Below are 72089 nucleotides of genomic sequence, written 5' to 3'. Positions count from 1 at the left end.
GTTTTGTCAACTATAAAGTGTGGCACAAATGAATTGCTGATAGCATCATTAACAGACATTGTTGGACTTAGGAAATCAGGTGTGGTCTTCTTCATGGTGAAAGTTATGTACATTTTAGAATCAGTTGGCAGAATAACACCTGTGTGCTAATGCCCTTAAGGCAGATGAAAATGGGGTACAGGTCCAGGGCTCCAGGGAATACCTAGGACTAAAGGGAGATTTAAATACTGACTGCAGGGAAGTGGAAGGAAGAACTAAGAAAATGGAAAAAGTCTCTATGGGACACGGTGAAGAAAAAAGATCCAGAAATGGTCCTTTGTGGTCTATATACATTTAGGGAATATGAGTGTAGAGAAACCTAAAATGTGCCTTACTGCAACTACTGTCTGCCATTATAGTGTGAAATCAGCCATAGAAACTACATAAGCATGGCTATGTCACAATAAAGGTTTACCTAAAAAATAAAGTAGGTCAAATTTGGCTTCTGGGTCACAGTTTGCCAATCCTTGATTTACACAGGAGAACCATGATAATACAGCATATATCAAAAGAGATTTTCAAAACGAATGAGAAATTTCAGTTATGCTGTATAAAAGATCAGGAAGACTGACAAAAGCTATTAAATTTGAAGATCAGTTATGCTCTGCAAAGCACTTCCTATAAAGGGAAAGAAACAAAGGCCTGGCTGCCAAGGAGCATGAAACAAATGGATGGTGCAAAATGGGTTGCAGAGCACTGAGACTTGTCTCATGAAAACCACAGTGGGAAAGAAAAGGTCAAAGAGCCATGGAGCTAGCATTTGGGGAAAAGAAGATGGCTGGATGACATCTTTTAGGACTAGAGGGATTTAAGCTTGTTTGCAGGTTTGAGGGACAGAATGGAGAAGAGAAGAGAAAAGATACAGGTAAAAATCACTCCAAATATTTGTCAAAATGGAAGTCGTTCATTTGGATAGAAGAACAGTGGAGAATGTCACTTTTTGGAAAGGCTCATAAAAGGCCCTAAATGCTTTAGTCCCATGGCAGTCCTATGACATGCAGAAAGGAGTTATGCTCAGCTAACCCAATAAAACAGAAAGCTAAAAAGCAAGCACTGGGGTTTTGTTCTAATTCCAGGTCTTTGCCTTACAACAGAGTGACCTTGGACAAGTCACTTCACTTCTCTGAAGCAAAATGGGGTGGTACTAATCATACTCCTAAAGTTATTGTAAAGGTTAAGTGACATTTAGCATAGTGCATGAAAAAGAACTTAATACATATAAACAGTGTTGCTCTTCGTAACACTCAGAGTCTTTATGGGGGAAAAAACTGGCCTGAGTTGTCTTGCCCAGAATAGGATCATGTGAACTGAAGGAATACTGTGAGCTTACTTCTGAATCTAAGACACTGGATCCTGCAGAGACCACAAATAAAAGTAACCCTCACTGGATATAGTATAGTTAGATTTTGAATAGGCATTTTACAAGAGAAACACTTGGGAAAATTCCACATTTCAATATGGAGATCTTAGGCTGATGAGGAACAAATGCTAAGAGAGAAATCACTCAGCAATAATTCACCAACAGGTGAATTCCAGAGCAATAGGAGAACTTGGGTCTCCACTGTTATCTCTAACTTGTCTGCATTTGTGGGATGTTGTCTTCTTTCTACTGTACTGGTAGGGAAATGGGTGAGAGAAGAATATTGATTAGACCATTTAGCAAACTCTGAGTCATACTTCTCCTGCAATAATTTTTCTGTCCTTAGTAAGAATGAAAAACAGCCTACGAAATTCATCATTTTGGGTGATGCTGTCTTTCCAGCTGGATCCCGAACCTAAACATAGATCTATTCCACCCAGACATTAAATTTAAAATCACCTTTTGATGTAAATGATAAAAATTAATCCCATGATCATCACACTGACCATTCATATGGCTAGAGGAACTGTAAGTGTATGTGTGGAGGCAAGCATGTGCACACATGAGGTCATGGCACTCCTGGGTACAGTTAAGGAGTTACGCAGCTAACTAGAATTTCATTTATATCCTCTCAATTTAAATTCTATGCAAGTGTAGAAACTGTAATTTGCCATCTTGTTAATCTCTCCAGTAGATTCCAACAACAGACCTATATTTACCTTACCCAGTTTGCATTAGATATGAAATATAATCATTTTTCTATACTCCACAGTCAAGTAAGTACTTAACATATGTTTCTGTTGAAGAAATTATGATGCTCATTTCATTCCTATCACAGACTGGTAGTTTGGGGAGAAATTTTTATTTTAAATGTACTGCAGTGATTTTCTTGCTCTGTTATTTTTCTGTTGCAATTTATCTCTCAGAAAAAAAAATAACAAAAATAATTAAAGCTGTGGCTTTCTCAATAATTTGTATTCCTCTCCTCCTGGCTGCCTTCTGTAATCTCTTAGACAAGGAAGCAACTTCATTGCAATGTTCTTTGAAAATTTTTCTGACAGAAGTTAGTATTTATGACTTTGGAAACTTCACCTTTAATGAACTTTGTGTATAGGCACTCACTAGGGAGAAGTAACATATACCATCTAAATATAAAAGATGTTGGGAGAAAAAATAAATCATCAGCTATTCCTCTAACCATGTGTGACAAGCTCCTGCTGATCTGTCCTACTGGGAAAGAAAATAAATCATCTTTGTTGATTCCCACTTCACTTATTCTATTCCTTTTAAGTGAGCTCAGCTATCTTTGCTAACAACAAGTAACAGGCAGTGATCTGGGTCTCTGCCTCAATACCTACTAACCCAACCCAATTTACAAAAGCCATCCAAACCTGGGAAATGAGCTCTATAATTTTCTACTGCTTGGACTTCATCCTTTGTATGGTACATGCTGGATAGCTACTTTATACAAGCATGCTTGGATGTCAATGTTAATCACTATCTTGAAAATATACAGAATCCTGTTCTCCTCCTAGATTCCTATCAAGCAGTATATGCAGAACAACATGTAGCAGTATATTCGAGGCCAGAGGCTTGACCCAGAGTGTCTCCCCTGTTAATGAAGAAAGTAGATTGCAGACCCTGATCTCTTTGGAATGTTGGCCATGCAAGGAGGGAAAAAGCTGCAGATACTTGCTATAAAAGTTTGCTTCATGTAGATTCCAGTAATGGATTCTTTGTCCAGTCTGTTGCTCCCTATGCATAATTTCCCCTAAGAAACCTATGTCTTGATTGATGTCTCCAGGTCATTTCTTTGGTCTCACCAGGCATCATCCACCCTTGGCTTGGAGTCTGGCTGTGATATGGCTTGATACTCTTAAAGCCAGACCTACCAGGTAGGAGAGAAAAAGTAAATGTACTAGTGCCTAATTTATTGATAAACTATGATCACGTCATTTGGAGATAAAGCAACACAAGCCTATAGCCCTTTGTGCAGGACTCGTAGTCAAATATTTAAGGATAATTTTGGACAAAGATACTGGTATCAATCAAATGGCTGCAGGCTCTGATGGTGAAGCAGAGAACTAGAAGGCTACTATGTCAAACTTTCGCTCTTCTATTACTGGATCACAGGTAAGTCAAGGATGCCCTCTAAAACAGTAGCTCCAGGCAGAAGCTTTGTTCTACGAGTACAGAAGCATTTTAGCAATTCATAAACTATAGTAATGGAATACCAGAATTCCTTGTGCTCTCATCCTTCCTCCATTACACAGAATTCTCCCAAATACTTTATGAGATCATCCCCTATTTCCTAAGAGGGAATTATTTATAATACATATTAACTCATATCTAATTACTATCTGTTTTGTATGTTGATTTTCTCATTAAATCACTGACCTCAGAAGAAAAGCTCATTAACTTCAGCATCCAACAGATCCATATGAATGAATTGGTCCCACTGCATCACTGACTCTTTTCTACCTTATAGCTTCATAAATGTAAACACTCTGGAGTTATGCAATTATCACATTTATGTCACTCTTGAAATTAAAAAGTTAAGCCATACTTTTTCGTCTAATTTTAAAAACAGCCTTTATTTCACTATAGATTTTTCTTCTGATCAATATCGGACAATTTTTCTCCTCTGGATTTCCTGGTAGGTGTGTAGATCAGTAAAACTCCCTTGATATCTGTCAGCATCAGTACTTCAAGGAGACTCCATTATAATTATGCCATAAAAATCATAAGCCTCAACCAAACAACAAAAACAACTTGCAATAATATATGCAACCCATCCTGTACTGGTTGCCTTCAAGGTTTGTATATCCAATTAAATGCCTTTATACCTTTATTGAGATGTAATGGGCACATAACATTTTATAAGTTTAAGTTATACAATGTGATAATTGGATACATGGAAACATTACAAAATGATTACCACAACAGGGTTAGTTAGCACCTCCACCACCTCACATATTTATCTTTGTGTATGTGTGTGTGGTGAGAGCATTTAAGACATATCTTCTTAGAAACCTGAAAATATATGATACAGTATCATTAACCATAGTCACCATGCTATAAATTAAATCCCCAGAACTTATTCCTTTGTACTCTTTCACCAATATCCCCTTGTTTCCCCTCCCCGCCCCCAGTCCCTTGCAACCCTCATTCTATTCTGTTTCTGTGAGGTGGTTTTTTTTTTATGTTTTTTTTTTTCACATATAAGCGAGATCACCCAGTGTTGGTCTTTCTCTGACTTCTTTCACTTAACATAATGTCAACTATTTTTCTGTGTTGAAACAAAAAGATATTCTTAGGAAATATTTCACATACTTTTTAAAAATACAGCCCAGCCAACTGAGAGAAAAATGAAAAGAACTTAAAGACCAGGCCATATTATGAAATACAGAAGTGAAAAGTGAAATCCATGAAAGATAAAATTAAGTCCAACTATTTCATACAAAGTTAATTACAAAAGTAAATATAGATTTCTACTATAGACCATAATATATACCGGACTATCCTTCTTTCCATAAGCAACCAAAATACCGGACCAAACTTATGAAAGAACAATAGTACAGAACTAAAAGAAGGAAAGTAATAATGTGAGCTACATAATCAACCTTGGTTTCTGCCCAAAGGTATTTGATACCCACCAGGAGTTAAAAAGCAGACATGTAACAAGGTAATATTTACTCTGTCAAGTACCTAACAAACAGACAGATATGCAAAGAAGCAGAAAAATATATCCCATAACCAGGGGAAAAATTAATCAATTAAAACAAAATGAAAATAAGATAAAATTAGCAGCCAAAGACTTAGAGTATTATAAATATGTTCAATAATATAAAGAAAAAACCATGAACATGAGGAAGAAAGCAAAACTATAAAAATGGAAATATAGAGCTAAAAGTAATTCTAATATCTGAAATAAAATTTTCAATGGTAGATTTGACAGCAAATTCACATCACAGAAGTAAAGATAACTTGAAAACACGGCAAAAGGATCTATGATTACTGAAGTATACAGATGAAGAAAAAAATGCCATTGTCTCAGTGATATGTGAGACAATATCCATAGGTCTAACATATGAATAATTGGAGTCCCAGAAAAAAAAAATGAGAGGCAGAAAGAAAAGAAAGAGGAAAATTTGTAATTTTAAATGCATACCATGAGAAAAGTAAACAACAACAACTAAAAACTTTCAAGTCAGTCACTGAAGCTTCCACTGTAAGAATCTAGAAAAAGACAAAATCAATACCAAGTAAACAGAAGGGAATTACTAGTAAGAACATAAATCAGTGAAAAAACAGAAAGGAGAAAATCAATAACAGCAAATGTAGCTTCTTTGAAAAGAAATAAAAACTGTAAGTTATTAGTTTGACTTACCAAAAAACAAAAGCCAGACGAAGATGATAGCAATTTCCAAAATCACCAATGGAGTAGGGGGAGAAAACCAACATGACCCTACAGACTTCTATCATCTTAATTATAAATATGATTATTGTCATACTGTCAAATATATTATCAAAAAATTCAACAACTTGGATGAAATGGACAAATTCTATAACAACATTACTAAACAAAAAAATTACTGAAACAGTTAAGAAGAGACAGAAGTTTGAATAGCACCATAACTATCAGAAAAATTGAATTTATGGGGCACCTGGGTGGCTCAGTTGGTTAAGCATCCAGCTCCTGATTTCAGCTCATGTCATGATCTCACAGTTCATGAGTTCATGAGTTTGAGCTCGATGTTGGGTTCTGCACTCAGGGTTGTGCAGAACCTGCTTGAGATTCTCTCTTTCCTTCTCTCTCTGCCCTTGCTCCTGCAGGTGTACACTCTTTTTTTCAAGATAAATTTTTAAAAAGAAAAGAATCCATGGAGAATTCTATTAAATATTTATGGAATAAATAAAGCCAATGTTACACAAAATGTTTTAGCAAATAGAGGAGGAGGAATAATATTCCAAAACTTTATCCTGACACCAAAACCAGACAATGACAAGGAAATAAAATTGCAAACCAATATTCCTTAGGAACATAAATACAACATTCTAATTATCAGAAAATTAAATGTAAAAATATACAAAAAGGATATGATTAATAAGTAATACTTATCCCATAAACATAAGATTACTTTAATATTTGAAAAAGAAACCAATGTAATTCATGAAAAAGAAGAAAATAAAATTTTCTCTGATACAAAGCATTTGACATAGTTCAACATCCATAATAAAAAGCCACAAAAAATAATAATAAAAAAAAAACTTTTCTCAACTTGATCAAAGGCAACTACAGGGAAATACATGAATCTACAGTTAATACAAAACTAAATGATTAGGAATAAACACCATCCTGCCAAAATCAAAACAAGGAAAGAATATAAGCTCTCATCCTTCCCAATTAATATTCTACTTGAGGTTGTACCCAGTGCAATTAAGCAAGAAAAAGAAATAAAAGACCTACCTCTTGGCAAGGGAATAACTAAAACTATTTTCATTTTCAGTTAACATGATTGTATACATAAAAAAATCCTAAAGAACCTATAAAAGAATAGAACAAAACAAAAACTCACTAGAACTACCAACTTTACAAGATACAAAGTCACTACATAAAAATTATTTTCTATATACTAGAAATAAACAATTGGAGAATAAAATATAAAATAAAGCAATACAACTTATATTAGTATAACAATATGAAATATTGAGAAATAAATTTACCAAGTGATACAAAAGGCCCCTATATCAAAATTAAAACACATTGCCACAATTTCAAAAAACCTATATAAATGATATTGTTTATCAGAATCCATATTATAAAAATGACAGTTCTGGGGCGCCTGGGTGGCTCAGTCGCTTAAGCTTCCAACTTCAGTTCAGGTCACGATCTCGCAGCTTGTGAGTTTGAGCCCTGCATTGGGCTCTGTGCTTATGGCTCAGAGTCTGGAGCCTGCTCAGATTCTGCGTCTCCCTTTCTTTCTCCCCCTCTCCTACTTGAACTCTTTCTCTCTTTCAAAAGTAAATAATTTTTTTTAAATGACCATTATTCAAAAATTGATGAGGGGCACCTGGGTGGCTCAGTCGGTTGAGCATCCAACTTTGGCTCAGGTCATGATCTCGCAGTCTGTGAGTTCAAGCCCCATGTTGGGCTCTGTGCTGACAGCTCAGAGCCTGGAGCCTACTTCGGATTCTGTGTCTCTCTCTCTGCATCCCCCCCCCCCCCCCCCGCTCATGCTCTGTCTCTATCTCTGTCAAAAATAAATAAAACATTTAAAAAAATTGATGAATAAACTCTATGTCAATACCAATCAAAATCCCAGTAGGTTTTTTTTTCCTGTAGAAGTTGATAACCTGAACCTGTATTTTTGTATAGAAATACCAACAACTGAGAATAGCCAAAATAATTTTTAAAAAATAACAAAATTAAAGGACCTATACTATGTGATTTCAAGACTTATACTGTGCTACATAATCAAGAGAGTATAGAAAATTTGTCAAAATTCTTCAAAACTTATTTTTTAAATTGGTAAATGATTCTGTATGTATATTATAGAACCCAGAATTTCATTTGAAAAGACCAAAGACTGAGCTGGGTGGCTCGGTAGGTTAAGCGTCGGACTCTTGGTTTCAGCTCAGGTCATGATCTCGTGGCTTTGTGGGTTTGAGCCCTGCATTGGGCTCTGCGCTGGCAGTGTGGAGCCTGCCTGGGATTCTCTCTCTCCCTTTCTCTCTCTGCCCCTCTCCACTTGTGCTGTCTGGCTCTCTCAAAATAAATGAACTTAAAAAAAAGCCAAAGTAAATATAGATTTCAAAAATTAAGATTTACATACATGTTGAAAATAACCTTTCAAGAACATATATCATATAAAAATAACAACCCAAATTTAAGTTCCAAGATTACATAAAGAAGGGCAAGTAACTTAGTCAAGCTCCTGTATATGAAAACATTGTACAAAGGGTGCATTATTTTTTACTTTGTTAATTTCAAGCCTTGAGATTTAAAAGATTCCTACAGGTAAAAACTAGAACTTAGTACTGTCTACCTACCTTATCCCTGAAGATAAGAGCAAATAAATCATAATCCACATAGCAGAAGTAGAAAACAAAATGAACATCAAGATTTCAAGAGAGAGAGAGAGAACATGATTATAGACATATAGGAATAAAACAATCAGCTATATCAACTATCACTTATATATGATTGAAAATGGTTTTGGTTTTGACTTAGAAATTTAAAATGAATTATTTCAAAGAATATTTGAAACACATATTATAAAAGCAGGATAAAAACTGTGTGTGTGTGTGTGTGTGTGTGTGTGTGTGTGTGTGTATGCAGTAGGTCCACATTTTATTGTAGTTCTCCCTATCTTTTATTTAATTAATTTATTTAATATAATTTATTGTCAAATTGGCTAACATACAGTGTGTAAAGTGTGCTCTTGGTTTTGGAGGTAGATTCCCATGGTTCATCGCTTACATACGACACCCAGTGCTCATCCCAACAAGTGCCCTATCTTTTAAAAGATCTCTCATGAAATATAACCTGGCTAACTGGAGAACAGAATTCTAAGTGACTATATTCTTTATACATTTCTAATTATTTGTATAAATAAGAAAGACAAGAATTGTGATGGCATTAAATGCCCCACTTTTGCATTAAGCAATACTGTAACAAATACATTAAATGTACTTTCATACTTGAGATATAAACAATTCTACAAGGTGGAAACTGAATTTTCCTTTAGCATACAAATAAGAAAAACTTTTTGTAATTTGAAAGTTAAAACATTATCATTTTTTCTAGTGTTAAACATCAGAGGGAGCAATTTGGAAAACCCTGTCTCTATTGTTCTGAAGGAGTCCTGGAACCTAGCTTTGTCAAACAACTTGCCCTGTGCTTACTGTATGTACTTCTAATTCTCCTACCTCCCTCATATCCTCTTCCCTGTTGGAAGTCAAATACTTTTCTCTAAAAGTACTTTGCCTCCACAGTTTCTTGTCACAGGGAGAGGTCTGTTTAAAAATGCAGAGCAGCTTCATAGCAGCAAAGAAAAGTGGTAGAAGTCTTCCTGAAATTAAGTGGTAACTCTATTTCATTTAAAAAAAAACAGCATAGGCAGTTAGTTTCTGTTTTGTATTGCACTAAGTCCATTAATAGAGTTTCTCTCATTGCAGGAATTGATTAGAATGTTTTTGAGCCTTCTGGTTACCTTGATAGTCAGAAGGCAGCAGGGTAAATGTTAAAGGTGAAGGAGATATGCATTTATCCCTACAGTTAAAGGAATGGCATTTCACAGTCAGATTTAAACATTACCATTTTACAGTCATATTAATATTTAAAAGGTATGCTCCCACATCAACATAGTAAGTGCTATATGCATTTTCCTATCTGAAAGGCAGAAAATTAAACCCACTTTCCTTCTCTCAGTGTTCAAAATTATTTGATAATATTTCTTCTGTTGATGTTTTAGTTTTTTAAATGTGGTAATGGAAAGACAATAAAGATAGAACAGAAATGGTAGAAAGATCACCAGAGGGGCACCTGAGTGGCTCAGCTGGTTAAGCATCTGACTCTTGGACTTGGCCCAGGTCATGATCTCATGGTTCGTGAGTTCGAGCCCCACTTCTGATTCTGTGCTGACAGCGCAGAGCCTGCTTGCAACTCTCTCTCACTCTGTGCCCCTTCCCAGCTCTCTAAAATAAAATAAACATTAAAAACAAATGCATTCTCTAAAAGATCACCAGAGACTTGAAGTTCAAGATGGCTTGCTCAGCACAGTCTCCTTCCCAAAGAACCACTAAAATGACAAAAGTAATATCAAAAAATAAAAACAGGTATGCCTGGGTGGCTCAATCAGTTAAGTGTCTGACTTTGGCTCAGGTCATGATCTCAAGGTTCCTGAGTTTGAACCCTGCATCTGGCTCTGCATTGACAGTGCAAAGCCTGCCTGGGATTCTCTCTCTTTCTCTCTCTCTCTCTCTGTTGCTCCCCACTCATGCTTTCCCTCTTACAAAATAAACAAAGAAACTTTAAAAATAACACCAAAATCTTATAGTTCAGAAAAGTTAATACAGAGGTACCACTACCAGACAGACCATAATGTTATGAGTTATAGGAAGGGTATAAAAAGATGTAGAAAAATTGAAAATACAACTGCACAGGGCTAGGGGAGGACCCATAGTCCCTACATGTCCAAAAAGAACCTTAAAAAAAATGAAACTTTCAGGCATACTTTTAGACTAACTACAACATCAGAAATCCAGCTACTGTTGACCTACATCTACATTACCACAAGCCACAGAAAGAAGTCTTAACTACCCACTTTTCTCTAGCAAACCACCAGGCTAATCTCCTATCATGCCTCACATTTCTACTTGCTTCATCATTTCCAAAAGCCTAATTTAACCAGATCATCCACTAACTCACATCTCCAAACTGCAGTGCCAGTGTACATGCCCTAATGGGCTGACATCGTATCAATCTCTAGCTCCTCTCCCTCCAAAATACTTCACTGTGCCCTTTGCTGCTCCTGATCTAAAATAAGCAGACTCTCCTACAACTTCAAGCTCCTCTCTGAATACACCCTTCACCTCCTGGCCTTAAAGGAAACCTAGAAGTCTTCTAAGCACTTGGGGTCTGATGACACACTCTCAAGAGAGGCTTCAAGAATAGGATGCCAGTAGGTGTCCTCCTTGTCACTTTAAAAGCACATTTCTCCTTCCACCTTTTCAAAGCCAAGTTCCTTTGAAGTACAGTCAATTGTTGTTCTTGGTGATTAGTTATGTTCTATAAAGTTATAGCAAATACTGATTTAGCAATTACCAAACCATTGTTTCCAGGGGAAATTTGGTGTTAGGTTCCTGCAAGCCCCTGGTCACATTTTCATTGCAAACATTTTCAAATTAGGAAAATGAAATAGATGTACAAAACAGAATGGATAAAACTGAGAAACAAATTAATGAACTAGAAAACTGAGTTGAAATATTTACCCAAAATATGACCCCATGGAAGCAAAAATGAAAAATATGAAACACATAAAAGATAAATACAGAAGTTCCAATATCCATATTATGTTTTCCACAAGTCAACCACAGAGAAAACAGGGGAAAGAAATAGATAACAAAATATCTCTAAGCTAAAAATAAACATGCATCTTCAGATTTAAAGAGAATGTTAACAGATGATCATGAATAATGATAAAATACGGAAGTTAGAAAAAACCCAGTGAAATTTCAGAGTTCTAGATACAAAAAGACACTAAATTCATCTGGAGAACAAGTGGTTACCTTTTCTGAAAAATCTGAAAAATCAGATTGACTGCAGTCATCTTATTTGCAAAATAAAATACAAAAGAGGGGGATGCTAGAAGACACTGAGTCAATGTCTTCAAAATAATAAGAAAAAAAAGAAGAAACAATGGGGAACCTCATAGCAAGAGCCTCCCCGACACCACAGTGATCCGTGCCTTCTGGTATCCAAGTCCTTCTGTAATTCTCCTCTCCTTAACAGCTGGACTTAGTGAATCATTTCAGATAAATACACTACAGAAGTGATGGGATGTCAGTTCTGAGATTAGGTTAAAAACTTTGTTTTCTATCCTGGGGACACTCTCTTTCTCTCTCACGCTCCCTAGCTCTGAGGGAAGCACCTGGATAGCTCAGTTGGTTAAGCATCTAACTTCAGCTCAGGCCATAATCTCAAGGTTCATTGAGTTTGAGCCCAGCATTGGGCTCTGTGCTGACAACTCAAAGCCTGGAACCTGCTTCAGATTCTGTGTGTGTGTGTGTGTGTTTCTCTCTCTCTGACCCTCCTCTGCTCACACTTTCTCTCTCTCTCTCTCTCTCTCTCTCTCTCTCTCTCTCTCTCTCAAAAATAAACATTAGGGAAAAAAAATTTTTTTAAATGGGGGAGGACATCAGAAAAAGAAAATATTAAAAAAGATAAGATCAAGAATAATTATATCAATTCCTATAAGCAAGGACTACATGTTAAATGACTATAATATTCAAAGACAATGATTCTTAGATTGAGTTTTTAAAATTAGCTATATGCTATTTATAAAAAGTACACCAAAATAACATGAAACAAAACCCCTTTTGTGGGTGAGAAAAGGTGATGGGCAAAGATAGACCTGGAAAAGGGTAACAAAAAACACTTGAATGGCAATATCAAAAACATAGTCTTTTTAAGGTGGAAAAAAAATTTAAACGAAGAGATTATTTAACACTGATAAAGAAGATATATCATAAAAAAGATACATCATTAAATTTTATGCATCTAACACTGGCATATATGCAAAACAAAATCTGTTAGTAACAAATAAATGACAAATCCACCAGCATAGTACAAGACTTAAATGAACCTTAATACCACTATAAATTTTGATTTTTCTTGTCCAAAAAATACAGATTACACATTATTTTCTAAAAAGCTTTTAACATTTACTGAAAATGAACATGCATTTGTCAAGAATAAATTCCAAAAACAAGAAACCATATTTTCTCACTGCAAAGCAAGAATATTTTAAATAAACAAATTGAACAAAAAAATCTATCAATTAGAGGGGCGCCTGGGTGGCTCAGTCGGTTGAACATCCAACTCTCTATCTCAGCTTGGCTCAGATATGACCTTGCAGTTTGTGGCTTCAAGCCCCACACTAGGCTCTGTGCTGATGGCACAGAGCCTTCTTGGGGTTCTGTCTCTCCTCTTTGCCCCTCACCCACTTGTGCTCTATCTCAAAATAAATAAACTTAAAAAATAATCTATCCAGTTAGAAACTAAAACTTATCTAAGGTATTTTAAAGGTAAAATCTATGCAGAAATTAGAAACTATGGAAAAATGCATGATAATATGTTATCTTATAGGCTAAAATATAGGGTAGACCTTAATTGATATTCAGTGGAGATTATATACACCTAACTGTACTTATTAGAAGATTAAAAGTATTCATCTTAAGAACCTGTAATATGAACAATTAAATAACCTCTAAGTAGAAAGAAATAGCAAAGATAAAAGCAAAAACTGATTATAGCTTGTGTTGATCAGGGTGTAAGTTAAGACTGTACTTTCAGGTGTCAGATTATTGAAGCCTTTTGAGAGGCCAATGGAGAAAAATCTATTAAAATTTCTAATATGTATATACTTGTGCTTTTTGGAAACCATCCAATAGTCACCCCCTGTCCCCACACATATAATGAAAGGCTGCTCATTCCAGCATTGTTTTTAATAACAACATTTGGGAAAGGTATTTAATGCCCATTAATAGGAGTCTGATTAAAGAAATTATGATATATTCATGTACAAAATATTCCAAGTGGTCGAAATAATGACTGCTCTCTGATCTGATAGAAAATTATCAGGAATTTATTATTAAAAAGGTAAAAAACATGCAACAAAGCGGTATATTTAATATGGTACCATTCAAAATGTTTTAAGTTAAATGTTTGTGTTATTTAAAAGTATCTTTATATAAAAATCTACAAGACTATATACCAAAGCGTAAGTAGTTTTTCCCTGTGAAGTACAGGATTAGGGAATGTACTTTTAGGGAAGTACATGAATCTTTTTTTTTTTTTTAAGTCAGAAACCATGCTTAATTTTTGTAATAAAAAAAAAAAAGAATCAGGAGTATCATTAGTATTTCCTTGACATGACACAAGGCCTAGGCTTCTGTTCCAGCTCTATTTTTTTTTAATTTTTTTTTTTAACGTTTATTTATTTTTGAGACAGAGAGAGACAGAGCATGAGCAGGGGAAGGTCAGAGAGGGAGACACAGAATCTGAAACGGGCTCCAGGGCTCTGAGCTGTCAGCACAGAGCCCGACGCGGGGCTCGAACTCACGGACGGTGAGATCATGACCTGAGCTGAAGTCGGCCGCTTAACCGACTGAGCCACCCAGGCGCCCCCCAGCTCTATTTTTTAATATGTAACTTTTAGCAAGTCATAAACTGTGTCAGGTTTCTCATTTTTTGAATGGGGATAATATAAGCTGTCCTATCTACCCAGCGGGATCATCAGGAAGGATAAATGGAATAATGAATGTTAACATGCTTTCAAAATCTACAAAACACTGTACAAATGCTAGAGACACAGGGAACTGAAGTAAAAGAGTCATGAAATGTCACCCAAAGAAATGGAAAGTAATATCACATGACTTCTTCCAACCCATTACTTGTAGATGGAGACATGGATTCTTCCGACAGCTAAATGTGTCAAAAAGAAAATGCCCCCAAAGAGGCTAAAGAAGCTGCCAATCCCTACAAGCAGGTTGATGATGTATAGGAGAGGGTCAAGATGCCATCTTAGGAAGGAAATAAATAGATAGCATGATTTAACTCTTGCAGAAATCAACCAACCTTTTGTTCCCCCTCTCACTCTTGAGTAAGAGTATTTTTTTAATGTTTATTTATTTTGAGAGAGAGAGAGCGAGTGTGCACACATGTGCGTGGCAGAGGGTGGTGGTGGGCAGAGAGTGAGGGCAAGAGAATCCCAAGCAGGCTCCACCCTGTCAGCACAGTGCAAAGCCCTAGGCAGGGGCTCAGTCTCATTGTTCATGAGATCATGACCTGAGCCAAAATCAAGAGTTGGATGCCACATAGGCACCCCTATTGAGTAAGAGTATTGTTTTTGCAAGCTCTCACAGAAAGTACCTTTGCAAAAGTTTGTCCTCACTCTTTGAAAAGTTTTGGCCTTAAAAGATTAAAGGAAGACCCCAAATACCACCCATTAGCCTACCTGATTTTGCTGGTAAGGAGAATTTCACTTTTGTAGAGTAATCAGATTCCAGAAAACAATGGAGAAATGACTTGTGTGGAGATTACTCAATTTGTGTGCAAATTTTCTCTGAAATTTATACCTTAGAGAAACCCTCCACAAGTGTTTTGCTAGCCCACAGCAGTAAATACATATAAAAGATTAATGTCCTGAGACAGAGTAAGTAATTTTAAAACTACATATCTTGATTAATACTTTTATTTTAAAATTACCTTGTTATACTTGGCCTCAGGACATTAAACTTTCAGGTAGAAACAAAGACAGTAATAGCTAATAAATACATGGCAGCCCACTAGACAAAAAAACTGTATTGTTTGCCATTTTCTGCACCACCTTCAGGCCAGTAGTGCTAATTATTATAAAACTTGACCTTAAAGGAAAGGCCTATGAAAGGGAGAATAGACCATCTCAAAACCTTACCAGAAGCATTTACAAGACTTCTGGTGGTCAGTGCAAGTAACTAAATAAAATAAAAACATAAAAGCTTCCTTGGTGGTCAGATTTACCCCAGTTCTTGAACTGAGCTTTCAGTTCAGTGGATGTCTTTCTGTGCCCTGTTGGATCTCTGTCATAAGCACACTCTGAAGGCACACACAGGGGTTGTGTCTTTCTACAATGTCAGCTTTATTCAGTAAACAAAGCAAGGTTAACTATTATAAAGCAGGTTCAGGATTCCAAACTCAATGACACTCTACTACGTGTTTAACTCGCCTTCTTACACATCACACAAAACAAAGTACAAGACAAGTCATACAATAAACAAGATAGAACGGAGGGTAGGAAGTTAATGAACCAAACACTAAGTCAGTCTGTGAGTGCAGTTGAGATAAGGCCTCAGTCTGGTCCAGGTCAGCTCTCAGCACTTATTACTTATGGTGTTCTAGCAGTCAAGGATCTCTGTTCTTTTTGGAGATCAATCTGGTAGAACCCTTGGCACCAGCTGCCTTTTTGAAGTGGTCAAACATAGAGGGTTCAGTGTCTGAGGAGTCTGACAGTTTGCTGCAAAAATTCTCTCTTTTTTAAAGGTATTTAATCAGTCTTGGGTCTTTGCAGACCTCCTCTGTTTCTACTGGTTATCCATTCTGAATGCATCACCAGCTGATGCTGGTCTCAGCAAAATCTGGTCTTAGCTGCAATGCCCTTAGCTGCTTGTATCATTGCTTCCCATAGGCCCCTGTTTGATACAAGTGACTCCTACATTGCTCTTTACAATCTCGCATGTCTAGCACAGTATCTGGCATACAACAGGCTCTCTAAACATTTGTTAAACGTATAAAGAATTCTAAAGGTTATGGATATTTTTCTTCTTCTTGTGAATCATCTTTATAGAAACTAAAAGCTTCCTGAAGCTCTGACCTTTCTTTACTGATTACTTATTGAAAATTTGGAGAAGACAGTGAGGGAATGGATTAAGTGAGGAAGGAGATATGTGGAAATTGGTAAGTGGTTCTTTTTATCTCTGATAATGTCCGGGGTGTGAACACGGAGCCATCACTACCTAATATCTTATTTAGGGGATAACTTCTACAAGCAAAGGGTTTCAGGGATTCAATACTGGCCAAGCAAGTCAAAGGAGAATGAGGCATCCAAAAAAAGGAGAGTGGAAGTTACACGAGAGAAAACAACAAACACAGGCTCCACACAATTCAACATGTCTAAAATGAATTTATCAGGATTATCTTTAAACAGCTGCAACTTCATACTTTCCCTTTTTGCCTTCATGATGTTCCTATTCATCCTCTGAGACATCTATTGAGACACCAGCATCTGATTTTCCCTTTCCTTGTACTTCTTCATTTATTCATCTTGGGAGCATCTGCTATCATTTGGGCTTCATGTTATGTTCTAGATAAGGTGCAGACATGGCCTCTACTCTCAAAAAAAGTCATGCTCTAGCCCCCAAGGTAACACCTACCTTAACTGCTTAATAACTGTAATAGTCTCATACCTGTATTTTCTCATGTGGTGTATCTTCACGTAACCCATCTATTCACTCAACAGATTTATCTTTCTCTTCAGTATTGTGTGTGCATGTGTGTGTGCACATATATATAAAATACTTCATGGCCCAGATATTTATACTGTGACAGGCACTGTTAGTAATGCATAATGAATAAGTATCTAAAAGCATCTTGATTATTTTAAGCAGCTAGCCTCACACAATTCCTAGCTTTCCCTGAAGCCTTGCATGTGACTCCTCTGAACCACACCTTCCGTTTCCCCCCTTCTACTGTCAAGCTCATCTACTTACTGTCACTAAAATGGACCATAAGCTCCATGCCTTTCTTTTTTCCCCTCATAGTGAATATAAGCCCTCTTCCCTTTTTTTCCCCCTAGATATCTAACTCCTACCCTCTGGTATAAGGGCAAGCTTACAGGGTAGAAAAAGCATGAACTTTTCTATCAGGCTGACCTAGGTTTTAATCCTAGCTCCTCTGCTAACCAACATAGCAATCTTGGACCTTAATTTCCACACCCCTCAGTTTCCTCATTAGTAGGACAAAGATGAGAATATTTATCTGGTAGAGTGCTTTTGAGCAATGGTCAGAAAACTATAGCCTGTATGCCAAATCTGGTCCATGGCCTACTTTTATAAGTAAAGTTTTATTAGAGCACAACCATACGTGTGTATTGTCTATGACTGCCTTCATGCTACAACAGCAGAGATGAATAGTTGTGGCAGAGACCCTGCGGCCTGCACAGCCAAAACTTACACTCTGGCCTTGAGGGTTGAGTATCAAAGGAGGAAATGATGTTAAAAGCTTAGAATAGCATCCACAGGGAGTAGAATGCTCAGTAAATGGAAATGGTGAGTAATGGATGGAAGGGGCATGTGTCAGAGGGAATTGCTAAGCGAAAGATCAATGGACCAGTTGTTGGTAGGTCTTCCAGGAAGTCACTACAGATTATCGAGTCAGGTTTTGAGCTTTTCAGGTCGAGAAACAATTTGGTCCATGCTCTGGGAATAGGATCCTGTCCCGGGGCAAATAAAAAATAAAAATAAAAATAAATAAAAAATAAAAAAATAAAAACTAAGCTCACAAGAGACAAATGGATAATACAACATAAACTTGCTACAGGAAACCTTTGGCATTCTTGGAAAGAAAAGTCCTTTCGACGAATGGGAAGTAAATGTAATTGTAAGTAACTGTTACTCAAGAGACAGTAACATGAGATAGTAACAGATCATTGTTTTTGTTAAGGAGTGAATTTGCATTGAGTGAACAGAAACAAGAGACTTAGCTAGTGAGCCAACCTGTTAAGCACCTATGCACATCTCAAGGAGATTTTTATTCATCTTACCACCACTTAGTTGTTAAATCCTGTGGTAGAATGTGATAGAGACTTTATTTCTAAGTGAAAACATGTCCCCAGCTCCCCCAAAATAAACATAAAAATGAACAAAACACCAACTGATCATGCTGAGACAGAAGTAAAATTACAGGAAAATCAAGTAAGGTGATATTTCCAGCCAAAATAAAAAGTTTTGTTACCTGAAAAGTGGAACTTCCTAATATATAGACTCGTTATACGTTTCCTAGTGGGGAAAATTATATACTACATATGGGGGAAATTACTCTATTTTACAAGAAAAAACATATGCTATAAGGGTGCTTGCAAATTTGAAAGGAAGGAAAGAAGAAGTTCCCAAGAAACACCTGGAGAATATGTTCTGGTGAAATATTTCCCAAAATTGTTTAAGTTGTAATATTAACATATTCTCCACCAAAAAAGGATCTTATGTCAAATATATTTAGGAAATGCTTAATAGCCGTCCTCTCTTGGGGAATCACCATGAATATCAGCATATCCAATGAATGCAAAAGCCTATAAGAAAAAAACAAACTTACATACTCGATTTGACGTAGCATTTTTTTCAAACCTGTTTCACCACTGTGACCTTTTAACTAAAAGGTCTATGTACTAAACACAATAAATGTCAACTTGGTCTCAACTAAATAAAGTTTATAAAAACTATGCTTATCTTTTTTATCTTCCGTTTTCCTTTCATTTCTCATAAGGTTATAAGAGCAAAATGAAACACAATAGTCAAACCTTGGCTCAAACATCTCTGTCCAGGCTAAAATAGCACCATTTCAGAAACCGAACTACTGGCAGTACACATTGCCATGTTTATTTGTAACTAATGTGTGAAAGTGTGAATTTCTCAAAAGTTAAACATGAAAACATTAAGAACCTCTATATGAGGTAAAGGACTTCAAAGGTGTGGTCAATGCTTCTGAAATACCAGGAAAAGTCTCCAGTAAAAAGGTGTATCTTGGGCCAGTATTCAAAGATAAACCACCAACCCAGAGAGGAACAAGTAAATGGACAGGAAGGCCTTGAGGCAATATTAATAAAAGTACATAAGGGTCACCCACTGATTCAGGTATATAGCTTATATCAACTGTTCCAGATTATTACATTAACATTTGATATTGAAAAGTTTGATGGCCCTTATGCACAATTAAAATCTAGCTTCCGTTTTTATGGGATGAATAAATCATAGGAATAAAGAGCGCAGAGTAAGGAATATAATCAATGATATTGCGACAGACGGTAGCTATACTTGTGATGAACACAGCACAACGCATAAACTTGTCGAATCACTGTTGTATACCTGAAACTAATGTAACTTGGTGTCAATTATACTCAAAAAAAATAAATTTTTAAAAAACTAGCTTAAGCAGTGTGATGATCATAAAAAATACATGTTTGGTCTAGGTCCCTTTTATGTCACAGAGCTCTTAAAACCCTTGGAATTTCCTAAGTGAAGAGAACCACGGAAGTATCTTCTGTTACGTTAATAAGATGACTTTTGGAAAGCACCTAAGGTAATGGAAGCTGGTTGCCAGGGGAACCAACCTTGTGAAAGGAGGACTGCAAGCTTCAGCCCCACACCTGACCTCTGGGCCCCCATTGGCCAATGATTTAATCAAGCATGCCTATGTAATGAAGCCTCCATAAAAACCCAAAAGGATAGAGTTCATAGAGCTGCTGGGAGACTGGTGTGCTCTAGGAGTACATGGAAGCTCTGCACCCTTTTCCCATGACCTTGCCCAGGCATCTCTAACATCTGCGTATTCCTGAGTTACCTCCTTCTATAATACACTGAGTGATTTAGTAAGTACAGTGTTCTCTGAGTTCTGTGAGCTCCACTCTAGCAAACTAATAAAGCCCAAGTAGGAGTCTTGGGAACAACTGGTTTATAGCCAATTACTTGGAAATATAGGTAACAACCTGGACTTGAAATTGGTATCCTGAGTTGGAGGGGGTCACTGGAAACTCCAATCTATAGTAGCTTGGTCAGAAGCACAGATAACAATGTAGTGTGCAACTACAATCTGAAGTAGGTGGAAGGGAGTCAGGCGGGTAGTGGTAGGCAGTATTGTAGCACTGAGTCCTGCACCTATGGAATCTGATGCTACCTCCAGGTAGATAGTGTCAGAATTGAACTGGATCATGGGACGCCCAGCTGGCGCCTGATTATCGCTTGTTTTATGTGTGGGGATTTGCGTGCACACATACAGACATGCACGCACACACACGGAAATTGGGTTTAGGAACCCAGCTTACAGGCATGCATTCTTCATTTCAGGTGACTTCACAAGTTCATGTTTCATGCTCAAACTGCCCCTCTCCCAGCATCTAAACCCTAAGTAGCTACTTCTTTAGATTTATTCATAATTCTGAATTGGCCTCCATCTCTTCTGGGTACAGAGCCTTGAGGCCACCTGCATTAGACCACTCCTGTCCTAAAATGTCCTCTAGCTATCTGCAGAGATTTTCCAAAAGCCCCAAGTTGATCATCTCATCTGGGGGACACAGAATTCACATTTTCTAGGTCTTATCTGTCTAAGATAACTAGGATTCCCCCACAAGTCCTCAAGCAGGATAAAAATTAAAGGGTAGCTACACTTGCGGTGAGCATAATGTATAGAGAAGTTAATCACTATGCTGTACACCTGAAACTAATGTAACGTTGTGTCAACTACACTCAAATAAAAAAAATAGTATTTGTAATGAATAAAAGAACAAAACAGACCAAAGAATTGTGAGTATTTGTAGTAAACACATTTATTTGCTCTAGTTCTGCTCATAGAACTGTAATTGTACTTTGTCCCCCATTCCTTACCTCCATTCACCTTTCCTTATTCCTCACCCAATGGCTTCCCAGCTCTCCGGGGAGCACCTCACATTATTCTGAAGTGGTCCCCTCAAATAGTATAGGGTACATGCTGTTTCCCTTCTCTTGCTCCATCTCCCTATGGCAAACTCTATTGCTCAAAAACCACTATTCATATCAAGGTACTGATAAGGACACTTCAAAGCTACTTCCTATTGCAGATAAAGCACTTTTGTCAATGCCAAAGGTTCTAGTTCCAAAGCTGTGGCATCTTCTCATGTCGAAAGAGTCTTTCCATGTCCCAGAATTAAAAAATATATATATTTTTCTATGTATTATAGCCCTGAAGGTACTATATTAAATTCAGTATCATCCCTTTTTAGTTTTTCCAAATCCGAGGCATTGGTCATGGGTAGGATGATGATATATACTGGTTTGCTCCCAAACAGTCCTTGTCTTGGGTTTAAATATTAAAAGTGTCTCATTCTCACAGGTGCCCTGGTTTGACTAATTATATAGTCATCCTACCCACTCAATGCTGTATACTCCATTCTCTTATCCTCTTAACTCTTCAAATAGGCTCATGCTAATGTATTTCTGTATTGTATCTTCAACTTCTGTAAACATACTTTGGGATACAAAACTGGATACCAGTTACATTAGTATTACATAAACATTATAATCTATTTAAATTTCAATGTTAGTTCTTTCCATTTATTCAGGTTTATATATGTTCAATCCAAATAATTCGCATTATCTAAAAATAGCAATATGAATACTCAACTACCCAGTATAATTGACCTGTCTCATTCAAGTTTTCATAGTATGATCATGTAAGTAAACAAGACATATTCTAACAGTGATACTTAAACGATTGGTGTTCCCATGGGGTTTTCTCATAGGTACACTTCACCATTTCATATATTATAGTAACAGTCATGAAATCATAATTAAAGGGTAGTAATAATCCAAGACTATATATATATATATATATATATATATATATATATACACACACACACACACACACACACACACACACACACACACACACACACACATATGGCTTTGGTGATGGGGTTGACTTCAGGATTTCCCATGAAATAAACCAACAATGCAAAACAAACATTGAAAATGCCCTTGAAATATCACATTAGGTTAACTAAGAGCCTGTAAGAGTTATAGTGAGGGATTCACCTAAGTCATGGTTTCTCGATCTGGGCACTACTGACATTTGGGGTCAGATAATTATACTGCTTCGTAATTACCAGATTACACTGTTGTTGGGGACTGTCCTATGCATTGCAGGATATTTTCAATATCTCTGCCCTCTAACCACTAGATGCCAGCAGCAACCCTGTCCTTTCCACCACGCCTCTGCATTGTGGAAACCCCCACATGTATCTCCAGCTGTTGCCAAATATCCTCTGGGAGGCACAATTGTTTCTGGCTGAGAACCACTGGAATAAGTAGTTGCAGTGATAGCTCATTCAAATAGCTGCAGAATTATGTCAAATCCATATTATCTTCTTAGGTGACAGTTAATGTATTTCATATCAACAGAGGTCTGTTGAGCATCTACTATGTTTAAGACACTTTTCTAATACTTCAAGGGATTTAAAAAACAAACCTGAAATATGGCTCCTTCCATCAAAAACTTCAATAGATAAAAAACCTCTGAAGTAACTGACTTTTATTTCAATTCTAAATGTTTTTATTTAATACCCGTTGGGAAGTTGAATGATGTATTTACTGAACATCTAAGGGAATATCTATTACAATATTTTGTTAGGGAGTCTTCTAAATACAATGGTCTGAAATAAATCAAAAGCACAAAATTGACACATATTATTCCATTAACAAATATTTCATGAATGAATAAAGAAATCCATACAAACTGCTACAAGGAAGGTTTCAGAGGAGATAGATTTTCTTCTAGTCTAAAATACATGACAGAGAAATGCTGGTCCTTTTCCAGGGATCAAGAAAGGGCTTATAGAAAAGCCCATACTTTAGCTTGGAATTTATGATACTTTTCTTTGGAGCTTCAGATATTAAACTCTCACAAGTTAAGTTGGAGAGTTCTGACACAAAGACCAAAGATAACCATGCGGATTGGTTGAAATCTGGTCTTTGAGTGGAAGGCCAGAGATGCACTCTTCTAGGCCTAGTATGGATAACACAGTTATAGGAAGAGAACTAGCCTGGAAGGCAGGACACCTTGGTTGATTCTGATATTACTCTGCTGTCTCTTGGTCATTTAAAACCTAAATATGCTTTCCTATATAAAATAAGAATTATCTCTTCTCAGCCTACCTTAAATTCAGTTCTGTACATGAAAACGTGAACTGAAATTGGCTGTGTAAATATAAGCTGTTAATGTTCTATAAAACTGAATAACTGTACTGAATGTCCTTCCAGGTTGTTTTCAGCTCTGAAAAATCCATGATTTTACCATAAATCTTGCTCATGTCTCCAAGATAGCATGTATATTTGGAAAAAACAACATATATGTATCAGCCTCCCAAGATTCACCGGTTGACTTCCCTGAGTAGGCTAGCCTGAGATCTAGATAGAAATGGTCAAGTGATCGGTATTTTTTGTAAGGGACAAAACTGCAAATGAATGTCAGATTCCTCACGGGACCTGGGGAAAACCCCACTTGAGTTTTGACATTTAGGAGGAAAATGTGTCCATAAAAATTTTTTTGTTCTGATTTGTCAATGTAAATGGATAATAGAGAGTCATAACCCAGGCCTTGGTACCCTGCATGTGGTAAGGGCCACAAAGTGCATCTCGTCTATTCCAACCAAGGTGTGCTTGAATGCAATGGAGAAACCCTGTTGGACTTGACTTCTGGGATCTGACTAACCCAAACATTCCCGGGTCTGACTTCCACAGTATCATCTGTGCCCAGCCGATAGCTGAGTGCCTCTTCTTTGGTTAGTACAAAGATTTCTTCATCAGGAAAGAGGAAGCCACTGGGCCTGGGCTTGAACACAGAGCAAATGGCAGCATGTTTATAGACTGAGATGATGAACATGCATTTGAATTCTCAAGAAACGTACTAATGGTAGCAATATTACTATCTTCTGTGTAGAATTTTACAGTATCCTAACATACTCTTATTTTCATTTTTAATGAGATGAAACTCACTTGGTCAAATGGATTTGTTTACTTAATATGTATTGGTATACATTAAAAGCAGACTCTCACCTTTGTGATCGCTCTTTCAATTTTTCCTGAGAGAAACCAGTCCACTAAAAAACACCAGAAGCTAGTGAAATATTGATAGATTTTAAAAATTATTCCTAAGGCTGAGTTAAATCTCAGTCAAAATCAGATTCCCACTTCCATCTGTTCTTCAGGATTCATGGAAAGCTGGGGTACCAGTTGGACTGGAAAGTTCTAGTGTAAAATGAAATTTTCTTACTAAAAACCTAGACTTCATAGGCTGTCAGCAAACATAAGGTTCAGATATTTTGTGAAAATATTTCCCCAAAATAGCCACAGTATGCTGCTTCGGAAATGTTTGAGAAAGACGAAAGAAATCAGTCAGGGAAGTTTGTGACCATGAAGAACAAGATGTTCTCTAGAAGTTCCTTGATTTGTCTAATCTTGCACCCATCCCTTTCCTTCTCTCTCATGCATTTTCTTTATTCTTTCTGATGCATCACCTCAATAGGGGTACATCTATATTTAGTATTTACCTTGTATAAATGGGAATCTGTAACTTCCTCATACTTGGCAAGGATGATTCACTTTCTTGTTTTCTTACTGTTGTTGCTAATGGGAGATGTACCTCACTGCAGCCTTGTGCACAAACTATAGTTCCTCTCCAGGCTGAATCTACATTAGGTAAGAGAGATGCTAGTAAAGGCAATTCTGAAACTACAATATTTTAACTCAAATGTTTAACTTAAATACTTAATGAACCATCACCATTTGGTGATTTTCATGGAAGGTTTTCAAAACACAAAACTTAAAAAAAAAAAACTAAAAAAATATAAAAACTAATCCCATGCTCATTTTAAATACAGTGGAAAACATTACTACCAAATAGTTATCGAGTTTCCATTTGCCAAGAAATTATGTCTTGGGGGATAAAATAGCATCTATCCACAAAGAAAGTGTGATCTGGTGGTGAGAGAAGTCATATAGCCCAAAAAGTTTAATGTAAATACAAATTGAGTGGTAAATTAACCAACATTATAAGAGCTACCTAAAATATTACTTGAGGAATTACCACAAATGAGTTCAGAAAATGATGAATTTATTGGGGCAAACATCTACATAGAGTATGGAAAACTTCATAGAAGGAAAATTAAAGGCTGGATCTGAACGGTGACTAAACTTTGTCCAGGTAGAGAAGAAAGAAATTCCTTTCCATATGAAGAGGCTTATATTCTAATTCCAATTAAGTGTATACTATGCACTGCGCCACACCCTTTCCTAGGTCATAGGCCGCAAGGGTACCTAGAACAGGTATAATCCCTGCCCTGGTAAAATTAGCCGTCTGGTCCCCTAAAACATGGCTAAGGCAAGCAATGGAGAGAGTAACCAGATAAGCAAGCAGAAATAGAAAGGTCCTGTAGGGACAGAATAGGGAACAAAAATAAATGGGTGTGTTGGGTTGAGATGGTAGAAGGTCTGGAACAAGTCTGTTCCCAAGGGTCCTAGGATCAGGCAAGTCTCAGTATCTGACAATCCTGCTAGCATCCTGATCCCCCAAACATGTCACACAGATGAAGCCAAATGAAAATGAACAAGAACAGTAAGAAATTAGAAAGAAATTATAAAAGAGCACTGGAATTTGGGGCAGGGAGGGACAGAGTTTGTGCTCATTTCCCAAATCTGGTCTAATTATCTTTTAACCTCCACCAACAGTACTTTTCTTCCCTCCCCATCTGTCCTTCTGCTTCATCCACATTTGAATTCCTGTTCTCACTAGCTGTGTTAACACACTGTGATCACTAAGTCTCAGTCCCTCTACTGTAAACTGACATAAAGATACAGTTGTTATGAGCATTAAGTAAGACAATGGATGTAATGAGCACCCAGCAGAGGAAGGGGGACAGTGTGCATGTTTGCCCCTCACCATCCCCTCCCTCCACCTTTAATCACTATCCAGCCTTGAGAAGTACACCCACACCCACCCTACTGATGCCTCGAATGACTGTCCAGGTTCACTTAAACCCTAGGGAATATTCCAGCTTTGACAACCAAACTGCTACATTTGAACCCTATCCTATATGGACAATAAAGAGCAATCACAGATTTGTGAGCACAGGACTGGTTTGTTTTCTCTCATCTCAATTTGGGCATTTCATACTCTCATATAGCAGCTCCATGGAAGAGTGGAAAACATAAGGGAGAGATGGTGAAGACAGTTCTGAACCTCCTGAGGCCATCTGTTTAATTGTGGGTTTGTGGAGTAGATAGTGAAATAACATACTGAAATAACATTCAGTGTCATACTCTAAGGAATGGAGTCAGAACTCAGAACCACAGTCAGCTGGTTCTGTGCTTTGCCCCCTATGCCATACTGCTTGTTTGGAAATGGACCTCTATGTATGCCTTAACTTTGCCTTAGCACTCCCAGAATATCTGCATTTAGAATCCCATCTTTAATTATAAAATAAAACAAGTTTATGTTTAAGGATTTCATGGGTTACAAGAGATAAGGAGGTTTATTAAAAAAAAATGAGGGGCGCCTGGGTGGCGCGGTCGGTTAAGCGTCCGACTTCAGCCAGGTCACGATCTCGCGGTCCGTGAGTTCGAGCCCCGCGTCAGGCTCTGGGCTGATGGCTCGGAGCCTGGAGCCTGTTTCTGATTCTGTGTCTCCCTCTCTCTCTGCCCCTCACCCGTTCATTCTCTGTCTCTCTCTGTCCCAAAAATAAAAAAAATAAAAAAAAAAAAAAACGTTTAAAAAAAAAAAATGAAAGGAACAACATGGAGTTGCTCTGAAATTAGATAAAAGAAGGAGAGAGAGAAAAAGTAAGTTACTTCTCTCTGCCAAGGGTTAGTTTTGCCCTGGGATACTTTGTGCTTTATAATTTGTATGTAGATTCCTGGAAAGTGTGCTCCCTACTCAAAATCCCCCATACACTCAAGTAGCGTAGATCACTAGGAACTGATGTAGAAAATACCCCCTTCCCCTGAACGGATGATAATCACATCATCACTAGGTTAGTTGGTAACTGGGGGGAAGGGGACAAAGCTAGCAGTTCAATAAAATTTAATAGCTTTGGTTGGCTCCAGGTGAAACTTATATAGAGGCTACAAATCTCAAAGTATCTGCCCTATTGATCCTGGACTCAGTTCAAACCTTCAGGACACAGTAAGTGATGATCCAACTGATGAGCTTGGAATCTTGTTGGTTTTTTTCTTAGAAATCAAAAAGGATTATCTAATGGACTGTGACAGATTTGAAGAGAAATAATACTGAAATTTAACGCTGTTCTTCAGTTTTTCAGTCCTACATTAAATTTCTCAGACAATACTTTTTTAAAATGTCATTTTTAAACACATACACACACACACACACTTTTCCACAATTATAGGAGTAGCAGAGCATTAACAATGAAATTTTTAAAATTCAATAAAAATATAAAAGTGTTTCAGATTTTTAAAATTAAGAAAATGTCTAATAGCCCTGACCCACTTAAGAGCTTAAGAGAACCACATGTAGGTCATGGGCCAAATGCTGTAATATGTCTTCAGGGACACATTTCCACTATTTCCTTCAACCTAAACTCTGATTGCTGTTCATTATCATATCCCACTGGAGGGGAGCGAGGAGGTTCTTCTCTTTTGCTACCAAAGGCTTGAGTTCCCAAGACTGGATGTAGGTTCAGCTGAATAATCATGGGACATGACCAAGCAAAGGCACCCAGTTGGAATCAGCTGAATTTTGAAGCCTCACTGGACCCTTCTGGTTTCTTCCTCCACTTCAGAAATTCCTGCAGAAAATATTTCTTTCTCCTTGCTTGCCTCCACTCTGATATTTAGATAAAATATAGCCAGCAGGAAATGTTTATCTTTAATTAAAACTAAAAAGAACCTAAGATCTTGGGGGCGCTTTAGTTGATTAAGTGTCTGACTCTTGATTTCAGCTCAGGTCATGATCTCACAGTTCCTGGGATCAAGCCCAGTGTAGGGCTCTATGCTATCAGCACAGGATTCTCTCTCTCTCTCTCAAAATAAATAAACTTTAAAAAATAAATAAACTTGTAAAAAATAAAAAAAAAATAAAAAGAACCTATGGTCTTCAAACTGAGAAGTCATTATGAAAATTGCTAATGGTACTAAGGCCAAGGAAAATGTATCAGAAAATGACTATGGGAAAAAGTGATAACCCCCAGAATACAAAATCCGGGGAGTATTATCTGGTGCTTTAACAAGGAGCTGTACTTTACAACTGGGAGTTTTTAGAACCTATGGGGAACAGAACAACAAATCCATTCACAAAGGATGTACTACCCCAACTTGTACTGCACCTGAATAATTATGTGTTAATTTACTGAGGAAATCTAGTATAACTTTTTTTAATGAAAGTTTACATTATATTGTAGGTTAATATTAAATGTTCTATAATCATTTTTTTATTTGCAATGAAATGTGTAAAAATTAATGTCTAAACTTGAACTAGCATAATATGTTAAGATACTGGCAAAGTCAGCCTTCTGCAACAAGATTTAGCTAATGATACTCAACCACCCAGGCTACCCTCAGTCTGACTATTCCTTGTGAAATACTTTTAAAGAAACCCTAGGCTGTAAATTGATCTGTAGGCTTCAGCACAGGGAAGTATACTGGAATCATTAAATCTGGATTAAAGTCTCTGTGCTGCTACAATTTAACTTCTCCAGAACTCAAGTGGTTCCTCACAATGTGGGAGAACTGGACAGGAGGTCCAGCCCCAGAGTTGTGTGAGTCTACGGTTTTTGGAGAGATGAGGCAAAGAATCCTCATGACTGGCACATTTAAGGAAAGAGCATGTACCACCATGATGCAGTCACTAACAGAGAGAAATCTGCCTGGAGGTGATTTTGCAACACTTTCTACTGTCTCCAATAAAGCCTCCTGCCAATGCCCCTCTGGTCCTGGATACAATAAAAAAAATTAACAGTCAGCAAACTTCAGAGGTTATATAATATTAAGCAGGCCTAGTCCAAACCTTGTTTTTCATTTCCAGTGTGAGTTTCTGGGACTTCAGGGTGGGGAGCGCAAATATGCAACATGTACCTAAGAAGCACTCTGTAATAGTACAGGCACTAGGTCCCCTGTGCTAATTGCTATGGAAGTCTACTTTCTTCTCCCTACTTCCTGGCTGAAGCCTACAGATAATGAATCCGATAGGCATAGTCTCAGCCCTTAGAAAACTTAGTCTAGACGAGAAGACCTGAACATACTAGCCTGAAGGATATAGATCAGCAGAGGGATTTGCATCAATGTTATGGGACACAGAGGTAAAGTACGTATCCTGGGAAATCAAGGTGGGCTTTTGGGAGGAGGTGACAGTGAAGTTAAGCCTGGATTATGTGTGGTCAAAGGTGCACTGACATTCAATAAAATGAAGTTTTTATGGGCACAACTGATCTCTGAAAAATGACTTGTGAGGCTGTACTGATAGAGAATTTATAATAAGCACAGTCAACAAACCATACAGAATAAGAAAATGTGTATGTTTAGGCAGAAAACAAAATCTACTTTTTAAAAGTCTAGGCATCTTAGTTATTATTCTGACTTCTCTCCTTTCCCCTTTTCCCTCTACAAGAGGTAGGGGAGGGTGGAGAACAGGCAGGAAAGTTGGAATTTGACAATCACAGCAGGTGGGAGAGATTGGGTGGTAATCCAGTCATTTCCCTACAGGTGTGGTTCCTCCTGTTCCAGATTTGAGGAAGCATCAGTTTATTACCAAGCACTTGAGGGTGCTTAATAAACATTACTTAATAATTAATGGGACTTTTGAAAATAAAATAATAATTAATGGGACTTCTGAATGTAACTTTTCATTGTTTGGGGCACATTTAGAAAGGGCAGAACCTAAAACCCCATGCTCCGCAGGAGAGATGGAACAGTGGAAATGGGTCTTAGGAGCTTCAGAGAGTAGTTTTTCCATGTGTGAGCAAAGAGAACCAAGAGTACAATGGAAAGATGGAAGGAATTAGTAGTTTAAGGAGTGTCATCAAGGATGCTTTGCTAAAACAGACTTATAATACTACAACACAGAATAGCCCTTAGGGTTCATTCCATTCACTGGTTTCCTAACTTTTATCCACATAAAGCTTTAATAAGAATCCCAATATCCAAATCCAATAAGAAAATCTGCCCTGGATGAAGTTATGGGATGGACTTGAAATTTTCCCCAAAATCCAACCTCCCTTTCTCATGTCCAAACTATCCTTGAGACATTATCAGAACCTGTAGGGTTCAGCAAAATGGAATTCAAAAAACAATCCTATGGTTTACCTCTCCTTTTAAGAATGAAGCTGTGCACAACCTTTACTTATTTAAGTAATTTCATTTTCAAGAAATTAAGCTTTAGTTCGCCTAAAAATCAACTGTACCAGTAAACTTTTGACTGTAAAAATTCCAGGATTCCTGAAATAATGAGCTAATTGTCAAGTCTTTCTTCCTTACCTGGAGAAGTAACTTGACTAAAATAATGAAAGAGACAAGCATGGAATCCAGATATCCTGGCTCAGGCCACTCTGCTTTGTTGTCTCTTTCCAGAACATAAACCGACCACAGGTATGCAAATTCATCTATAAATTGTACAAAGTGTATTTTTTTTCCTAATTTTTAAATTCTTTACTAAATCAAGAATTAAAGGATTCCATGATAGACTTATTGGTCCTTCTAGTTGAGCTTCAAGACTCAGAGGGAAAAATAATGAATAAGAAGTAAACACCCAATGACACATTCCACACACACACTCCTACTAAGAGAGTTCACATAGACTCATTCTCTTTAAACAAGACAGGGCATTGAAGCAAATGGTACCATTTTCTACTGCATTTGCCTGGAGCAGAGACTTCAGATACCTACAGGAAGGTTTGAGTTCTTGACTGGTCAGTTTTCACTTGTACACAGAAGAAACAACTTTACTGTCTGAATAAAAAAAGGAGGGTATTTATTGAAGGATATAAGATTCAGGATTACACAACTTAAAAACAAGAAGGCACTGGAGACTGGTCACTACTTGGGATGTTTACAGTATTACCAATGCTGGGCGCTGCCCCTCTTTTCTCCTTGTGCTATACATTCAAGATTCACCCTTCCATAGTAGAAACATCCAAGTGGCTAAGCTTTGGTCATATTCCCATACCTGGCTGTCCTGGAACAAGGAGAGGTTTTCCGGCCTCTCACTCAGAGCCATACAATGAGAGATTCCCCACTGTCAATAAGAACATTCAGATGCTAGGCAGCCAGAAAAATGGCAAGTGTCAGATTTTCCAAATGTTAGGAGTCAAAGATTACATCATTAGCCATTTAAACTATAGATGAAAGAAAGAAAGAAAGAAAGAAAGAAAGAAAGAAAGAAAGAAAGAAAGACAGTCCAATCGAGGAAAGAGTGAAAATTCTTGGTCCATAGAGAACAAGAGGAAAGATACTTTAGGACTTCAGTGCATTCATTCTGTAGAACACTTTTATCCAAACTATATTCCATAAAATACATCCTCTCTCAAGAGGCTGTCCATTTTGGAGACTCAAAATGCTAATTAGCGAATACATTAAAAGCTTATCTCATTCAGCATTTTCCAAACTTTTTTTTAGCACTGAACCCTTGACACCCACAGAATCAGCTTTCCAAAAGCACACCTTGAGAAATGCTGTTTCTGATGAAAAAGTAATGTTATGAACCATTTGAGGCCATTTCACAAGAGTTAAGATTATTCTGATTAGGGAAAAAGGACCTCTCAAGTCTTCAATCCTTGAAATAACTTTATTGATGATCATAATTCAATTTTGATAACATGAAAGGTATAGCTGCTTTCTCTAAATCAGATTACAGAGATTTTCCAAAGATAAGGGAAGGTAAAAACTTTGATTCCATCTTGGAGTCCATCTCTAATGGTCAATAGGTAAGTGGTGACTCTTCCCCCACAATTAGCACAGTTTGACAGAAATAAGAAGCACCCTTGAAAAGCAGATAGAAATTATAAGACAAATGCCGGGGCTTTGGCTGGATACGGAAGTCCTAATTTTCATTCCTTTTTGTTTAGGAACCCTGGGCCCTTCTTTCTCTAGCAGCCCACAGCCCATGTGCTCTACATCCAAACAGCTCTGCCAGCTTCCATGTTGTCCATCTCTGTGTAATCAAGAACATGACAGCTGAGAGCATGATACAACACTGAAATCACTTCCTTTCATTTACCCCCTTTAATTAAGCAAAGATGAAAAAATTAATCCTTAGCATGAGTGTAATCTGAAAGTGAGAGGTATCAAGTGTTTTTATCAGATTCTGCCGGCAACTCTGTACTTGGCTTTGTATCCAGGCAGCAGATTATTGTAGCTTGCCCGACAAACATGATTAATAACTCAGCCAGAGCTTTTGTACTGGATGTAGTGTTTGCCAAAAATGGTAGAACTCAGTGGAGAAGGGGCACTACAGTGACAGTTACTTCCCTGACACATGACCCTTCTTTGTAATTAGAAACCAAACACAATTATGCAGCATTCAATGACATAAGTCTTCTCCTCCCTCCTTTACATGATGATTGCTGATGCTGCAATTGTTTTCACAGCTCTAAAGTAAAGCCAAAGGAAATATGGTGATCTATCGAAACGTAGTTTCCACATTCAATGTTTGCAGCCTCAGAACCTTGTCAGGCCGCAAACATTTACTGCTGTGCATGGCAGGTATACAGGACACTGTATGCCTTTTGGGGGGAACAGAGAAGCCAGGCATCTGCTCTATCTATGCCCCTTTTACCGGATACCTTTTGAAAATTTGCTATGGCAAAAATTAAAGAATATCTACGGCCATACTACCCAGACACCCTCCAAATGAGAATTTGTCAGTGATATGGTCCAGGTTCCATGGCTATTTCTGCTGAATAGTTTTGTCAACTGTACCATTTTTCCCCACTTTTGTACAGTTTGTTCCTTACTGTTTAATGTGGTTTCTTCCCTGCTGTGGCAGCTTCCAAACAGCAGCTGTGATGCCACCCACCAGCATCCCAACAATGTCAAGCAGCTCAAGTAAACAGGTTGTGTGCTTCGACCCCTCCTACACACGTGCAAGGAAATGCTCGCCTATGCAGATTTCAGCTGGGGGATGCCTCTAAGGGAGCAGCAGACCCACACAAGGTAGGCTAAATCCTGCCTGGTTTGATTTTGGAAGGATAATAACTTTATTTATAAAGGTCCCCTCCTACCATTGCCTTGGAAAGCAGTCACAATAGTGACTAGATAAAAACGTTAATTAAGACATCATAAGCCACCCTGAAGGAGCGAGAATAAAAATAAAGGAGGAATTTGCAAACGTGGGGGTTTCAAAAGAGTTCGCTAAAGAGGAATAAAGACAGAGATTCTTGAGAAAAAGTGCCAAAGTGCTGAGAGAGCTCCTAGGCACTGCAGCCCCCAGGACCTCAGCCACAAAGATGTGAGCTGGAAAGCAGCACAGGCAGGCATTGTGCACAGGTGATGGGCCTGCTAGGTCTACCATATCTCTTGGAAGAATGAATGAATGGCACACTGACATGGATGAGTCTAAATGCCCTATTATTTCCTCTGAAAATCAGTGGGACTAACCAGGACAACCCATTTCATTATTTGCATAAGTCTTTGTGTAAAAATAGTTGTCTAATTCACTGTAAAATAACAAGCATCTGGTTTTTCAATTGTAAACTTGTAATCATCCAATATCCCTTCCACCTTCAAGGATGATGGTTATTTCCCAGCAGGAAGATAAAATCAACCTGTAATCAGATCTACAATAAAAGGTATCTAGCAACACTGTGTGTAAGAAACGGTGTTTGTGTATTTGTACACACAAACACAGGTAACTCGGTTTTATTGCTCTCAGTACCAGAACCCTTAAAATGTGATCACACATAGCCAAGGGAAAGTCCAAAGTAAAAGACCCCCAGAAAAGACTGCCATCCATCACTGTCCCTTACCCTTTTCACCCCATTAGGGGAAAAATTTCTAGTCCTAAATAAAGCAACAAATCATGTTTTAAGTACTTCTGCAAACAGAAAGTCAGCTAGCAATTTTATTTAAGATCAACCAAATTTTCAGAACCATTATGCACTACAATATGTGTTGAGGTCAGATCACCAAGATTAATGATTAGAAGAAAAATAAATGAAAAATATCAATGTTTTAGTTAATGAGTAACACATGTAGAAAAGATAGGCTTCATTAAGACATTTATGCAAGATAGCCTCTTCACCTGATCTGACCCAATCTAGTACCTTGCTGCTAATCACATCATTAGGAACTACCTAGTCCAGGTACCTAGACAAAGCACCTAGAATTATTTTTAACAGGGATTTAAAATATATATGTATAACTAAAGCCTTTGTTGACAATGGCAATCTCTCATTCTGTAGTAAGAAACGTAAGGCTAATCATATACATTATATATATATACAGTGACCTAAAACACTTCAAAATAGATTTAAACATCAGATTGCAGCTCGCTGTCCCTCAGGGACCATGGCCAGGGTAATTGTCTCTATATTGATCCTATCTACGTGCTTCCCATTATTCTTGTCCCAAGTGAGCCCTGATCTTTGTTGAGATGCCAGTTTCTTAGTTGGGGCCTCTATTACTCTATCCAAATCTTTGCTTATGCACTTACTCAATGTACAGTCCTTGAATTGAGTAGTTAATACTGAAATACCTGTGTAGTGTTGTAGCTCTGCCTCCATCTGAAGTCCCCTGCTTGGCACTGGACACAGAAGTCAGCATCCTATGGCTCTGGTGGCTGGCACTGCTCCACATGAGCTGCCTGGGAAGCTAGAAGGAAGAAATGATCTGCTTTAGAGGCCACACTGAAAACAGATCATCTCACTAACCCAGCAAGCATGTCCTTCATGACCATGTTATGGGGATAAATAGTGTCCAGTGTGATAAAGACTCACAAGTAAGAATCATGAGGTGATTTTTACTACTAGTGAAACAGAGAAGTTTGGGTATTGGAGAAATTATGACTCAAGTTTGCTGGTTCTGATCAAAGAAAGCAAACACAAAGTATGGCTCAAGATTGTACCTGATGTGTGTATTATCAACAAACAGAAAAGGCATTTATTTACTGAGGGATTTTTATTGGGGGAGTGGGGAGAAAGGAGGCTATGATCACACTATATAAAGTTAAAAATAAAGTTTATTCAAAGTTCCCTCCCAAATCCAAATTAATTGAATTCAAAAATGTATTTTTCTAAGATGAAAGCCTAATCAAGTTTTTCTTTCATTTAGTGTGATCTCTGCCAATATTCACCCTCTTAGATTCAATAGTGACAAGTTTTATATAAAACTTGAGGGTGATAACATGCACCACACACAAAAACCAATCTCATGATTTTAAATTCATATCTTATTACAGTGAATTATTCTCAGTTACTTCAAAGCTATGGGCTTTATGGATGGAAGGGTAATATCAATAACAGTTGTAATTATGATCAGCAGAGAGAAAATTGGTTTTTGTAGTAATGCCACAAATCCCAGATTTTAAAAAGATGTTCTGAGTTTCTGCCCTGTGGTAGAGAACATGCTCAGTGCTGAGAAAACAAGTAAATAAAGCATAGCCTCTAATCTCAAACTTCTCAGACTAGTTATGCAATCAAAGAATAAGTAGCAATTAAAAACACAATGGTAGGAGCTCCTGGATGGCTCAGTCAGTTAAGTGTCCGACTCTGGCTTAGGTCATGATCTCACAGTTCTTGAGTTCGAGCCCCACGTTGGGCTCTATGCTGACAGCCAAGAGCCTGGAGCCTGCTTCAGATCCTGTGTCTCCCTCTCTCTGCCCCTCCCTCACCCACACTCTTTCTCTTTCAAAAATCAATCAACATTAAATACATAGATAGATAGATAGATACATACATACATACATACATACATTCACACACAATGATAGATGCATTACTGGTCAGAAATGGTATTTGGCAGCAAGTAATCCAAAACCCAATTCACAATAGCTTTAAGAGGAAGGAACTTGCTTCATTTAACAAGAAACCTACAGATAAGGCAGCCCAGGGCTGATTCTACAGCTTAATCATGGCATCAGGGACCCAAGCTGTTTTTTTTTTTGTCTTGTTTTAAACATGTCGCTCCATCACCCTGTGGATACTGAATTTCATCCTCATGGTGTCAAAATGGTGTAACTAGCACCATACATTCCATTCAGATTCCAGAAAAAAGAAGAAAGGGATAAAACATTTTCCAAATGTTAAGTACACTGGAATTAAAATTTAAGAAAAAAAAATTTTCCCAGAAACTCTATCTAGAAACGTCTACTTTTCAGTGGCCAGAAATGGGTCAACCATCAGCAAAGTAGTATGGGAAGATATTTTAGACGTGCCATGAAGAAGAAACAGAGAAGTACAACTTGGTAGACAACTAGCAGTGTCTGCCACAGAACTATGGAAACTTCAAAAGACTAGCTAACATATATCAGGGAAGTTTTTCCAGACGAAAAGACAATTAGGTTTAATATGGAATTTCTACCAAGAACAAGTGAGGTGTGCACATGGAGAGGAAGGTTGGAGCAAAAATAGAAAGGGCATTTGAAGCACAGAACACAGAGGTGTTCCTAGCACTGCAAGCAGTTCAGTATGACTGGAGCGCAGGCTTCACATTGGGAAGGGGACAGGACGCGAACGGAGTTTCGTGAAAAGCCTAATGACACATAGGCATGTGAAATTTTAAAGAGCCTTGTGGGCTGTGCCACACTAAGTAGTTCTGGCTTTAAGGTGAAGCTGAGAAGATGCCATTGTATTATGGTAAGTCTTATTGTTGGCATGACAAGCTCACCTCATGTCATCCTGTGGAGGAGCCTCTGGTAGGATAACATTCCTTCTCCGTCTCTCTCATTTTTGAGCTAGCCCTGCTCCTCCTACATTATAATCTAACAGGGCAATGTCTGCCTTTATGAAGGACATCTGCAATTGTCATTACTGCCCATGACCAGTTCAGTAAATCTACTTCTGAAGTACATGGTTAGGAAGCTCATTGTAGCCTTACATTCAAACCAACTTCTCCAATGCAGCTTTACCAATAGTAATATTGATATATTGGTTTTCTTCCATCTGATGCCTCTCACAGTTGGTTCTGAAGTTGGTCCACCTCAACAGTTGGTGACTTCTTATCCTGTTCCCCAGTGTCTCTCGTCATACTATTTTGTCCCCTTACCCTTGCATTCATCCTTGGCCACATGGTTTCTTTGTTCTTCCCAGTCTCAGCACATGGGTGCAGGGAGAGCTGAAACACCTCCAGGCTAGTGGCTGAGCTCTGCTATGCTCTGCCTGATGGTTATATGGCAGAAACTCCTCTCATGGGGTTACTTTTCATTAGAAATAAATTTAGTTGGGAACTCTGTGCCTGGCACTTCTATCCTGTAGAATATTGGCCAGAACTCTCCACTGTTTCCAAAATAAAGCTCTGCCTTAATTGCCTCTGGCGAAATATTTGAATATAAAATCCAAAAACATGTGAAGTACACTGCTGACATTGATGGTACCCAAAATGACACATTTGCTTGGTTAAAGAATTGTGTCAGAAAGAAGTGAAAACAGAAATTCAAGCCACATGATCCTTACCTGGGCATGTTCTCTGCATTTGTGTGGAAAGCTCATTAGTATATTCCCTAGTCTCTCTTGATTGGAAAACATAGGGTACAGCTGTACAAACATTGCTCAAACAGCTTCCAAGAACATCAGAAGAGAATGGTGATATCAAATGGTAGTGTTAATGAGAGCATTGCTGCTCAGAGACAGAAAATTTGCAAATGTTGGGTGTGAGGTAGAAAATGCAGAAGAATTACACAGAAGTAAATGCTGAAGGGATGCCTGGGTGGCTCGGTCAGTTAAATGTCTGACTTCGGCTCAGGTCATGATCTAGTGGTTCGTGGGTTCGAGCCCTGCGTCAGGCTCTGTGCTGACAGATCAGAGTGTGGAGGCTTAGTTTCTATGTCTCCCTGTCTCTCTGCCCCTCCCCTGCTCATTCTCTCTCTCCTCTCCTCTCTCTCTCTTCCCCCCTCTCAAAAATAAGTAAATAAACATTTTAAAAAGTTAGATATTCTGAAATATTAAAAAAAAGAGGAGTCCAGAAATCTGACTATAAGTTATGCACAAAAAAAACAAATAAGAATCAGGGGTGCCTGAGTGGCTCAGTCAGTTAAACCTCTGACTCTTGGTTAGGCTCAGATCAGGATCTCATGGTTCATGAGTTTGAACCCTGCATGGGGTATTCTCTATCTCTCCCTCTCTCTCTGCCCCTCCCCCACTTATGTGTGCACACACACACTCACTCTCTCTCTCTCTCTCTCTCTCTCAAAAAAAAAAAAAAAACATTAAAAAGAAAAACAAATAAGAATCAAAATGAGAGAAATTAACATCTCCTAGAAGTGGTCCAGGCACCCTGCACTACTGATCTGTTAAAAACTCATGGCTCCTGCCCCACCATGTCTTAAGACGGAGAGGGCATGCAGATTCCAAGGCAGACAAAAGTGATGTTCTTTACAAGGTTATTTAGATAATATAATGCCAAGTGCATTCATTTCCTAGGGTTGCTATAACAAAGAACCACAAACTGAGTTGCTTAAAACAACAGAAATTTATTGTCTTATAGTTTTGTAGGCTAGAATTCCAAAATCAAGAAATTGGCAGGGCCATATTCCCTTTGAAACCTGACAATCCTTCCTTGGCCTTTTCCTAGCTTCTTCTGGCTTGCCAGTAACCCTAACATTCCTTTGCTTGCAGGTGCAGTGCTTCCATCTCTGCCTCCATCATCACATGGTCATCTTCTCCCTGTGTGTGTCTGTCTCCGTGCCTCTTCTCCTCTTCTTACAAGGAAACTAGGCATAATGGATTCAAGGTCCACCATACTCCTGTATGGCCCCATCTTAACTTGTATCTTAATTATAGCTGCAAAGATTCTATTTTCAAATAATTTCATATTCACAGCCACCAAGAGTTAGGGCTTAAGCATATCTTTTAGGAGGATACAATACAAGCCTTAAATCTTGTGTTTGACTAATTAGTGTGGATGGGAAGCTTAGGCTGAAAAAGTAGAATAGCGGTTTCTGCAAGAAAAAAGTCAAAGGCAAGGTAGACCCATTCACACAATGCTAACAGACAACATAAAGACTTACTCTATGACAGACACTGCTCTAACTCTTTTGCAAATATCCACACATTTTCCCTCACTATGATGACATGAGGTTGTAGTTTTCTACTTATTTAAAGATGAGAAAACTAAAGCACAGAGGTATCAAATTGCTGTGATGTGTCAACACCAGAAATTGAACCCAGATAGTCCGGCGGTATTTATGTGCCTAACTAGGATAAGATTTCAAATTGTAAGCTGGTTCCTCAAATTTGTGAGAATTGTTTATTACCAGCTACATCTTCCTTTTTCCTCCTGATTAGCAGCATTGTGATGGGCTAATGGGTGACGTGAGGTTAAATATGCCTTAAGGACTGGCCATAAAAGGATTACCAAGTTTACAAAATGTAGGTTCAGAGTCAGCTCTGTATTCATGTATGCTCATAATTATAGGCATACATTTAAACCTCTTTTCATTCTTTTGATAATACCTACTTCTATTATCTGAGAATAGGTACCTAACTGAATCACAAAGTTATATATACCTCCCACTTCCCTACACATTTTCTTTTCATTATCTGTATTAGGAAGAATAACTAAAGAACTGACATTTCAACTTGCCACATTTAAAATTTGCTATACTTAAATTTATTTTTATAAAAAATGTTTATAGTCATAGATATATACAAAAATAAATATAAACATAAGGAAGCATATGCAAAATACAGATAAGAGCATGGAGCCTGCTTTGGTTTCTATGTCTCCCTGTCTCTCTGCCCCTCCCCTGCTCATTCTCTCTCCCTCTCCATCTCTCTCTCTCAAAAATGAACATTAAATTTTTATTTTTTTTTAAGCAAATGCTGAAGAATCAAGACTAGGGTGGAGATACACCCATTTCACCCTGGGGATAGAAAACAAAAAGAATAACCTCTGGATCTCCCCCAGTGCATAAATACAAAATACACAGATACTCTTGGAAAATTTTTCTACTAATGAAATATAAATCAACCAAAAATAATTTTTTAACATTAGACTCACGCGTGTCTCTTGATTGGCATGAAAAGTGAGTTTTCAAATCAGCTACAGTTCTATGTGTTTGCATTTGTTCCCTTGTCATGCCATTTGGGCACTGCACAGTGATGAGAGACAACTTCCTAACGGAAATGTATTTTTGGTATGTCTGATTCTTCTAGAAGACAGAATGAGTGAAGGATGCTGAAAACAGCATAATGGGGGTACCTAATCATTTTTGTTGAATTTGCTATTTGCCCATTCATATGGATAGTTAGCAGCTATTCTTAACAAGTAAGAAACAAAACTTGGTCTTATGGCCAGGATCAGCTCAGTGAACAATGGTGACCAGAAAACTTTTCTTTCCTAGATTTTTTATTTTTCATTATGCCTCTCCCCTTTTTTAAATTAAACTTAAGTTAGTTAACTACAGTGTAGTATTGGTTTCAGAAGTAGGACCCAGTGATTCATCACTTACATATAACACCCAGTGCTCACCCAAAAACGTGCCCTCTGAAATGCCCATTATCCATTTAGCCTATCCCCCCTCCCACTCCCCCCACCCCAGCAACCCTCAGTTTGTTCTCTGTATTTAAGAGTCTTTTATGGTTTGCCTCTCTTTTTTTTTCCTTCCCTTCCCCTATGTTCACCTGTTGTGTTTCTTAAATTCCATGTGTGAGTGAAATCATATATTTGTCTTTCTCTAATTTATTTAACTTAGTATAATACATTCTAACTCCTTCCACATTGTTACAAATGGTAAGATTTCATTCTTTTTGATCACCAAGTAGTATTCCACTGTATACATATGTACCACATCTTCTTTATCCATTCATCAGTCAAAGTACATTTGGGATCTTTCCATAATTTGCCTATTGTTGATAGCACTGCTATAAACATTGGAGTGCATGTGCTCCTTTTAATCAGCACTTCTGTATCCTTTGGATAAAAAGGTAGTTGCTCAATTGCTGGGTCATAAGGTAGCTCTATTCTTATGAGGAACCTCCACACTGTTCTCCAGAGTGCTGCACCAGTTTGCATTCCCACCAACAGTGCAAAAGGATTCCCTTTCCTCTGCATCCTTGCCAACATCTGTTGTTTCTTGAGTTGTTCATTTTAGCCATTCTGACAGGTATGAAGTTGTATTTCATTGTGGTTTTGATTTGTATTTCCCTGATGATGAGCGATTTTGAGCATCTTTTCACATGTCTATTAGCCATCTGGATGTCTTCCTTGGCGAAGTGTCTACTCATGTTTTCTTCCCATTTCCTCACTGGATTATTTGTTTGTTGGGTGTTGAGTTTGATAAGTTCTTCATAGATTATGGATACTGACCATTTGTCCAATATGCCATTTGCAAATATCTTCTCCCATTCCATCAGTTGCCATTTAGTCTTGATAATTGTTTCTTTCACTCTGCAGAAGTTTTTTATCTTGATAAATTCTCAATAGTTCATTTGCTTTTATTTCCCTTGCTTCTGGAGACATGTCTAGTAAGAAGTTGCTGTGGCCGAGGTCAAAGAGGCTGTTGCCTGTTTTCTCCTCTAGGATTTTGATGGTTTCCTATCTCACATTTAGGTATTTTATCCATTTTTAATTTATTTTCATGTATAGTGTAAGAAAGTCATCCAGTTTTCCTAGCACCATTTGCTGAACAGACTGTGTTTTTTCCATTGGATACTCTTTCCTACTTTGTCGAAGATTAGCTGGCCATACAGCTGTGGGTCCATTTCTGGGTTCTCTATTCTGTTCCATTGATCCATGTGTCTGTTTTTGTGCCAGTACCATAATCTCTTGATGATTACAGTTTTGTGATACAGCTTAAAGTCTGGAATTGTGATGACTCTAGCTTTGGTTTTCTTTTTCAACATTACTTTGGCTATTTGGTGTCTTTTCTGGTTCCTAAATTTTAGGTTTGTTTGTTCTAGCTCTGTAAAGAATGCTGATGTTGTTTTGATAGGGATTTTGTTGAATGTGTAGATTGCTTTGGGTAGTATCCACAATGTTAACAATATTTGTTTTTCCAGTCCATGAGGCATGAACTGTTTTTCCATTTTTTTGTGTCTTCTTCAATTTCTTTCATAAGCTTTCTATAGTTGTCAGCATACAGATCTCTCACCTCTTTGGTTATGTTCATTCCTAGGTATCTTATGGTTTTTGGTGCAACTGTAAATGGGATTGATTCCTTGGTTTCTCTTTTTGTTGTTTCATTATTGGTGTATAGAAATGCAACTAATTTCTGTATGTTGATTTTATATCCTGTGACTTTGCTGAATTGATGTCAGTTCTAAAAGTTTTTTGGTGGAGTCCTTTGGGTTTTCTACATAGAGTATCATGTCATCTGTGAAGAATTAAAGTTTCACTTCTTCCTTGCCAATTTGAATGACTTTCATTTCTTTTTGTTGTCTGACTGCTGAGACTAGGACTTCTAGTACTATGTTGAACAACAGTGGTAAGAGTGGCCATCCCTGTCATGTTCCTGACCTCAGGGGAAAAGCTCTCAGTTTCTCCCCATTGAGGATATTAGCTGTGGGTCTTCTGTATATGGCCTTTATGATATTGAGGTATATTCCTTCGGTCCCTACTTTCTTGAGAGTTTTTATCAAGAAAGGATGCTGTATTTTGTCAAATGCTTTTTCTGCATCTATTGAGATAATCTTATGGTTTTTATTCTTTCTTTTATTAGTGGGCTATATCACATTGATTGATTGGCTAATACTGAACCACCTCTGCAACCAAGGAACAAGTCTCATTTGATCTTGGTGAGTGATTCTTTTAATGTACTGTTGGATACAATTTGCTAGTATCTTGTTGAAAATGTTTGCATCCAGGCTCATCAGGGATATTGGCCTGTAATTCTCCTTTTTAGTGGGGTCTTTGTCTGGTTTTGGAATCAAGGTGAGGCTGGCTTCATAGAATGAGTCTGGAAACTTTCCTTCCATTTCTATTTTTTGGATCCCCTCCTTTTGCTAATGTAGTTGCTTCATTATTTTGTCTTCCTCACTATCTAGAATTCCTTCAAAATCTCAACTTCAGATATATCCATAGTACACGTCCTTTCCATTCAGATGCACTGGCATTGCAGTGCTAGCCCAAGAAGGCCTACATTTGAATCCCAGCTCTGCCATGCCTCCATGTGTGGTCTGGAGGAAGTTAGTTAATCTCTCTAGGCCTCAGTTTACTTCTCTGAAATGGGGATGATGGATAATCATACCCACTGCTGAGATTTGTTATGAGGACTGAAGGAATGACTAAAATAGACTTTCACAGAGTAATCCCAACAAATAATAGCTAATCAACATTACAGTATCTCCTCTCATGGCATTTTCACTACAAACCTAATTTCAAACCGGCATGAAGGGAAGATTAGGCAGAGAAATATTCGGTGGGGGTAGAAGAATAGGCTATGCTGCTTAAATATAAAGCTAAACCAAAACTTCAAAATAAAACCTAGCCTACAGAACTGTTTTGGAGTTTGTGATGAGTGTGATTGGGAAGGGAGATTATGTAAAGGCAAGATGCACCTTGTAGGACCCAGAAACAGTCCATGGGTTGACATCTGGCTGGGTGTTCCAGGTGCCCTAAAACCCCCACAAAACCAGAGTTAAAAAGCTAACACCACAAGAGGCCTGACCATACTTTAGCTGGGTCTGAAGCTGTTAGATCAATATAATACATTTTTTCACAATTCTTTTAAAATAATTAAATTTCAAAATACCATCAGCTAGCTAAGAAGAAAATTCAGGAAACTACATGGACCAATTTCAAGCATAATAGGTATCTAGTCTAAGAAATAGTATCTACGGAGACCATTGATTTGTACAGAGTAGATGCTCAGTAAATACAGAAAGGAGTCCATTCTGCCCATGGACTTATATGTCAGGGAGAAAGGATGAGGACTTTTGAAAAGGGTCTTCCAAAAGTTCTGCTGCTTAAAAATTTTGCAACACCTCAGTGAAACAAAACTGTAGTGATTTTTTTTTTTGCTAGAAAAGTATCATGACATTAGTTTTTAACTACAAAAAAAAAAATAGAGATGTTTAAGCTCTGTAGAAAGAGCAAGCTTTGCCTGTGGCAAATTCACAAAATTTCATAATTCCACCAGAGGCAAAGTGTCAGAGTTTTCCCCACAGGAGCTACATTCCCAGTTGGAAATGTGAAATTTTAGCTCAGAAAAAAATCTGGGTATGTTTTGCAAAAAGTTAAAACTGATTCTCTTATTTTGATTCTGGATAAGGACAAACCACCCCAAGGTGGGGAAAGTAACAAGTAGGGAGGAGAGGAAGATAAGGTCTAGAATCAGAAGAGAGAGGGGGCGTAAGTGAACAAAAATACTTGGCAGAAGAAATCCTGAGAAAGATTAAAAGGAAATGATATGATGGATATGCTGTGACCTTACAGAATTTAAGAGCTTAGAAGATTGTTTAAAGACCAGGTTCAGTAGTAAATCCCCAACCAAGACCCTGAGACCAGAATGTCTATTCATACCCTCTATTTCTGCCAAATCCAACCTTTTCTCTCTGTTCCTGCCTCTGGTATTTTCCTTTGATGAAAACAGTGCCAGGTTTTATTATACAATTTCAAAGGGAAAGGATTTTGTTTCTGTATTTGGACTGAATTTTCAAGATGTAATTTCCTAAAACAAGCTTTGGAGAAGAGCATAAAAGTACAACTTTAAGATGTTTCACAAACATCTGACCCTTTTTTTTTTTTTCAAAGGATTGCAAAGCCTCATAAATCTTCAGCTTTGTTCTGTGGGCTCCAGCTCCTTGCCTGCAGAATTTTCAATCTACATCATGTATAAAGCACATAAACTGGACTGGAAAGGACTGTACAATGGGGAAATTTAAATATATGGTTTTAATCCCATTAATTACGTACTATTATTGGAGATGGGCTGGAGACCATAAGGCACTAAAAACAGTTTTTTTATTAAATAATATGGGTCTTCCACCATCCCTGAAGATCTTTTGTGTATTCACTCATTTTCCTCCTAACCCCCGCCAACACTGTCTCTTATCCTTCAGACAGAGGAAATAATGTGAAAGGCTTTAACATCAGAAGATTCAAAGATTTTTGAGTACTTATAACCTTCTGAGGCAACAGACCTGAATAAGAACCTACACTAAATACAGCTTCTCCTGTCAGAATTGAACTATCTTTGATATAAAACAGACTGGGTTCATAAAATGCATTCAGATTTACCTCCAGCACTCTGCACAAACTGCCTATCCTAATCTAAGATGAAGCAATTCCATATGGCCCTTGATAGTTCTTGCGTACAGGACATTTCAGGATGCTCAGAGAAGACAGGTGCGTATAAAGACAGAAGACCATTCACTTAGAGTCATGCAATAGGAAAACTCTCGCCAGGACATCAAAAATCAATCAAGACATTATGCCATCTCACAGTCCAGTAAAAGAGCTAGATAAATGCTCAACTACTTGAATAAACCATTTATGAAACATTGGCGGGTAGACATACCATATTCCAGACCTTGAATTAGAAGAAAAGAAATGACAATTTAAGCAGTGATTTCAAGTTTGGCTGCAGTTTGCAAATAACTGTTTTAAAAATTCCTCATAGTGGAGAATCTCGGACCATTTCTCTCTTAGGAGATGTTTCATTAATTAAGAGTTGGCTGCTGAGTTTGAGGAAATGGGAACTTTCATACACATCGTAAGTGGCTAATGAAAAGGGAGATCCCAAATTATTCATGATAGCTAAAGAACACCAGAGAAGTAGAACATGCAGCAAGACAGCATGACAGAGAGTCCCAGTGGCTAGAAAGGCCTGAAGTCCAGAGGGTATTCATATGAACAGCCATGCACAGATACACTAGTAAGTCACTGAGGAAATCGGGTAAAAGAGTCTGATAGTGAATGAGAAATCCCAGGGACTAATCTACAGAAAACAGGAAACCTTGAAGAACTGACAGTGAGCAAAGAGAAAAGAGGTGAGTCTCGGGCAGCACAGGATTCAGTTGCTATTAATTCAGCCCCTCTAATCACCTAATTTTATCTTAAGTGTTTCCCAAGCTTTGTTATTTTCTGCATACAAATCACCTGGAGAATCTAGTCAAAATGCAAATTCTAATGCAAGGAACTTCTGGGAGAGGCCAGAGATGTTACTTTCAGATGATGGCGGCACTACTAATCCATGGACCATGCACTAAATTTCAGAGTACCTATAAGGCTGAATCTCATCATGTCAGTGAAATTATCACAAACTAATAGATGTAGTACCTCCAGGTACTTCAAGATAATGAAGCACCCTGGTCTCTGAATTATCTCTGGATTTAGTTTACTTTCTGTCCATGTGACTTGCTTCTCTTCTCGAAGGGCATATAACTGAAAGAGTGTGATGAAGGTGGTATCCAAATTTTCATTTGAACTCCCTGTCTCCCATTCTGTGACTTAACAATCAAAGACGAATTAATGAGTTTTATGAGTCAGAATTCTCTAACATGGTAATAATCATATAATCCTCAACAAAGCTATTGTGAAGGTCAAATCTGGATTATGTAAGTAAAACATATAGTAAGAACTCAGCAAATATCAGCCCTTCTTCCTTCTCTCCTCTATTAATAACAAGTACAGCTATCACTAAAAGAGCTGGCAGTGGACAATGAACTTTCAATGACACATTTTTTTGTCCACTGAAGTCCATAAACAAGATCCATGTCATCACCCACTAAAGATGAAGAAATTAAAATTCATAGAGGTTTGGTGTAGTCATCAAGAGCCCAAGGTGTCACTCTAATACACTTCAATTCAGATTCTCTATTTGTCTCTCATAAAAACTTTGTCATTTGTAGAGTAGCACTTACATTGAGTAAAATACATGTAAAATGCCTATTAGAACTTCCTGTTAAATAAAATGAAAAGAATTTAAGTCATTGTATTAGTTTGCTAGAACTGCCAGAACAAAGTACTGCAGACTGGGGGCTTAAACAGCAGAAATTTATTGTCCACAGTTCTAGAGACTCTACGTCCAAAATTAAAATACCAACAGGATAGTTCCTTTTAAAGACTGTGAGGAAAGGACCTGACCCAGGCTTCTCTCCTTGGCTTGTAGATGGCTGTCTTTTCTCTATATCTCTTCACATTGGCTTCCCTCTAAGCCTGTGTCTATGTACAAATTTCTCTTTTTTATGAGGACTAGTTTTATTGAATTAGAATCTACCTTTATGACCTCATTTTAAATTGATTACCTCTGTAAATACCCTCTCTTCTTTTTTCTCTAAAGTTTATTTATTTATTTTGGAAGAGACCGAGAGCACAAGCAAGGGAAGGGCAGAGAGGTGGGGGGAAAGACAGAATTGCAAGCAGACTGCATGCTATCAGCACAGAGCCTGACGCGGGGCTTGAACTCACAAACTGTGAGATCATGACCTGAGCCAAAACCAAGAGTCAGACGTTTAACTGACTAAGCCATCCAGGAGCCTCAACACCATATTTCCAAATAAGATCACATTTTGAAGTACTGGGTTAGCACTTCTACGTATGAATTTTGGGGAGATGCAATTCAACCATAAATTCAACCCACAAAGACAAAACTAAACAAAAGTCAACAGAGTGTTGGAAGATGAAATATGGACTGAAGGAGAGAAGATGTAAGAAATCTGAATGTCAAATACCCAGGGTAATGAATGGGATGCAAACAAGAAATGAGGGATTTCGTAATATAAAACACCAGAAAGGTCCTGAAATGGTACTAACTTATTCTTCCAAAGAGACAAGAGAAGCAAAAGCCTGAAACAAGACATTTAAGAATATGTATTAGGAATAGTTATATCCCCAAGCATTCTCTACTCCATAAACAGGATTTATTTGCTGGACAAATTGAACCATGCACATTATAAACCCAGGGAGGATTAGGGTAGAGGAAGCACCCTACTGAAAATCAGCTCAGCAAATTAAGTTAATGTTAACTTAACATTTTAAGTTAAAAATGGCATACTGAGTGACAAGACCCCCAACTCTTTTCTTCGCTCTGCTTTAGGAATGTTGGCAGTCAGGCAAATACTGCCTCAGGCAAGTAATTGGTATCTTGTTCTCTGGTCTGGCATAACTGACAAACTCCAGTAGGGGTAAAATTAATAAACATTGACACTTAGGGTCTCCTCAGGAAACTTCTAGATCCCTGGCCATTAGATCTTTAGTTGTTCAGCTTTGACCATGCACACAAAATTTCCAACCATGCTTTTTAGTTCCTCATTCTATTTTAAAAACTATTTTAAGATGCAACATATAGGGGCGCCTGGGTGGCTCAGTCGGCTAAGCGTCCGACTTCGGCTCAGGTCACGATCTCACTGTCCGTGGGTTTGAGCCCCGCGTCGGGCTCTGTGCTGACGGCTCAGAGCCTGGAGCCTGTTTCAGATTCTGTGTCTCCCTCTCTCTGACCCTCCCCCATTCATGCTCTGTCTCTCTCTGTCTCAAAAATAAACGTTAAAAAAAAAATTAAAAAAAAAAGATGTAACATATAAACAAAACAGTGCCTAAAATATAAATGAAATATACTCTGTGAAATATCACATAGTGAACACCTACATGGCCACCAAACAAATCAAGAAAAACTTCTAGCAACACAGAAGCCATTCCCCTCATGGCTTTCCCAAAGGCGACTCCTCCCTCCTCTTCTCAAATATAACTACTATTCTGTATTCTAACACCACAGTTTAGTGTTGCCTGTTTTGGAATCCTACCAGACGAATGTTTAGAAGATACTTGTTTTTATCTGGCTTCTTCTCCCCAACAGTATGCTTGAGAGTTTGACCTACAAATTCAGAAGCATCTGGAGGGTTTGTTTTGTTTTTACTGCTGTATAATATTCTTGGATGACAACACCACAACTTAATGTATCCACTCTATTGTCAATAGGTATCTACTATTTATGATTTTTTCAACATTATATTTGTGAGACTTATCCATATTGCTGAAGATAACTATAGCCTGTCATTCATGTTGTTGCAGGTATCCAGAGTCTAGATTTTTCAATGCTGTATAATGTTCCATTAAAGAACAAATTTGTATCAATTCTACTATTAATGGATGTCTCATTTGTTTTCATTTTTTGCCTATTATGAATGATACTTCAGACATTCTTGCATGTATCTCTTCTTGCACATGTCTAGGCCTCTCTGCTGGGTTTTTAACTAAAGTAGAAGCACTGGGTCATAAAGTATGCATATTCCAAATTTATACACAAACTAATTTTCCCCAGTTATTTTGTAACAATTTACCTTCCTGAAAATAAACTAAGAAAATTCCTATTTCTCCATATTCTCACCAACACTGGACAGTTTACAATCTTTTTAAATTTAGAGGGCCTTACTCTCAAAGAAAGTAAAACCAAGATCAACAGCTATTTGAGGGAAACTTCCAATGTGAAAATAAAAACAAAAATAAAAATGAAGACTGTAAAATGCATAGGGAAAACAGGTAAAAATACATTTAATATTTTAGTAGCTTCAGAGGGGTAAAATGCTATTAATCCCATATGGAAAAGGTTTTTATAGAATAGAGAATAAGAAACTACTAAAATTCAATAGAAGAACTGAGAGAAATTTTAAGAATTTCTCCCAAAAGCTGGGGGTCAGTGGGTGGAGAGAAAACAGAAAACCAGGGAAAGTTAAAAAAAAAAATCTCACAATGCTGCACTACTAATTTATAGGAGTTCCAGGAAGAAAGCAAAACAAAAAGTCAGCAAACAGTTGGAAGGAAATGATCAAAAAGCAGGTACAGGGGAAACTGCTAGAACTGCTGAACATGCATGCATTTTTAGATTCAAGGGGCTCACCACGTGCTCAGAACATGGACTGACACAAAACAAAAGCACATCAAGCCACAGTACCATTGAATTTTAAACACCAAGGATAAAAAGAAGATTCTAAAACACTCAGAGTATAAATCACAGACAATATAACAAAGGAAGTGGGATAAAAAATGTCAATAGGACTCTACAAGAGCAACATCGAGGTTATAACACAATAGGGAAAAAAACCTCAAAATCAACTGAGTCAGTCCAGGCAAAAAAAAGAGAACAGGGGCGCCTGGGTGGCGCAGTCGGTTAGGCGTCCGACTTCAGCCAGGTCACGATCTCGCGGTCCGTGAGTTCGAGCCCCGCGTCAGGCTCTGGGCTGATGGCTCGGAGCCTGGAGCCTGTTTCCGATTCTGTGTCTCCCTCTCTCTCTGCCCCTCCCCCGTTCATGCTCTGTCTCTCTCTGTCCCAAAAATAAATAAAAAACATTGAAAAAAAAAAATTTAATAAAAAAAAAAAAAAAAAAAAAAAAAAAAAAAAAGAGAACAAAAAAAATCACACAACAAAAAAGCATACATGGCTCATCACCATGATACACTGAGGTAAAAGAAGCTGCATGCATGTGTGGGTGTAAGAATATGGGTTTGTGTGTTATGGAAAATGTAATTGCTTTAATAATATTCTGAGAATCATTATTATTTCACCTGAGAATTCTCTACCTGGCCAAGACATCAACCCTGTGTGAGGGTAAAATAAAGACATGTCAGATGGTCAAGAACTCAAACACTGCACCCCATGTACACTTTCTCAGAAAGTTACAACAGGAAATGCTTAATAAAACAAAGAGGACACTGGATTCAGGAAACAGAGATAAATCAAGGTCCTGAGAAAATACATGTGCAGCAGGCCAAGACAATTAGTCCAGGATTAAGAAAACAGAACACTCCATAAGTTTATTCTTAAGGGAAAAAAAAGCCTAATAGATTAGCTGGCTTGTTTGATCTTATAGGAAACATGATTCCATGGGTTTTTGCAATTCTGTCAGGGAATTTGAAAAATTAATGACAGTTACATAATAGAAAACTAAGCACACCACAATGAGAGAGAGAGAGAGAGAGAGAGAGAGAGAGAGAGAGAGATGCATAAAAGAGCTTTCTACAGCTTCAGGGGAGAGAAGTTGTTTTAAAAAAAAAGCAAGAGTATTCATAGTACACTATTTGGCAGACAGGTATGTCATAATAATATAACTTGTGTTGGGATATGTCCATCTTGCTTGGAGAAAATGCTGGGAGAAGAGGAGGAAACGCAGACCTACCAAGATAAAGTCTACAGATAACATATAAAGTATATAAATCAAAAAATAGTATCATATTTAGATATATTGAAATAAAAGTCAGAAGAAAAAAGTTAAAAAGTTGAAAGTGGTCAGGGAACCTGGGTGGCTGAGTTGGTTAAGTGTCTGACTCTTGGTTTCAGCTCAGGTCATAATCTCACAGTTTCTAAATTCAAGCCCTGCCTCAGGCTCTGAGCTGACAACACAGAGCTTGCTTGGGATCCTCTCTTCCTCTCTGTCTCTCTCTGTCTCTCTCTCTCTGGCCTCACCAGTTTGCTCTTTCTCACTCTCTCTCAAAAATAAGTAATAAAAATTAAAATTAAAAAAAAATTTTTTTAAGTTGAAAGTGGTTCCCATTAAGGAGTGGGATGGGGCAAGGGACCTTCACCGACACTGTTATGTGCCCTGTTGTATTTTGACTTTTTAAACTATGTAAGTGAATTACTCCAGTAAACTTTTAATTAGGGAAGTAAAAATAAAAATAAAATGCTTGGTATAGTAATAGAACAAAGTAAGCATTGATAATGGCAATCATAACTTTTACTGTGAGTTAGATACTATGCTATATGCATTACCTGAATGACAGAATTTAATCTTTTCAATAAACCTTTTATGTTTTACAGGTAAGAAAACAGGGCCACTGAAAGGTTTTGTTACTTTACCCAAATGACAGAGCTAGCTAGTAAAGAGAAGAACCAAGCTCAGTCAGCCTTTAGAATGGGCTGTTAACCCCCAGGCTCCACTGCACATAGAAATGAAGGTGCCCATTATCACAAACCTAACGATCTTGCCACGAACTGACACAGCAAAGTCTTCTGATTCTAAATCCCATGTTTTCAATACATTCTGTTATAAAACTATGAAAATTAAATATTTCATTTTCAATGGAGGTATTTTCTAGAACCACAAAAATTAAAAATGTTTTGCACTTGACAACTAAGTATTTCTCCTCGGGAAATCCTTACTCATTTTGCTATAGCTGCAATGTCCCTATCAGCTTTCTTCAATCAGAAATATCTATCACCTCAACAAAGATAACTTTGAATAGCTTTCCACTGCAGCACCATTCAACCTGCTGCCAATAGGTTAACCTCCCCTTGGTACCCAAAACAGAAAGGTAAGGCAAGCATGAAAACTCAGAATGCTAGTACTAGAATTTAAAGCAGGCTTTGTCTCTGAAGCACCCATTAATAAAGACAGAGCATCATTTAGGAAATGAAGTAACTAATTAAGGAGACTGCACAAATAAAAATAATGAAAAAGAATCCATTCCTTTCAGCTATCAAGATTTTGACTGAAATTATGATATAAAAGAATTCACTAACCTTTTTTTTTTTTTTTTCCAGAAAGAGAGAGAGAGAAAGCATGAGTGGGGGAGGAGCAAGAAAGAGAATCTCAAGCAGGCTCCACATTGTGAGCACAGAGCCTGATGTAGGGCTCAAACCCACAAACTGTGAGATCGTGACCTTGTGACCTGAGCCAAAGTCGGACACTTAACCGACTGAGCCACCTAGGTGTCCCCAAAAGAATTCACTAGTTTATAAGGTCCATATGAACAGGCCTCTTCCAGATCTGACCTCATCAAACAACACCATTTCCTCTGTTTATTGACTAGACTCCAGCCACCATGGCCTTCTTTGTTGTTCCCCAAGTACATCAATCCCATCTCACAGCCTTCACACTTGCCCTTCCTTCTCTCTGGAACACACTCGCCTCAGGTCCTCATGTGGCTCAATTATCTACGGATCAGATCAGATACCACCTCTTCAAATAAGACTTCCCTGAGCACCCTCTAGCAACTAGACTACCCCATTCCAGTACATGTCTCTCATTGTACCCTGCTTTCTCTTCAGAATATGTCATTCTATTTGGACTCTGTATCTCTGCTCAATTTTTCATTGTTTCTGTCCTCCACTAGAATATAACTCCATAATTTGTCCACTGCTGAATCAGCAGAGCCTGGCACTGATTAAGTGGCAAATAAATATTTGAAGGAGGGAGGGAGGGAGGGAGGGAGGGAGGGAAGGAAGACAGGCACACTTTTTAGCATTCCCTAAGGTAGGAGCCAGCCAGGTTACACCTAGACCTTCTGAGGACATTGCCAGTGTCAGTACAAGTCCATTCCAACCTGCCCTGACATCATCAATATGGTTGGAAGTGAAATTAAGCGCTGTACAACACTCAGGTAAGAAAAGGGGACCCTGGCAACAATTAGCGACAGAGAAGCAAATGAAAATGGTACCCATTATGTGTAGGCAGTAAGTACAATATACTTAGAGAAGAAACATATGTTTTGTCTTCTAAAACAAATCAAGAGAACTTAGAAAGTAGAAAAAGATTAGTTAAAAACAAGCAACCATTTGGAAATTAGAATTTCAGATTCAGCTTTTGATGCCAGTGTCCAGGAATATAACTGATCTCTATTTTAAGAAGTAGAGTTGTCAGTGAAACAATTCAGAATGATAATTTAATAATAGCACTTTGGATGAGAGAAGCCATAAAATCACAAATTTCTCCTAAGAATTCCAAGCCTTAATTCACATGAGGCACCTTAAAAGGATGAAGTACAATTTGGAAAGATGTACAGTAACCCCTTCCAAAACTGAAGCAAGTTTTTCTAAGCGGAGAAGTTAATTCATTTCAGCCTAGCCTACAATACTCCAACAGAGACTGCAAAAATCCTTTGAACTGAAACTCCAGCATTAAGTGTGACAGTGAAACTTTGGTTTGTGATATGGGTGGGGCCAGAAGACCTACATGTCCCCTACCTCTTCTGAGAGGCAGAGGAAGCCCAGCCTTATCTAATGGCCTTACCTCTCTATCATCCAAAGCTCAGCAGTACTCCCACTGATCCAAACAAGGCCACCTAGGCTGAGAATTCTATGAGGGTCATAAATCAACTGCTCTCTTAGGGGACTGGAAGAGCAGAATGAAGCGTGGAATAATTAGAAAAGCTGAGATACCAGTATCAGTTAACATATCCCTCCACAATTAAGCTTAATGAATTTCAATTCTCCCACTATATCCTTTTTGCACTGAACATAGAAACATCAGGTAAGTCAGCCAATACAGTGGCACTAAATGGTACCTATTAGGGCTAACTTGGCATAAGACGAATTTCACATTTTCGAGTTGGGTGATACACCCTTCAAGGTCATGAGATCTCCCAATAGATATTTTATTAGTTAAGGCAGTGGTATTCCAAGTGTGGCCCCCACATCAGCAACATCAGCATCACCAGGAAGTTTGTAAGGAGTGAAAACTTCCAGGCCCCACCCCAGACTTAGAGATTCTGAAACTCTGAAGGTGGAGTCAAGCAATAAGTGCTTTGTCAAGCCCTCCAAGTGATTCTGGATGACCCTAATGTTAGAAGATCTTTGAGTTGGGATAACACTAGACACTCTGACAAACAAACCCCAAATATTCAGTGACTTAAATGCTTGTTTCTCAGTCACATAATAGCTCCCTGTGGCAGTGGACAACTTTTCTCCACATAATGGTCCAAGAAGCCAGCCACTTTCCATCTTCCTCTATCTCCTACTGGCCTTGGTTCTCTGCATATTTCTGGGTGGATAGTAAAAAAAAGAATAGAGAAGTCCCACTCTCATCTTAAAATCCCTGACTCAAAAGTAGCACATATCACACATTTCATTGATGTTAAGTAGTTAAGAGGTCAGATCTAGATACAAAGAGAACAAGAAAATATTTTCCCTGGCTGGTTACATGTCTTTCTGCCACAACTGCACTTGTCCATGGAATGAGCACAAATCTCCATTATGGCTATAGAAACTGCACTCTATAAACTCTGTGGGGCAGCCAGAGCAGAAATAGACAAAGCTCCCTGGAGCATACCCTCCGAAAGTAGTATCTTTTGGAAAATTTAAAGTATAGATATGATTGTTAATACAGTGATAAATAGGACTTATACTGCAGTTTATCAAATGTAAATGTATACATCAACTACTGGACAATCCAATTATCTAGTTAAAACTAGACAATCTAGTTATCTAGTTAAAATTCATGTTCTGGTTTGTAGGTCCTGGATGGAGGTGGAGATTCTGCATTGCTAAACGGGTCTCGGTAATTCCAATGCACTGGTTCAGGGACCACATATTGAGAGCAAGAATTCGGAGGAGGTTGCTTGAAAACACAGGTCAATTTGTTCAATATATGACTGTCATATATAAAATGCTAACGTCCTTACAATGGTCTACACAAACAGCCATACATGATCTGGTTCACTGCCCTCCCTGCTACTCCCTCAATTTTATCCCCACCTTGCTCACTTCACTCCAGCTATAGTAGCCTTACTGTTGGTCTTTAACACACCAGACACACTCCTGCCTCACAGTATTTGTAGTAATATTTCCTCTGCCCAGAACTGCTCTTCGCCAAAATGTACCTGTCAACTCCCTTCCCTCCTCCTTCAAGCCTTTGTTTCAATGTCGCCTTCAAAAGAGACCTACCCTGACCACCCAATTTTCAATTGTAACCCACCTCCTTTCCCATGTACTCCCAGTATTCCTTTCCCTGATCACCACTTCTTGATATTTTAATATGATACAGATACTAAGTACCCAAAACCATGCCTGGAGCATAAGAGATGCTCAACAAGTATTTGTTGAATGAGAAATTCAGTGGTCAGACCATAAAACCAGCCCCCCCCCAAATCATCATGGAGTGATAACTTCTAAGTCCCCAATTCTCCTGATGTTAAATCCCACCTTTATCAAGAAATGGTCAAAAGGAAAGGGAGTAGGAAAGGTTGGTTGGATCTGGTTCTTGAAATAAAAATATCCCCTGGAACACCAACAGGATACTGACTCATTATAAAAATGGTAGACAAATTTCTCTACTTCAAGCTGACATTCTGGGAACTCCTACTTTTTTCTTTGAGCCCCATTAGCGTTAATTAGCAGGTACCCTCTCGCTTACCACAAGCCACAAAGGAAATGGATGATAGCCTTCTTGAGAGTGTCTGACCTTGGAATCCTTTTACTCTTTGTGACCTCTGATGTTCCAAAAATTCACTAGATCCCAAGTGTTCCCTACAGACATCATCTAGACTACACCTGCACACCAGCTACAAAGAGACAAAGCAAAGTAGAATCTAGGGGCATACAGGGAGACCAGGCCAGTGGAAAGAAACAAAGCGGAATATAGATACAAGGTACAAGGAGGGAAAGCTTTAACTGCTGATAGGAAAGCCAGAGCCAGAGCCAGAGTCACCTATTGGCAAGGATTCTATCAGTTAGGTGCTGGAAAAGTCATGAGTACTCCACGTAAATCTAGGATATATAAAGTAAGTGTAAGGATAGTTTTAAAGTCCAAAACAACCTTCTAGATTGCAACACAGTGTACCTTAAAAGTGAAATGTTATAGTCCCCTCCACACACACACATGTACACACTCCAGATGCACACAGGCAGTATTTCATGAATCACAAGCATTGGTATTATATGTCTATAAAAGCTGACTTAAGAGACTACATTTTCAATCACGTGCTCTTAAAATAAGACAAATGCTGTAACTCCCCTGTGTTGCTGGGAGCTTCTGCTGATAGATCCCTGGTCTTCCCATTGCCATATATTTCAAATATAAAACACATGTGGTCACCACTGACATTCTGGGATTTGTGCTGCAAACCCCATTCTCTTTGCCACTACACAATAGCAAATACTTAAACTTTTTCTAACTTGTCTATGAAATGCCAATTCCTCTGCCAGCTTGCACTGTGATCCACCGTCATGGGGTAGCTGGAAGACTGTGGTCTTCCACAGTCTGTAAGCTGGTACACTGTGACTTAGCTGAGATGCCGCCAGAATGCACTCAGTGGGGAGACACTGCTGTTCTTCCCTCCTGAGCCAGTGATGGTTCAAAGCTCCAGAATCTTGACTCATTAATGCAGAACCACGGGTGTTAACAAATCCCAATTTCTATTCATTGTCCTTCTCTAGCTCCCTAGACTGAAGCCAGGGGTGGGAATAAGACTAAACAATGAATTCAAATAATAGGTCAGAGGATATTATCTAATCCAAGTCATCAAGTAGAAGAGAGGGCCAAAAGCCACAGGAGAGGCAAATAGGATGAATAGTAAAAATTGCACAGGGATGGATGTTTAATTCTTCCTCCATTTCCTCTTATTCTCCCTAAGGGAGTTTCAAAACCCTCGATTAATACAACTGCAGATCCGTCAAAGGAGTAGCTGGTGAACAAACCAAAAATAAATGGAAACTCACAATGAGAGATACGAAAGATAAGAGCATTATTTCTGTAGGTAATCCTTAGGCAACCAAATTTACCTCATTAATCTGAGTAACAGAAATAAGGCTGAGATCATTTTTTGTTGTGTAGTTCTATTAATATGTAAGCTTTTACAGCTGTTGAAGCAAAGCAGACATATTATTATTCTTACACTTTCCCAAACTATCTCTCCTTAGAGAAGACTCCCTCACTTGTACTCCGTCTTGTGTCTCAGCTCATAGGCTACCTTCCTTTACCCAAAGGTAACAGTTGCAAGATGTCCATGTATTTATCTGTTATGGACTGAATGTCTGCGTCCCCTCAAAATTCATACATTGAAGTCCTTCCCTGAAGTGTGATGATGGTACGTGGAGACGAGGCCTTTTGGAAGTAACTTAAGTCCTGAGTGTGGGGTCCAGGTGTAATGGAATTAGTGTGCTCTTATAAGAATGGACACCAATGAGTACTTGCTTGCTCTTTCTACCATGTGAGGACACAGCCAGAAGGCAGCTGTTATCTACAAGCCAGGAAAAGAGATCTCATCAGAATCCAACCATGCTGGCACCCTGATTTCAGACTTTCAGCCTCTAGAAATGTGATCAAATATATTTATGTTGTTAAGCACCCAGTCTGTGGTATGGTTATGGCAGCCTAAGCAGACTAAGAAAAAGTTTCTCTCCATTTTTTTAGTACATCGTCAACACCTGTCGAGGACCCATTCAGTGCAAATCATATTAGATACTATGAGCACATGAATGTTGATCATATATAGGTCTTGAAAATATCATACAGTGAGTGGTTAAGAGAATAATTCGGTACTTGTCTTAAAGGAATTAATTGAAATAGTGCATGTCAAATGCTTTGCACTGTGACTAATATGAGGTAAGTTTTGAAAACTATTATTTAAAAGAGTAAATGGAAGGGAAGTATTTTGGAAAGGTGGCATATCAGACTTCTTAACTACAAATTATAGAAATTGAGTTGATTTTAAACTGAGGGAGAATTTATTAACAGATATTAAATAGCTCTCAGAATCTCAGCATGGGCTACATCAGGCTAATAAGCTAGCAAGTGAATAACGATGTCCCTAATCACACTCTGGAATCAGTCTGATGGAGACCTCACAGCTACTGCTTCCACCAGGTGCAACTTTCATAACCTTCATATTATTTTGGATAATGCTGCGAGAACATCTGGTATTGTTACCTCTTCAGATTGTATGCAGCTGCCGCCACCTTCTCTGGTATAAATGCCTCATAGCACTAGTTTCTTTGTGCCCCACTTCCTAACTCCTGGATCTGCCTCCTGAATCCTAGCTGTCAAAATTGGTGGAAAAATAGAATATGAAGATCATCATGTCTGAAAGTGTAAAATTCGTAAAAGTAGGAAAGAGAAAATAAAATGGGAAACAAATAAAACAAAAAATAGTCACTAGAGTAGTAAGGGCAATGTTATATGAGGAATACATCTTGGGCTGATCAATGAAAGATGATAAACTCTGGGAGGGGAGTATTCCAGGTCAAGTGACAGGCAAATGAAAGACTGATGCAACAATGACCCTGGCTCAAGGAGCAGAAACAAAAGCCCAGTAGTGGGCTGTGGTGAGTAGAGGAGAAAGTGGCAAAAGATGAGGTCAGAGAAGCAGGCAGGGACTCAATTAAGTTGACCTTTATAGGCTGCTATGTAACAGTGTCCTTCCAAAAATTCATATGTTGCATAATCCCAATGTGGCTATACTTAGAGAACTTTTAGAAGGTAGTTAACATTAAATCAGGTCATAAGGGTAGGGTCCTAATCCCACCTGATTGGTGGCCTTTAAAAAGAGGAAGCGATAACTCTCCTTGCCTTCTCCTTACCTCTCTCAATGTCACATGGATGGAATCATACAGGATGTAGCCTTTCCAGGTTGGCTTCCTAGTAACATGCATTTAAGTCTCCTCTATATCTTCATAGCTTGATAGTTCATTTCCTTTTAATATGGAGTTATATTCCATTGTCTGGATGTATGACAGTTTATTTGTCCACTCACCTATTAAACACTGTGATTGCTTCCAAGTTTTGGCAATTATGAAGCTACTATAAATACCCTTGTGCATATTTATGTATGGTCATAGCTTTTCAATTCCTTTGCATATATACCAAGAAACTTGATTGTGAATCATAAAGTGTATGATTAGTTTTGTAAGCAACCATTGAATTAAATTCTAAAGTCTGTACCATTTTGTATACGCACTAGTCATGAATGAGAATTCCTGTTGCTACCCATTCTTGCTGGCATTTGATGTTGTAGTTCAGATTTTGGCCATTCTAAAATATATGCATTACTATCTCATTGTTTTAATTTGCATTTCTCTGATGACAAAGGATGTGGATCATCTTTTCATATGCTCATTTAACATTTGTATATTTTCCTTGGTTAGGTATCTGTTAAGATCTTGGACCATCTCTCACTGGATTTTGGTGTGTTTTTTTTTTTAAGTTGAATTTTAAGAATCCTTTGTATATTTTGCATAATGTCTTCAAGGAGCTTTATTCTTTTGCATTTTACAGTTAAATTTGTAATCCATTTTGAGTTAGTTTTTGTGAAGGATGCAAGGTCTGTTTATGGTTTTTGGTTTTTTTTTTTTTTTTTTTTTTTTGCACATGGATGTCCAGTTATTTCAGCACCATTTGTTTAAAAGACTATCTTTGTTCTATTGTATTGCCTTTGCTCTTTTGCCAATATCAGCTGACGGTATTTATGACCTATTTCTGGCCTTATAATTCTTAAGGTTGGATAGTATCAGTCCTCCAACTTTGTTCCTCTCCTTCAGTATCATGTTGGCTATTTCGAGTCTTTTGTCTATTCACATAAACTTCAGAATCAGTTTGTTGTTATCCACAAAGTAAACTGCTAGGATTTCAACTGGGATTGCATTGAAGCTACACATCAAGGTGAGAGCAAAATCTTCTCAATATTAAGACTTCTTATTCATGAACATGGACCATCTCCCCATTTACTTAGTTCTTTTATTTCTTTCATCAGAGTTTTGTAGTTTCCTCATATAAATCTTCTACATATTTTGTTAGACTTGTAATTATTTCATTTTTGAAGAAACTCAATAGTGGGACAGAGAAAGGGAGACACAGAATCCTAAACAGGCTCCAGGCTCTGAGCTGTCCCACACAGAGCCCAATGTGGGGCTCAAACTTACGAGCAGTGAGATCATGACCTGAGCTGAAGTTGGATGCTTAACTGACTGAGCCACCCAGGCATCCTTAAATGTGTCTTTATATTTAAAGTGAGTTTCTTGTAGACAACATAGAGCTGGGTCTTGTTTTCTGACCCACTCTGACAATTCCTGTATTTTATTTGGTTCATTTAGACCATTAACATTCAAAGTGATTATGGATATGATTTGGAGTAACACCTACCATATTTCTTGTTTTCTTTGCCCTTCCCCCTGCCAAAAATCACAAGATTTTTTTTGATATTTAAAAAATGGTTTAATTCCTGGAGGCAAATGGGGAAATGGTTTAATCCCTGGAGGCAAACAAATATCATAGCACTGTGAGGTACCCCCTATGACTGGATCTTTTTGGAGGTTTTAACTCTCAGAATTGTTCACACTGAGCCCCCATCAATTCATCCAGAATATCTGGACATCAGAACAAGTACAGCAGGAGAAAATAAGTGATAATAAGACCACTGTATTATAATACTTCATCTCAGAGATAATGGAAGCCTGAATCAGAATAACCGTGGGATCAAGTTAGGGACAGCTTCAAGACATGGTGAATAAAGAACCTACAGAATGTGATGAATGACTGAATTGGTAACATGAGAAAAATCTATGAAACCAACACAAGTTACATATTTTTTTTTCATTTATTTATTTTTTATAGACAGAGAGAGAGAACAAATGGGGGAGGGGCAGAGAGAGAAGGAGACATAGAATCTGAAGCAGGCTCCAGGCTCTGAGCTGTCAGCACAGAGCCCAACGCGGGGCTCGAACCCACAAACCACGAGATCATGACCTGAGCCGAAGTCAGATGTTCAACTGACTGAGCCACCCAGGCACCCCACAGGTTATGTATTTTAAAATACAATGGCAAGACAGGCACAGGATACAAATTCTCATTCTAAAAGGGAGAAATAAGGAAGAAGTGACAGATGTCAAGCAAGTCCAAAACTTAGCAGGGCAAACTACATTAGACCTAAAGACTCAAGAATAATCCTCTTTGATGTTCTGCTTCTGGACCCTCTGGGGCTTCCTGCTCTTGCAGAAATACTGAGGAGAACCTGTGCTCCCAGGTCTCTCTGCCTGGAGGGCCTGTCTCCACCACTTTGGTCAGCTCTGCCCCTATAGCTTTGGGAAGAGGTCAAATGGTCTGTTGAAAACAAGCTAATGGTTCCCCAATTTGAAACCAAATAGGCAGCCCAGATAGTCTTTAATTCATATTCAGGTCATTCTTCCCCTATTTTGAAGAGTAACAAACATTTGAAGCTAAATCACTCTATGATTCTGTCCTGTAAAATATAAGCAATCTCACAGCCTGTCATCATTTCTTCCCATTTCCTTCCTCTTCAGTTCAAAAAAGGTCATTGTCTTGCTGGGATGGCTAAGTCCATGGTTCACACATCCATACTAATCTCATGGATGGTTGACCATACCTTAGTGTTCTCTCAAACATGCCTTCTCCTTTTGCAGTATGGATAAGAATTGTCCAAATTTTTAAGATCTGGTACTTTTTTTTTTTTTTAACGTTTATTTATTTTTGAGACAGAGAGAGACAGAGCATGAATGGGGGAGGGTCAGAGAGAGGGAGACACAGAATCTGAAACAGGCTCCAGGCCCTGAGCTGTCAGCACAGAGCCCGACGCGGGGCTCGAACTCACGGACCGTGAGATCATGACCTGAGCCGAAGTCGGCCGCTCAACCGACTGAGCCACCCAGGCGCCCCACGGTCTGGTAACTTTTTGCTTAAAATTGTTTTTTCAAGTCATTTCTGTCCTCTTGTATTTCACTGCAAACAATCAGGAGGTACACCATTCCTTCAACATTTTGTTTAGAAATCTCCTCAGGTAGATACACAATTTCATTGCTTCCAAGTTCCACCTTCCACAAAGCACTAGGACACAAACAATGCAGCCAAGTTCTTTGCTACTTTATAACAAATACTGCCTTTCCTCTAGTTTCCAACAACATACTCATTTTTGTCTGAGAACTCATCAGAATGGACCTTACCATCCATATTTCTAAGTGCATGGCTTATAAACAACAGAAATTTATTTCTCACAGTTATGGAAGCTAAAATTTAAAGATCAGGGTGCCAGCACAGTCAGCTTCTGGTGAAATCCCTGTTCCAGGTTGCAGACTGCCAACTTCTCATTGTATCTTCACATGGCAAAAAAGAGCAAAGTAGAAGCAAGCTCTCTCATGATTTGAATCCCATGGGCACTAATCCCATTCATGATGAATATCCTCCCCTAGTGACTTCATCTAATCCTAATTACCTCCCAAAGACCCCCATTTGCTAATATTTTTACACTGGGGCATAAGATTTCAATATGAATTTGGGTGATGTGGAGGAGAACAGAAACAGTACATCCATAAGAAGCAGCTATTACACAGGGCACTTTAATATTAGAAAAAAAATGTATAAATGTAATTCACCAGATTAACAGATGAAAGGAAAACTCCACATGGCCATTTAAATAGAAGTATCAAATAAAATACTTGCTTTGGAAAAAAATCTATCAGGAAACTAGGGATAATAAGGAATATTTTTAATCTCATAAGGTGTAACCAAAAGCAGCCTACATTAGATTCAAGAATATTAACTTTAAAATTAAGAAAACAAAGGTATACATTGATCATCACTTTTATTAGCATCTTAATACAGAATCTAACCAATAAGATAATGCCAAGTATGCAGCCATTTTGGAAGAAAGTTTAGCAGTTTCCTACAAAGCCAAACATACCCTTATCATATGATCCAGCACACATATTCCTATATATTTACCCAACTGATCTGAAAACTTACGTCTACACAAAAATCTGCACACAAACGTCTACAGAAGTTTTTTCCTAAGTGCCAAAAGATGAAATAACTAAGATGTCCTTCAATGGGTGAGTGAATTTTGGTATATCTATACAATGGAATATTTTATGACAATTAAAAATACTGAGCTGCCAAATCATACAAATACATGGATGGGTCTTAAATGCATATAGCCAAGTGAAAGAAGCCAGTCTGAAAAGGCTATGTACATTATGATTACAGTTATAGGACATAATGAGAAAACTAAACAAAAAACCTGATAAACACATCAGTGGTTTCCAGTGGTTGAGGAGGAGGGAGTGCATCAGCTAGATGAAATGCAGGCAATTTTTTAGGTTGGTAAAACTATTCTGTAGGACACTGCAATGGTACACTGTGTGCTAGTCAAAGTCCAAAGAAATCACAGCACAAGAGAGTGAATCATAATACAAATATCAAAAAAATAATTTAGGAAGTAGGGAGTCTCAGGATGTAACTTAGATGTGAACAATCAATCCAATTACATTACAAATGTATGAAACTACTTCACTGAAAGGGGTGGGGATAAAAGGTTCTGACCTTACTACCACTAAGAAAGAAATGGGCTCTGTCAAAATGAAGTTAAAAAAAAAAAAAACTGCACATAAGTATGATATTCTAGTTAATAAAGTTATTTCGCATGGAGCTACAGGTTAATAATTCTGAACCCATTAGTCACACACACTGGACCTAAACAATTAAACAAATGGATACAGAAGCCAGATTTCGCACTGTTACAGTGAAAAGTAACAAGATAAGCAAGGGAAGAATGTTAGATTTATCTATGCAGTAGTTAGAATTGGAGATCTCAGTATGAACTCATGTTCCACTTACTATACATATATGATTAAATAATTACAGATATGTTATACTCACAGGTTAGTACACACACATATTTCCCTGTTCTGTCAGCTGAGAGGGTCTAGAAGCAATGACTCTCAGTAGCAATGAGTACACCCAGTGCCTACATCTTGATTTCCAGTATCTTCTCCATTTTCCAATAAATATACAAAGTTAACTTGGAGAGGATTGCAGTGCCAAAAAAGTGCTAAAAAATAAAATATAGAATAAGAGTATGTCAAAGGACATAGGAACCAACTAGGACACTCCCAATGTCTCAACTTGAAACAATATGAGCAACAAAATAAATTTAGTTTTGGATTATAAACCAAAATACAAGAATCCATGAATCTACAACAATGTAAATAAAGGACTGCATGAATAAATAAGTGGGGGATAATATACTTTCTGTGCAGAATTCCAAATAATTGATGTAAATATGTCACCCTAAAGGAAGACACGCATAACTCTACTTCATGGGCACACTACACATATGCACATGGTGACTTCTTTCCAAAGGGTACATTAAGATACCACTCTCAGTATCAGACAATCAGGTGGGCAAAAAGGAGGTAAGGATATAAAAACTTAAACCACATAATCAACAAGATAAATACTACTTATATCAAATTTTATGATTTGATAATAGAGAATACACCTTCCCAGGGGCACAAAGCACATTCACAAAAGTTGATCATATATTCAATCACAAAGCAGACATCAGTAAGTTCCATAAAGGAGAAATATTACCAGCAACCCTCTGTGATCATACTACTATAAAGTTAGAAATTATACATAGAACAAGGGGGAAAAAGTTTATTATTTTGGAAATAAAAAACTTTAAATCTTATATTAAGCAACTCTTAGATGAAAGGGACACTAAAAACAAAATTACAGAATTTCTTTTAAAATAATAAAAACATTAGTTGGCCATACTTTTGTGGGTCTAGTTCTGGGGTTTCTATTCTATTCCATTGGTCTATGTGTCTGTTTTTGTGCCAATACCATGCTGTCTTGATGATTACAGCTTTGTAGTAGAGGCTAAATCTGGGATTGTGATGCCTCCTGCTTTGGTGGTCTTCTTCAAAATTACTTTGGCTATTCGTGGCCTTCTGTGGTACCATACAAATTTTAGGATTGCTTGCTCTAGCTTTGAGAAGAATGCTGGTGCAATTTTGATTGAGATTTCATTGAATGTGTAGATAGCTTTGGGTAGTACTGACATTTTAACAATATTTATTCTTCCAATCCATTAGCATATGTTTTCACTCTTATGTGGATCCTGAGAAACTTAACAGAAGTCCATGGGGGAAGGGAAGAAAAAAAAAAAAAAAAGAGGTTAGAGAGGACAGAGCCAAAGCATAACAGACTTAAAAACTGAGAACAAACTGAGGGTAGATGGGGGGTGGGAGGGAGGAGAGGGTGGGTGATGGGTATTGAGGAGGGCACTTTTTGGGATGAGCACTGGGTGTTGTATGGAAACCAATTTGACAATAAATTTCATATTAAAAATTTAAAAAAATAAATACATAAAAGTAAACTTAAAAAATGAATCAGGTTTTGGATGTGGATATTTATCAACTACATATGGATCCACTAAGGGCTCTGTAGAAAGTTTGAGTTTTGTCACTACAAATAAAAATTAATATAACATATTTGTATTTTACATTGTCATTAAAATTGTCCTTGGAGTAAAAAAATAAAATAAAATAAAATAATAAAAACACCACCTAGCAAATTCTGTGGAATATATTTAAGAGAGAAAAGAGAAAAGTTCAGAGTCTGAAACACTTATCAATAAAAAGAATTAAAATAATCTAATTAAATTCTTATCCTAAAAAACAAGAAAGAAAAAAATGAAGTAAACCAAAGGAACACACAAAGAAGGAAATACTAAAGATAAAAGTAAAAACTAATAAGGTACAGGATAGAAAATCAGAAGATGTAACTAATAAAGCAAAATCTCTAACAAAGAAAAAAACACATGAGTCAATAGTTAACTTAATTCAGAAAAATATAGGGAGAAAATATAAATACAAAATATGAAATTGCAAGGGAAATAACCATTAAAATAGAAGAAATGCTTTAAAATAATAGGAGAGCGCTTTAGAGAAATAAATTTGAAAATCTGTATGAAATGCATTTTTTTAGGGACTTACAGTCTATGAAAATGATTCCATTAGTGATAGAAGAGGTAAACAGACCAATTTCCATAGAAGAAAAAAAGCAAATAAGAAATAGCTACAAACAAAATAAACACCAGGCCCTGATGGTTTCATAGGGGAGTTCTGCAAAATATTTAATGACCAGATAGTACCAACATTCCACAATAAGTTCCAGAACACTGAAAATAAAGGAAAATGATCCAATTCTTTTTATGGAATAAGAACAAAGCTTTTAGCCAACAGAATCCAGCATGGTAATATGAAAACAATACTCCATGACCAAGTAAGATTTATTCCAAATGTAAAGTTGGCTCAATTTCAGGAAATAAGACTTCATACTAATACTTCCAAACCACTTTGTTTCCATAAGTGGAGAAATTCTTTAACAAATTTTAAAACGTGTTTTTGGTAAAAATCACTCAACTAAACAGAACTCACCCTGTTCTTAAAATGAGTATTGAGAACATAAGTGGATATCCACAAAGTACAGTACTATTTAAAATTTTCCAGAGGCCAATGCAATCAGATGAGAGAAAACACTATGAGGCATAAGAGTTGGGGGAAAAAAAAGAAATTTATTATTTGCAGACTATATAATCATATACCCAGATAGTCAATGACAAAGGTAAGTCAAAAAACTCAGAACATAAAATTAACATGCAGACACCAAACATGCTTTCAGAAACACAAAAGGTAATCAGAGCATATAATGACAAAGAAAGTCTTATTTATAATAGCAAAAAGGAAATAAGACACCTAGAAATAAATAGGAAATGTACTAAATTTATACACAGAAAACTTAACATTCCTGAGATATAATATTAGACTTGAACAAATGGAAAGACATTCTTACATCTTGAATAATGTGGTTCAACATCTTATAGATTATCAGTTCTTCATAAGGTATAAATTTAATGCAACCCCCAAGAAAATATTAGTAAGCTTTTTAATAGATTTAAACATGTTAATTCAAATTTTATGTGGAATATCCAGGAAATACTATAAAAGAGAGCTACTAGGAAACAAGCCCTGGCAGACATTACAACATACTATAACACCTTTATAGTTAAAATAGAGCAGTACTGGTACATGGGCATATAGGCAGTCCAGTGGGAAAAGATTACAAGTCCAGATACACACCAAAGTGAATATTTTAATGTATGATGGAGGTAACATCTCAAGTCACTGGGGCAAGAATTGATATTTTAATAACTGGCGCTGAGATAACTGATATTTGGGTAAACATCAAAATTAGATCTATACCTCATTTCGTACAGAAAAATAAACTCCAAGTGGTTCAGGAATATAAATATTAAAAAAAATGAAACCACAAAAGAACAAGAAAAAAAATGAATGAATTTTTATAAAATCTTGGAGGTGGGGAAAGGTCTTTCTAGCTGTAACTCAAGATCCAGAGAAAATGCAAAAACTGTTAAATTTGACTACATAAAAACTTAAAACTTCAGCAAGGCCAAAACAAAACACACCACAAAGTCATAAGACAGAATACTAGAGAAAAACATTTATATATCACAAATAAAGAGCCAATAACATTAATATGGAATTCTTAAAAAATTCTGGAGGAAAAAAAAAAAAAACGGACCAAAATCCTGATAGTAAAATGAATGAAAAACACAAAAAAACAATCCAAACATTTTTTAAAGCCCTTAAACACATGGAAAGGCATTCAATCTTACTTATATTAATAGAATTCAAATTAATACAATTCTGAGATATCATTTCTCACCAAACAGATTGGTAAAAATTCAAAAAAACAACACACTATTTGCAAGGTTATGGAGAGACAAATTTGAAAACTTGTATGAAATAGGTTTTTTTTTATTTTTTTGAGGAACATATAGTTTATGAAAATGACCCCATTAGTAATAGAAAGCTTAAATAAATTTCCATAGAAGAACAAAAAGCAAACAAGAAACTGCTGCACGTAAAACAAGCACCAGGCCCTGATTGGGGCCCCACAGGGGTAAAAATGTAGAATAGTGTGCCTTTACAGAAGAGAATGTAGCAACATTTAACCAAAAACAGTAAATGAGAAAAAGTTTATATTTGGGGGATCTAGATGAAGGATTTAAAGGAAACCTTTGTACTATTCTTGTAGAGTTTCTATAAATCTGACATTATGTCGAAATTAAAAATTAGAAAAAAAAAACCATTGTTCTGGATGCTCTTGAAAATAGACTATAGGAGGGGCGCCTGGGTGGCTCAGTCAGTTAAGCGTCCGACTTCGGCTCAGGTCATGATCTCGCGGTCCGTGAGTTTGAGCCCCGCGTCGGGCTCTGTGCTGACAGCTCAGAGCCTGGAGCCTGTTTCAGATTCTGTGTCTCCCTCTCTCTGACCCTACCCTGTTCATGCTCTGTCTCTCCCTGTCTCAAAAATAAATAAAACGTTAAAAAATTTAAAAAAAAAAATAGACTATAAGAAGAAAAGATACACAGAAGGGAGAATTTGTTGTGTTTCAACTAGGACAGTCACAGCAAAGATTATTTGATTCTGGATATATCTTGAAGATAGAACTGGTACTATTTCCTGATAGACTAGATGTAGGGTAAGAGAGATTGAGAGGAGTCAAGGATAATTCCAGTGTTTTTGGCTTGAGTAGATGGAGTTGGCATCAACTGAAATGGGGAAGACATTGGTACAAATTTGGAGGTTAATTTCAGTTTGGGACAAATTAATTGTGAAATGTTTATTAGATATTTGGATGGGAATGTGCGTACCACACTTAATGCTTGCTATAGCTTGCACCTGCTCAGTACTCCATGTATCTTGAGGCTTTGGTGTGTAGAAGAGCAGGGAAGACAAGGAAAAGAGGGAGACTTTGCCTTCCCAACCAACATAGTGAGGCCCACAATTTCAATACCACCTTCATCAAACATTCATCCTCTTGCTTCTATTTTTGGTTCTATACTGATTAACAGACTTCTTTGGGCAAACATTAGTAAAGCTTCTAGTGATTCCTCACCCATTTTCATATAAACTGAGTGTAGAACTAAGGCCACTGTCCATTACTCCATTCCAGCAAACCAAGGTTGAATTAAGAATGAAGTGCTTTTATTTTGGAAGTGGCTTTAATTCTTTTAATCGTGAAAAGCCATTATGATTATAGAAGTGCCAACTGGGAAAGCTGACATTTTCAGTGTGTCTAAAGCTCAGACCTAATTATGCCAGCACAGGGTTGAATTTATCATTAATTGAAGCCTTTTAATCATCTTAAATTTTTCATATTGTCTGTTTTCAATGAAAATGTCTTTACTGCTCAGTGCATTTTTAAGTACGAATTACCTAAATAATATCTGAATCTATTGTGGCATAATGTCCAAGTGCTCCACTATAAGTATATATCAGGCAGCCATTAAATACACAAGGCTTCTTCAGTAGTTAAGAGAGTTAACAATGGACTATGGTTTATTTAAATCGAGAAACAAGAGGATAAATTCTTCCAAATAATGCCTAGTATGGTGATACAGACATGCCTGTCACTCTTGTAATCTGAAAGTATGACTTCTTTTAATGTCTTATATCTGGACCTTGATCTGTGAACACTAAGCATTATCACCTACCAAGAAAATGTTTCCATTTTTTTTTCCTGTCCCAATCTGCAATGGTTCTGGACTCCAAATTAACCTTTAATGGGGGAAAATGCCCTTAAGAAATCAACGTAGTAACTATTTCAGTTTTGAGCTGAATAAAGAAATTTTTTAATGTGGTATACATATTGCAAAGATGCATTCATAAGCCCATCTTTTGCTTCCCTAGTATATATCTGTTTATAATGTGTTTAAATGCTTGCTTGTTTCTGTCTTACATGTATATAATAAACACGTCAGAGTTCCCTCACCCTTGGAAATCTAGATATGACTGGCTCAGAGTGCTGCCAATTCTCCATAATAACTAAAACCTTCTTCATGATTTCTGCTAACCCCTGGGGGTTTCATTTTTTCTAGTGCTCTGACTTCAGCTTTTGCATACAATTGTGCAGCGTATATTGAGGCTTTTCACCAAATTCCACAAGGACTCCATCTACTCTGAGCACAGACCTGGCACTACAAAGTAATTAGCTGCTGGACATATAAACCTATAGGGTTGAGTTCAGTGAGGAAGGAAGGAAGGGAGGGGAGGGGAGAGAGGTGGGAACAGAGAGAAGCTAATTGAGTCTATTTAGCAAAGTGGAATGAGCTTGGAGTTGGAGGCAATACAGGGTGGTAGGTAAATTCAGTGCAGTGAATGTAAAAGATAAAGCATCTGAAGAAAGAAGGAAGTAAGGAAGGGGGTCAGAGGGTCAGTGGGCCAGAAAAGGAGAGGGAAATAAATGGAGGAAGGGAAGTAGAAGGGAGAAAAGGACAAAGAAAATCAAAGAGCAAGAAAAAAAAAAAAAAAAAGGTATCATGAGGATTTGCATGCCGAATGGGAAACCTGTCATATTATGTAAGTGGACAGAAAGCCACTACCAGGCAGGCTCAGGGGTCTCAACAATATGGGATAAGACAGTGAGCTGCCTAGATCATCTGTGGGGCAGGATCTGTAATCAAAGCTAACTTCATATTTACGCAGAAAGTTTGTAATTCAGGTGTTTAACTTAACCATTTAGTAAATTCAATTGTTTCAATTCTGTATTCTCCATCCTGTTTGTTTTAAGATCCAATACCCTTAACTGTATACTATACATATCAAAAATATCCTACCAGTCACAAAACAGAAATGTAAATAGGACAAAGAAAACCTGAACCCACCTTACTAGGTAAAGTGGCAAGGCCAGTGATCTTATAGAATCTGAGTTCTCCATGACTGCTATACTAGCATAATGCATAATAAATGTAATTTTTTGAATAAAGCAGCCATCACATTATCCTCTCTGGACTAGACACAGGAATAACTACAGCAGAAGTCTGAAATCACATCTCCCCCATAGCACCCTGGTTTCTCTGTTGCCATGACAACTCCAGAGAGAATGAAATAAGGTTTCAAGATATCATCAAATTCATTGATTTTTTTTTAAAAAATCAGGTTAGGTATTTCATGAATAGCAAACCCTGAATGCTGAGTTAAAATTAAATTAGAATATAT

At 37.6% G+C, this 72089-nt stretch overlaps 1 long non-coding RNA gene across 1 annotated transcript; it reads right to left on the bottom strand.

Annotated features, from left to right (window-relative positions):
* Positions 1-32247: 32247 nt before the first annotated feature.
* LOC122239627 lies at positions 32248-67111 on the bottom strand. The gene is made up of 4 exons (XR_006218896.1): positions 66999-67111; positions 64876-65047; positions 35166-35281; positions 32248-32624 (listed from the first exon to the last, which is right to left on the bottom strand). It is a non-coding gene; the product is annotated as an uncharacterized LOC122239627 (long non-coding RNA).
* Positions 67112-72089: the final 4978 nt, after the last annotated feature.

Source organism: Panthera tigris, chromosome B3 (assembly GCF_018350195.1).
Source record: "Panthera tigris isolate Pti1 chromosome B3, P.tigris_Pti1_mat1.1, whole genome shotgun sequence".
Classification (NCBI taxonomy): domain Eukaryota; kingdom Metazoa; phylum Chordata; class Mammalia; order Carnivora; family Felidae; genus Panthera; species Panthera tigris.
Note: the sequence above shows the minus strand (reverse complement) of the source record. Positions and strands in the feature narration are given on the sequence as shown.